Here is a 72,089-nt window from a genome sequence, read left to right as displayed (position 1 = left end):
ACTGAGCCAGCCTTCTGCATACCACTGCATTTCAGCTTCCTAGTTCACAAGACACTGAGACATTCTTGAATTCTGCAAGGTGCACTGTGTGTTAATATCTTGGCTGCTCATCATGTGGCCAATAAAGGGCATGACTAGTCAACAAATAAATTTTCTCTTGGCTAAAACTTGCAACAAAACTGTAAGCTGTTTACCAAGGGGCCCACTACAGGTTATATTCAATATATACAGTCAAATCCTAACTATCTGAGATATATTCAGTTGACCATACACCTTTATATTTCAGTAAAAGGGCTTTACATTTCCCAGTGCTATCGATGTTACAAAGTGCTTTCATATGCAGTGCTTCATCTGATTTCCAGGATAATTAAATGATCCTGTCATACCTGATTTTTAGATGAGGAAACAAGTGGTTTCTGGGTATTTCAAGAGGCTAACGCATCTGCCCTCCAACTTGTATGTGAAAACCAAAAACAAAATTCCAAGGCCCTTCAACCATCTGAATGGACTTTAACTCTTTTGGTCAATATATGGCAGAGCTAGGAAAAGAAGGTGAGTCTTCCAGCTGCTGATACAGGGTTTTTTCTGCCATACTCCATTACCTCCAAGGCTAAAGTCAAAAGAGGGTGTGGTTATCACATGAAAAAATCTGGTTTGGATTTCCCAAATGTGTATGTAGTATTTGGGGATTTACCTTAATTTAACCTACAGTTCTTTTGGGTTGTAACAGTCTGACTCCATTTTTGAAAACAAAACAAAATCGATTTTAAATGCTGAATTATAGATCTTTGCTGTCCAGTATGGTAGCTACTAACCACTTATGGTTATTTGCATTTCTATTTTAATTAATTAAAATTCAGTAAAATGCAAAATTCAGTTCTTCAGTTGCTCTAGCCACATTTCAAGTGTTACAGTAGTCACATATGGCTAGTGGCTGGGACAATGCAGATTATAGAACAGTTCCATCATCAAAGAAACTTCTATTGAACAGTGCTATTATATAATGTCATCTCCAGAGAAAGAAGACTTTAGAAAAAGTCAGAAACGGCCGGGTACAGTGGCTCACACGTGTAATCCCAGCACTTTGGGAGGCCAAGGCAGGCAGATCCCTTGAGGTCAGGAGTTCAAGACCAGCCTGGCCAACATGGTGAAACCCCGTCTCTAGTAAAAATACAAAAAATTAGCTAGGCGTGGTGGTGCATGCCTGTAACCACAGCTACTCAGGAGGCTGAGTTGGGAGAATCACTGGAACCCAGGAGACAGAAGTTGTAGTGAGCCAAGATTGTGCCACTGCACTCTAGCCTGGGTGACAGAGCAAGACTCCATCTCAAAAAAAAAAAAAAAAAGAAAAAGAAAAAGTCAGAAACATCTTGAGGCAGGCATAGTGCTGTCATCTGTCCAATATTGAAGATGATTTAAGAATAATAAGAAGAGAACAAAGAAGAGTAAAAGAAGTTGCCTTAGGTGTACCTACCCAGAAAAGGACAAGGGCATTCCTGTAGTCATTGTGTTGTATTTTAGCTCTTAAACTTTCTAAGAGATTAGAATAATTTGACACATAGAAGATCTAAACCACTGAAGAGGCTCTGAAGCAGATAAAAGTAGAAAGAAAATAAAAAACTAATGAGTTACAAACTAAGCTTAACCACAATTCGTTTAAACGATACTATTTACTCTTCACATGATTGGTTTTTCTTTTGCTTTATAGTATGACATAGTTTATATCTTTAAAGGGGAATTAAAATATTTCTGGGAATTTTTAAAAGTAAGTTCACACAGCCACATAAAAACTACAGAAACAGATAAAACCTATCTTCTCATTTATTCCCTAATCCATTCAAATTAAATATAAAAATCCAAGCAGCCACAGTGATATTCAAAAAAGCAAAAGTGAGACAAAACAAAATTCATTTGTCACCTGTGGAGGTAGTTAGCTCACCTAATCTTCACTCCAAACACCAGTAATTTTTAAAAGACAGAAATAAACATATGTTCTGCCTTCCCGGAAGGAACTATGTTTCAGGGTAGCCAAATAACCCAGTTGTGAAGAAAATGGTCTGCTTATAGAAAAATGCCAGCTAAAACATGTAGATAGAATTAGAGAATTAGAAATTCACCATTTTGAAACCCCTAATGAAATAATCAACTCAAGCAAGGATCATTAATAAATGCTAAAACAATCAAGTAACTATTGATACAGAATATAACTGAATATACACATGGTACAAAGTTCACGTCACAGACTACCTGCTTGACCCAAGGGGGAATATAGCAGAGGAGATAGGCAGTGATCACCCTAACCTTGCGATCATCTCACCATCACTAATGATGGGATGTGAATACACATTATTGCCTATGAAATAGTCTTTAAAAAAAGAAGTTGAACCTGAATCTAACTAAACCTTGAAATGGGCTGAACGTGTATGTCTTCCCCAAATTAATATGTTGACATCCTAACCCCAAAGGTGCTGGTATTAAAAGGTGGGGCCTTTAGGGGGTCATTAGATCATAAGGACAGAGGCTTCATGATTGGAATTAGTGCCCTTATAAAAGAGGCCCCAGAGAGCTAGCTAGTCTCTCCCACTATGTGAGGGCCCAGCAAGAAGGCCAATCTATGAACCAGAAAGTTGGTCCTAACCAGATATCAAAACCACATGCTCCTTGATTTTAAACTTGCTAGCCTCTAGGACTGTGAGAAATAAATTTCTGTTCTTTATAAGTCATCCAGTTTTTGGTATTTTGTTATAGCAGGCCTAAAAGCCTCTAGAACTAACTTCCAGTTAACCAGGAAAAAACAGAGTGAAAAGTTAAATGACACCATAAAAAGCAACCAGAAAATTCCAGAAGGGGAAATATTCTACAGGACAACTGACTAGTTTTTCAACAAGTCAATTTCACTAAATAGATACATAAACAAAGAGTATGGGTATTTTCCAGGTTAAAAAAGTCTTGAGCTAAATAATCAAATGCAATGTGTATCCCTTGATTAGAAGAAACTAATTTGAACAAACCAGCCACAAAAGATATTTCAGGGAGACCAAGCTGGAAGGATCACTTGAGGCCAGGAGTTTGAGACCAGCCTGGGCAATGTAGTAAGACCTCCATCTCTACAAAAACAATAAATTAGCTGGGCATGGTGGTGTGCACCTCTAGTCCTAGCTACTCAGGAAGCTGAGGCAGGAAGATCACTTGAGCCCAGGAGTTTGAGGCTGCAATGAGCTATGATTGTTTCACTGCACTTCAGGCTGTGTGAAAGAGCAAGACTTTGTCTCAAAAGATAAAAGGACATTTCATAATAATTGAGGAAATCTGAATGTGGACTGGGTAATAAATGATATAAAAAAGCCATTTTTTATTTTGTTTGAAAAGATGATTTTGTAACTATACAGGAAAATGTTCTTATTTTTTTAGAAATCTGTACTAAAGAATTTAGGGGTAAAATATCATTTTCTTTAATAGACTTTCAAACACAAGCAAAAAATAGTCATGACACAAATATAGCAAAATGTTTACAATCTATGTTCTATGCTTGCCTGTGAGTGCCATTAATCTCATCTCTCTGCTTTTCTGAAAGTTTGAAAATTTCAAAGTTTTCTAATAAATTTTTTTACATCCCATAATTTTATAATAATTTTTTTAAAGTTTGAAGCAAATCAACAACTATAGCTTCAAAAATATCCTGACCCACAATAAACATTGAACAGGGTATATTTCTCCCATTTCCTAAAAAAGTTGGCCCAGGAAGGAGTATGAGAGCTGCCATAGCTCTCCCAAGGCTCATTATTCTCCATCACTCCATGGGAAATCCCAAAATAAATTTTTAAAAAAGTTGTTTAAATTTATAATGTTTTTGATTCTATAATAATTTTATAATAAAATAATTGTAAAATGTTTTTGATTTTATAATTTATAAAAATTTTTATACATGTTTATGTTTGAAATGTCTATTTCAAACTTTATGAGATATTAAAATATAAGTAATATAGTTCATCATTTTAGAAATGCCATGCTTTTCTTCTCCAGCAATTACATAATCAAAGAGTAACTGTAGTTTTTCCTAGAACATTGCTTTGTAGGCTGGGCATGGTGGTTCATGACACTTTAGGAGGCCAAGGCAGGCAGATCTCTTGAGATCAGGAGTTTGAGACTAGACTGGGCAACAGAGAAACCCTATGAGTAGTAAAAACACAAAAATCAGCTGTGCGTAGTGGCGTGCACCTATAGCCCCAGCTACTCAGGAGGCTGAGGTGGGAAGATCACCTGAATCTGGGGAAGTCAAGGCTACAGTGAGCCAAGACTGTACCATTGCACTCCAGCCTGGGCAACAAAGTGAGACCCTGTGTCAAAAAAAAATGAAATTTAATTGAAAAAAAGAAAATTGCTTTGTAAAATTAATTTTTCAATCAAAACCAAGATTTTTCAGATATAGAGAATGCAGCCCACTGGTCAGATTTGTCAGTTCAAAGAGAATAAATTCTAGTTTCCTATTTTTCTAGCCTGCTTATGATTATCCAATAGGATATCAAAAAAGACCAAAGCCTTTGGGATCCATGTTCAGTATTCCTGAGTCTAACTCAGGATGCCAAATCAGGAGACAAGCACATTCTCATCAATTTTCAATCATTCGAGACCAATTTTGCTTATAATTATCCAGTTCTTTTAGACCACCTTTCTCCTGAAGCCAGCCTTATGGCTATTCACTTCACTTTATCATAAGCCCCCAAGAAGGTGAACAAAATGAGGAAACGATTGGTTAAAGTTGGCATTTGAAATTCTGAAACATGTCCACCATTCCCTTCACCCATGCCCGCCCCTCTTAGAAGTAGTACTTTCAGATTATTTAAGAGTCGATGCTTCTATGTGGATTTTGTCATCTGTCCTTTATAACAGCTAGTAGGTTTAATTTGACTCTATTTTCAGCATATATTGACCTATGCTAATTATCTGTTAAAATAAATTCCACTCTTAGAGTTAATAAAGTGTGTGTGTCATGGAAGACCCATTGAAGTAAGAAGCTGAGGAGCCCTTATGGTAAAGTGGGACAAGAAATAATAAGACATAATAATTTTCCCATGCAAATCAACAACCGTAGCTTCAAAAATATCTTGACCCACAACAAGTATTGGACAGGCCATGTTTCTCTCACTCCCTAAAAAATTGGCTCGGGAAGGAGTATGAGAGCTCCCATAGCTCTCCCAAGGCTCATTATTCTCCATCACTCCACAGGAACAGCCTGTCAGAGAAGAGTGAAAGACCATTTGTCAACCTCTCTTCAACTCCCTGATTCTAGCCAAACTTCATCAATCTCAAGTGAGGAGCCAGAGAGAAATCAAACCCCATATATCCAGCATCATTGTCTACTGGAGTCAAAAATCACAATTCCACTACCCACCCCAACACCATTGGCCCTGTTTCTCCCAATTGCTTTTTATTGTGTTTTTTAAAAAATCCTCTTTCCCCATCCCTGCAACACCGAGAAGGAGGAATTATAGTAGATAAATATGAAGCATGGAGATCCTTTAAAAATGTTTTTAATAATAAATGAGAAAATGAAAAGGAGAGGGTTGGGAAGGAAGGAGGGAATTCAAATGCCAGGGAATTGTGCAGTTTCGCTTTTAAAGATGTTAACACTCATTTATACATCTGCAAGACACTCCCCTTAAAGAAAAGTTCTATGAGTGTGGGTCTGGTTGCATGAATAAGGATAAAATTACTTTTTTAGACGATGTTTCCCACATATCATTCAGAGACCCCTGAAGTTAGGTATCCCTCTTGTAGATGTCCTTGAGATGCTGCTGGACCTGGGAAAGAGGAAACTGGGATACGGGTCTATGCCAAAAGGTGCTTCTAGTTATAGGACAGAGAGGAAAGGGGCAGAGGGAGAAAAACCCGAAGTCTGAGAATCTGGATTGCAGAAGACTACCGAGGTCGTGGGAGAAGGGAGAGAAAACAAGGATGAAAAGCGAAAGGGGAAGAGGCATGAAATGTTGTCAAATGTCAAAAGGCATTTGGGGAGAAGGTGGGAATTGCATTAAGAAAACCACTGCAAATCTCGTTTCAGACCATTTAGAGATATGCCCCCTGGGAACTGCGAGCTCAGGCTGTTTAGCATCAAACAAATGGATCCACTCCATCCCTACCCTAATTAAATAAATCATTCAGTAATTCCACTGGGTTAAAGAACCAAAATATTAAAAACCTTCAGGGCCTACTCTTGCCAAATATGTCAGGGATCGTGTGTGTGTGTGTGTGTGTGTGTGTGTGTGTGTGTGTGTGTGTGTTCGGAGACACCACTACTGCTAAATAGGCAGAGCTAAGATTTAGGGGACTGGCAGATTATTGCAAAAAGGGCACGGGGAAGAGGGACTATGTTGTGAGCCTGGGAAAGAAGTTTGTGTGGGGACTGTGGGCAGTGAACGTGTTGGGAACAATATGGAAAACTGGGAGCTGCCTTGGAATCTACAGGGCCGGGTAAGAGAATGTCCGAAAGAAAAATGAGCAGGTGCGGGATGTGTGCAGAGTCGGAGAAGAGTCCAGGGCACCCGGAGTGGCTCCAGGAACGACGGACACCCCTCAAGGCTTTTGGGGGCGGTGGGTACTAATAGAACCCAGTGTCCGGGGTGCGCCGGGGAGGCTGCAAGCACGATGGGAGTGGGGCGCTGGAGGGTGAGGACGCGGGAGTGAGGAAGCAAAGCCTGGGCCGGGCAGGGGCCTCCCAGCTGGGCCTGGAGGCAGCAGGGGGACAAGGGCTAGGAGAGGGCATGGCGGCAGCGCGGCGGGAAGCGAGGGGCATCCGGACACTCACCCCGTTGGCCGCGGCCATCTGCCCCACGATCTCGATGGCCGTCCTGCTAAAGTACCTGCCGTCGCTGCCCACCACCGTGGTGCAGCCCGACGGTCGCGCAGGTCAATGGACGATAGCACGCTCTGGATGAATTTGGGCAGGTAGTTGCGCTGGCCCTCGAAGAGGCCGGTAGGTCGCCGCAGAACCCCGCCGCCGGCCCGCCGCGAGTCCTCGTAGGGCACGGTGGGCACTGTCAGCACCGGGATGGGGCTCCCCTCCGTGGTGCCTCCTGGCCGGTCCTGCTGTGGCTCCCGGGGCCGGAGGGAATCTGCAGCCTGCCGGGGGCCCCCACCAGCCTGGCCGCGTGCCGGGACTCGGCCTTGCGCCCGGGCCCCCTCTCCGGCAGGTCGGCACCCTGCGCCCTGCGCCCGCCCGCCTGGGGACCGCCCGCCCCTCCTCTCCACGCGGCCGCTCGCTGACTCCCTCGGCGGAGATTGCTTCTGCCTTCCTGTAAAGTTTTCTCCCGCCCACCTTCTCCGCTGCCAGACCGCCCGAGGTGTCCTCAGTTTCTCCCCAAGTTGGACTCACTTTCGGGGTGTCCCAAAAGCCTGATTCCAGGGCCTGCTAGCCCGACCCCGGTGACGCCTGCACCCGCGCCTGGCCCCAGCCTTCACGCGCGATCGCCGCCCTCCGGGGCACACCCTCCGCCAGAAAACAGCCGGCGGGCGGCGAGACTTTGGGCAGAGTCCGGGTTCCTCTCCGGCGCCAGGCCCGTCTCCCTGTCTCCCTGGGAGTGCGCAGCCTACACGCACCAGTTTCTCTTTAGAACAAGCATGGGGAGGGATTTGGGAGGGGGCTGAAACCTTTTGCCATCAGCGAACAGCCTCAGCCAAAAATAACCCTGGAAAGGCGAGCTAAGAATGGTTATCTCCTGCCAGCGCTGAAATCGGAGGCTTGGTGCTGCGTGTGGGGTGTGTGTGTGTGTGTATGTGTGTGTGTACCCTCCAACCCCGACCATTTGTTGAAGGGAATCACCACTGTCAGACTTCAATCCAACAGGACCCACTCGAGCCATCCACACTTTCCCCAGCCTCCTCCAAAACAGCACACTTTCCGGTATGGACAATTCTTTTTTTTTTTTTTTCACTTGTTTGTTTGTTTTGGTGGTTGCAACAGCAGCAACACAGACGACACATATTTCCCTATTCTTCTCGCCCTTCTCACCCTCCCTACCCGGCTCCTGCCTTAGAAACAGGCTTGGCCTACACTGTATCTGTCCACACTGCCTGAACTCTTCCCTGAATTAATCGTTTTCAATAGGAGGGGGCTAAATCCCTTATTAATGCCCTACCAGGAGTGAATGAATAAAGCCAAGTTAAAGGGGAACTGGGTACCACATACTGTGCTAGGTTCCTTTGCATGTATCCTTTCATTCTGCTGGAGCTAAAGATGTTCTGCCTCCTCTCCATAAAACGCACCCAAACTCCAAAACCAGGAAATTCTCCATAGAAAATAGGAGTGAAGAGAGAAAAGACTAACAGGATAAACCCCAAAGCAGGAAGAAAGTTTTGTCTCCCATTTCGCTCAAGGAATTTTTGGACCCACCAAGGCTACTGTCCTGAAAGATCCTGCTGCTTCTCCTTCCCCAAATATTGTCCACTTCCTGAGAGTAAGGCTGACTTGCCACAGGCTTATAAAGTGTTTGGTCACAGTAAGACAACTGTGAGTAATAACACACATTGTATACTGTTTTGCAATTGATAAAAGGCTTTGCATCTGTTTTTTCTTTGGAGGCTGAAGAAAAGAAGAATGGTATTCACGCAGTTCCCATTTTACAGATGAAAACAAGAGGACTTTTTCTGTGAAGTCAGGAAAGTGGTTACAGTGGTACTTTCCGCCTGTCCAAATTATGCATTGCCCCTCCCCTTTCTATTAATAACATTGAAGTGTGATGGGACAACCACCGAAGCCGTCAGTTGAAACCTGCTGGGACTTTTTAGCCATTCTCTTCAACATAAAGAATGGGTGTTTTTGGAGGGGGTGAGAGGAATGGGGAAATGTTGTCAAAGAGTACAATGTTTTAGTTGAGACAGGAAGAATACATTTTGTTGAGATCTACAGCACAGCATGGTGACTGTAGTTAACAATGAAATATTGTGTATTTCAAAATTGCTAAGACAATAAATTTCAAATGTTCTCACCACAAAAAAGATAGGTTTTGAGGTGATGAATCTATTAATTCTCTGGATTTAATTATTCCACAATGTATACATATATCATAACATCACATTATACCTCCGTAAATACATACAATTTTAATTTGTCAATTAACATTTTTTAAAAGAATAGTGTGGCCAGTTGGGGAGGTAGTTTTTTTTTTTTTTCCTCTAGTCTCTACTCAGTCTCCAAGATCCCATTCCCCAGAAAGTTCCTGTCACCCAGGTGGAGTGCAGTGGCACAATCATGGCTCACTGCACCCTCTCCCTCTTGGGCTCAAGCGATCCTCCCGCCTACAGGTACATGCAACCACGCCCAGCTAATTTTTGTAGTTTTTGTAGACATGGGGTTTCACCATGTTGCCTAGGCTGGTCTCGAACTCCTCAGCTCAATCAATCTGCCCACTTTAGCCTCCCACAGTGCTGGGATTACAGGTGGGAGCCACCAAGCCCAACCCATAAAGTTCCTAACTTTTTATCTCCCTGGGAGTGCACAGCCTACACACACCAGTTTCTCTTTAGAACATACTTAAGAGTCTTGGCTTAGCATCCAACAGACAGAACTTTAACACTTCTACGGATCTGTGCACCTGTCTATGGTGTGGGGTTTTTAAGATCTCTTTCTAATGACACTTTATTTTGCAAAGCAGGACAGTTTCATTCCCAGAAGAGCAGGTATGGTAAATCCTTTGTTCCAGTAACGAAGACAATGATCCAAACCCTAAGCCTCAGAGAAGCCCAGAAACCCTCCAGGCCTCCATTTCTCTGCTCCTAGCACCTGCCTCTCTCTTGACATCAACATCATTCTCCCCTCTCACAGCCCAGCTCCTTCCACAGACCCAGGGATTAGGCACCAGCACCTCAGACTAGATTTTAGAGAATTACCATTCAAGAGGCAATCCTCTTCCCTTGGTTCCAATTTCAAGGTTCTCAAAGACTGGAACAGGGCTACTTTGAGGCAATGTGCCTCATCGCATAGCCAGAAAGAACCTTACAGTGAAAAGGAAAACAATTCTTCCAAAGTAAGGGGGTGCTGATCCCAGAGGGAGGACAGATGGGCAACCAAACAGTAACCGGGCCACCACATGCTTCACACTCACTGATCAAGGATTTCTAAAACCACTTTTCTTTTCTCTGAATTTACATAGGACTTTGTATCACTCATAAAGGAATGTCTTATAGGCTAATAACACCTTTCTATTCATGCTTATACTTAACATTTAGGCTAGGATAATTTCCTAACCTCAGTGTCCTCACTATAAGATGGGAATTATTATAATCCCTACCTCATAAATTGTTGGGAGGATTAAAATACTTAGTAAAGTGCCTGACTAATAGAAAGGCATTCAATAAATGTTAGCTATTCATGGTGTCATCATCATTATATTTACCATTATTACTAATCTCCTGTATTGCAAGAATTACAGTTTATATTTTTGTAGACCATCACTGTAGCTAAAGGGTCTTTGGGCCATAGGTGATATTCCATAAAGGTTGGTTAAATTGATCTGTGGTTTTTGACTATGGAAACTCAGAACTCCCTCAAAATGTACAAAACAGATTTACCTGCTAAATAAATCTCTTCAAAGCTGACCCCAGGTTTAATTGAATTAATTCCAATGAATTTGTCACAATGATGGAGAAAGGAAACTTGTTTGCTGGTAAAATGAGAAGTTTGGATTAGATCAATGTTTCCCAAAATATTTTCCTCAGAATGTTAGTGCCCCTCGAATCCTGCACAAAGCAAGAGTTTCATGACCAAGTAGCTTTTAAAACTCCTGTACACTCTACTCCCATTCTTCACAATGCACACTTTCATATTAAAAGTTCTGAGAGGTCCTCAACAGAAGACATCACTTAACTTTTTTTTTTTTTTAAGACAGATTCTCACTCTGTCACCCAGGCTGGAGTACAGTGGCCACCACTCCTGGCCTAAAATTTTTTTAACCTGGTGCTTCCCAATCTAAACTCACAGGGACCAGTTTTCTTAATGAAAGAGAATCAGACTAGCTTGTAACCATAGCTGGTGACACTCCCCTGCCCCATTCCTTGTATGTCCTCAGTGGACTAGGTCAGGAATAAATAAATTTTCCTGATTCTCAAGGGCTGGTCACTCCTTTGCACTGAGCTCAAAGCTTCTCTGTAGCATGGGTCACAATGAATGGTAGCCCTGATAGCCTAGAGTAGCCTTTCAGCCTTCTCTGAGCCTCTAAAGACTGAGGATCCTTGGCATGAAATGGAGCAACTGATATACCCTTGCTTCCCCTGGGGACTCTCTTGCTCTCAAAAAGGAATCAGCCATCATCTCCATCTAGAGAATATACTATCTGACTCAGCTTGACCAGCCTGTCCCAAAATGAGAATCTGGGTAAAATAAGCATTGAAACACTTCATTCCTTGTAGATTCACAAAACATATTAGCATATTAAAGACTATGAAGTTCTGCAGGAAAAAAAAAAAACTATTTAACTTTAATCCAACATTGCCAAGTTTTATTTGACCATGGAAGATTTTTCCAAAACACTTACAAACAGATCAAGGACATTAATCTTTCATGAAACACTAGATCCCCAGGGTCCTCTCCGGCTACATCATTCTGTGATTTTCTTTTTTATTTATGATGCATTAAAAGATTAATCTCTATCAGACTTCCATTTAGAAATTCACCAGAATGTGCAAAGGCAGCAGGTAAAATTGCTGAAGGGTATTATAAAAATACCCTCCAGTGATTTTTGAAACTTAAACTGAAATATTTATATAACTATATATTTCAGTTTGTATATTATATATATGTATATACACACATATATATGTATGTATATACACACATATATATGTGTGTATATATATGTATACACACATATATATGTGTGTATATATATTGGTGTATGTATATCTATATCTATGTATATATGGCATTATATCCATTTTACAGATGCAGAAACTGAGCTTTAGAGGGGGTGAGCAATTGGTCCAAAGCCACACAGCACACAGGTAGTCATTGATAAAGGTAAAAACAAGAGTTGAAGCCTGAGGTGTAAGGACACAGAGACAAGTACACAAATGTTTACAAGTTACACATATGACACGTGCCTTTAACATGAATTTCTTGAACATTCATTTAGAGGCCTTACAATGAAGACATCAGAGTGGCAGCAAGTTCTGTTGGAATCAGGGGAGCGTGTTCTTCTATAATCCCCTGGCTAACAGGAAAGCACACTGATTTGGCCCATGGTAGTTATACACTCCCATTGAGTCAGGGGCCACTTCTATGCACACAGGAGGTGCTAAAAATATGCTGTTGACTCATTGCCTCTAAGAGCAGAAGAAATGCCAAAAGTATAGGACAAGAGGCAGAAAAGCACACGGAAAAATGTCGTAGGGCAGTCCTCTGAGGAAGTGTTAGATCCCTTTGAAATCTGTCCAAACACTTTCTTGTGCTGGGGAAAGTCAATTACATATTTCAAGCAACCCCACATGTCATACGAGTATCTTGTACGTGTTTGTGTACTCGTGTCTGTGAACTTACATCTCAGACTTCAAATTCTCCCTCCCCACCCTTATCAATGACTGCCTGCATGGCCTTGGGCAAGTTGCTTTCCCTCTTCAAAGCTCAGTTTCTGCATCTATAAAATGGACATAATGCTACCTACCTCATGCGGTTAGTGATCACATTTAAGGAGCTAATATGTGGAAATTGCTTACACAGTACCTATCACATAATAAGGGTTTAATAAGTGTTTGATGTAATTGTTTTGATTATTACTACTATTACTAAAATAATAATTACTACAATAATAATGATTCTTATTCTCTATATTAGTATTATCTTTGAAAATGGGCATGGATTATGTCTATGTAACACTTTTGGCACAATATCTAGCATTATATCACACACAAATTAGAGAATTCATGTTATTAAGGATGAAAAAATATTTTTACTGTCCCTTAAATTCTTCGTAAGTAACTGCAAAAGAAGCCATTATCCCAACACATGAAATTAAAAAAAAAAAAAATTCAGTTCCTCTGGAGTTTGTTTTTGGAGGTAGCCACAGGATACCTAATTTTTTTTTCTTTTCAGAGAGACCGAGGGGCTCACTAGGTTGACCAGGCTGGTCTTGAACTCCTGGTCTCAAGCCATCCTCCCACCTCAGCCTCCCAAAGTGCTGGGCTTACATGCATGAGCCACCACATCAAGCCTACCTAAAATATTGAATGCTGTTAATAAATCTCCTGAGGCCAGCATAAGAAGGTGATGGGCAAAACTAATGCAGGTATGTTTTTCTGGCTTTTTCATGTATTGGGCCAAACTTTGAAAAGCACTTACTATTAATGGCTAACTTGCAAAATTTCTGATTTATTAAAAGCAGATTTTAATTGTTTTACCTAAAAATAATAGGCCTCTGATCTGCCAAAGATGAAGATTTAATTTCTAGGTGTTCCCCACAATACCTAGAAACATCAGTGGAATCGAGTATTAAACACTTTAGAACTATTCTCATCAAAGTTCTTTAATATATAATACAGCAAAACAAAAGTTTCTTTTCTAAAGGCTTCTCTATACTTTTTTTAATAGTTGAATTTCATTTCTGAAGGCTCCTAAAAAGAATAGAATTTAGATCTTTATTAAAGAGGAAATATATTTTCCATGTTTAATTTAAATTACATTCCATCAGTCATTTGCAATCTTAGCCTACACGGAATTTCTTTTTTTGGTAGTTTTTATGTTTGGGCTTTAGGAGGGGATTCCCAATAATCTCTATATAAATATTTCTAATCTCTATAGAAATATTTTAACATTTCAATGTAAATTAGTTTTTTAAAGCTATTTTATCCATAAAAATAATGAATTTGCATGGCTGAGGGTGAAATAATGTGTTACCAGGACCCCTCAGTTTTGGGGGTTGTGAGTAGATCCCATCTTCATGTTCCTCCAGCCCAGCCCAAGCCTGGCTCAGGTCCTCCTCCCCCATTTGCCAGGAACCACCATCCCCAGGGATTCTATGTGCCCTGCCTGACCAGTGTTCTCCATCAGAGTTTACCAATCTTTTGTTCATTCCCTCAGAGCACAGCTAAGCAAGTGTACACTAATTTGAAAATTAACTCAAGCAAATAGAGGAACAATATCCCCAACACATTGCATTTTAACATAGGGTTTCCTGGACACACTGTTTCAACCCAAGAGTTGGGCTAATAGTAGGAGTTCCATCTGCTAAAATACGGCTGTCAGCTTCAGAGGGAAATTCATGAACGTCTTCGTAGTTTGTTTTTACGTTTCACTTGGCACTGTTTCTAAAATTTCCTCTGAAGCCAAAAAATAAGTTATTTCCCAGCACACTGGGCACTTTTCATTTATCATTGGATTGATTTTTGTAACTTGCAGTAGGAGCTGAAATCGACCAGGGGGTTCTTATCCAACAGACAGCAGCAAAACTCTTTGTGTATCTGCGTTCAACAAGCGTGACTTCCTCAATGGCATCATTCGTGAGCGTAACACAGAGCTCAGCAATAACGTTTCTTCACTAACCCTACCAGGTATCCAACATAGGATGTTACTTCCTTTCACTGTTTTCCGACTCCTGGCAGATATTAATCATTGGGATTTGGGAACAAGGAAATAGAATTTCTGAGAATGCTTGGGAATTCCCAAATTCATATGATTTTCATAACACTTCACTTACAAGTTTTTGAAAAATAATAAGTGACTATAATAACAAGCAAATAGTCGTTTTTTTCTGTAACAGGATTATATGAAAAGTTTTAGTAGTCTTTTGTTTTTAAAAGATATGATAACAAATGATGATTTCTTATTATTAGGAGCCAACATATTGTAACAAGATTATAAAATCCAATAGCATTAATAGAGAAAACATTAAAAAGAAATGAATATTATCACAAAACAAATGCTAAAGAAAAGTCCTTTAAAGATTGAAAGGTAACACCACAAATACTTAATGCTTTAATCGTTGTTTACATGACATTGTTAAACAAGGCATCAATCATCCCCTCCAATACCATTTAAATAACATAACATTCTGATCTCCTGGCAAGATGAATAGCACTAGAAAGAAGCAACTGTCAAAATTGCCGATTTAAGGGCATATTTTGTTTCTAAAACTTGGCATTTCTTAGAAAACCTCTCATAGGATTTGTAAAACATATACTATGCCTAGGAACACATTAATATTTATTTGCAGAAATGGTTCACTGTTAGCAGTGGACAAGGCCGTGAACACACACTTGTAACACAGCAACAGATACAAGAAAGTCTGACTGAGGCTCCTTTACTGCTCCTGTCCTGTTCACCTTAACTTTCATCTCCACATGTCAGTGCTTCCTCATCTTGCTTGACTTGAAGTCAGTGCATTTCTTCAAGCCAGTAAGTTCTCTATACTGACTATTAAGCTGTAATTTTCACAGGAAAATTAGAATGTTCCTTCCCATTTTCCTAATTTCTCAACTGATTTTTCTCAGAATTCAGAATCCATAAATATTGAAATGCCAGGAGAGAATTTCCAAATGGAAATGCTGTTCCCTTCGTCCATTTTCAGAAGAAACCGTAGGATAGTGTTATCCTTCTCTTCTCCAATTTTTTTTTTCCTGCAAACTTATGGTTATCACCTCTTTAAGTGAGTAGCTCATAATTTTGCCTCCCCTGCAAATGGTCCCAAAATAGTGAAGTGGGTCCTCTTTAGCTGTGTCTTTAGTACATAATCCTGCATTTCTGACCATATGCAGGGAGTGTGACCCAGGGAAGGATCCCTGACTCAATGGGATTTCTCTTGCTGTCTCTAGAATTTGAACACCGGAACCCAGACGTACAGAGGCTGGGAGCCATCGTGGTGTGCTATATTGATGACGGCAGCAGTGGGTGGTGTGGGGGCAGTTAATTGACAGCTACCTGTTGCTGACATCCCAGGAACTGCCTGAACCTCCTCTTTCCCAGTCATAAGATATCTAAGATTCTGCAGTATTCTTCATTAAATCCTAGCATGGTTTAAGCTAGCCAGAATTAGGTTCTGTTGCTTTCAATCAACAGAACCTTAGCTAATACATTGTTATTTCCTGGTCTTTGTTCCTTTAATTTTCCAGGAAAAGAAGGGAAAATGGCTTACTGGTTTTAAAAAGAGACAAGGGACAACATACCATTTATGCAAAATTTAGAAGCACTCAAAGGAAACTCTGGAAAGTTCCTGAGACATACCTAGGTAGGATCAGCATAAAACTTGAACAGTGTATCTAGATCATGGTTGCCATGGTTGCCTTGACACAATGAACATCTGTATCAAGATCATATTTTCTTGGTGGGACAGAGAGAAGCACAAGGCGGGACTCACATTTACAGTAATCCTTGTTTTCCAGGGACCATACAACCCAGTTTGTCCAGAGCTGTTCATCTTAAGTTTGTTATCCCACCATAATTATAAATAGAACCTCCTTTTTCTCTCAAGAATATCCCACTTTGGATGATAATTTCTGTGGCTACCCATTAACAATATTTAATAACTATAGAAAACTGCTTCTCTATATTTTTTGTATGTTTGAAACATTTTATAACAAAAATATCTTTAAAGTTATCACCTACACAGAATATAGCTGCCAAATGCTCCTACTCTGCTATTCTAACCATGAATCCCTCTGGGGCCCCTTCCTCCTACGGCGCTTGTGAGGATGAAATGAAATAAGCTCTATGAAGTGCCCAACAGTGACCAACACTGAATAAAATACAGCCACCATAGGTGGCCTTCCCTTATGTTCACCAAACTCCTGATAAGTTATTCGGTGATGTTTTAATCTTAATATTTTATGTAGATTATACATTCATCTGATTCAAAATGCAAAAGGTACAAAAGCGTATACAGTTAAAAGTTTCCCAACCCACTACCATTTATCTCCCTGGAGGCAACTGTTTCCAGATTTTTGAATATCCTTAAAGAATATCATATGTATGGAAAAGAAAGATTATATATTTATATGCATCTGTGTATGCATTTTCCTATGAGAGGCTCACAAAGTCTCCTTGAAGAGATATCATTATTACAAATACCCCTCAATTTACAATAGGGTTATATTCCAATAAACTTATGAAAATATTGTAAGCTGAAAATGCATTTAATACACTTAACCTACTAAACATCATAGCTTAGCTCGGCCTACCTTAAACACTCACATTAACCTACAGTTAGGCAAAATCATCTAACAGAAAGCCCATTTTATAATAAAGTGGGCTTTGAATATCTCATGTAATATAATGAATACTGCACTGAAAGTGGAAAACAGAATGGTTGTATGAGTACTCAAAGTACAGCTTCTGCTGAATGTGTATTGCTTTCAAACTATCTTAAAGTTGAAAAATCGTAAGTCAAAATATTCTAAGTCAGGGATTGTTTGTACTTCTACTTTCCATGATGAAATTGAGCCTTGAAAAGATTAAGTGACTCGCCCAAGGTCACACTGGCAGTTAAATAGTGAAACTTGGATCCAAATTGTTCAGTCACTACATGTATTGTCTTGAAATTTGAAAAAGTGGAAGAGGAATTAAACTACTAAATTGAAGGACTATTTTAGGCATAGAAGAAGCAGATGCCTTCATGTCCAAGTGATTGTGAAAAGCCCACTTGCCCCAAAATATGTCTCCTGATCATATGAAATTCCACCATTTCAGATTTTTACCTGGGGATTTAGAGTAATCTGCTGTTTTCCTAGAGCTCCCCTAAAATAGAAATAGAAAATTTTGGAAGGCTAAATATACGCTAACATTGGAAAACTCATTTTCTCCCCTTCGTAAGGCAAGGTACTGAAGGAGGGGGCCCTACGGGCCGTGCAGGGACATCCTGGAGGCATGGGGAGAAGAAACTGAAAGGCAAGTTTGTATGGAACAAAGAATACCGATCTCAGGATTCTCCCTTGAACCTGCCCTAACTTTGTTCAAATAGACTTAGCCACTGACCTGCTGTCAAAAGACCACAGCCAATCTGACTTGTTTTCAATATAATGATGAATATTGATTTGCTCCCTTCATCCAACATTTTCAGCTGGATCTTTTTTGACCAAGGATATACATTACTAGGTGAGTACAGGCAGTTAATTCTTCCACACGGGACTTCGGAGTTTCTGAGTTAACCAGAATCACCCACCTTAACATCTGCCAGTTTATACCCCAAGTCCTGACCAGTGCCCCCTACCTGCTATGCCTCATGTTTTCAATAGAGCATAAAATCAGAAATGAAAGATGAAATATCATAGCCAATATCACAGAAATACACAGGATCCTAAGAAACTGCTAGGTATAATTACACACTAACTAATTGGATCATCTAGAAGAAATGGATAAATTCCCAGACACATAAAACCTACCAAGATTGACTCATGAAGAAATTTAAAAATCTGAACAGACTAATAGCAAGCAAGGAGGTTGAATGAGTAAGAAAATGTCTCCTATCAATGAAAAACCCAAAACCAGATGGCTTCCCAGATTAATTCTACCAAATATTTTAAGAAGAACTAATACCAGTCCTTCTCAAACTCTTCCAAAAAGCTGAAGTGGAGGGAATACTTCCAAACTCATCTTACAGGGCCAGCATTACCCTGATTCCAAAGCCAGACAAGAACACTACAAGAAAGGAAAATGACAGGCCAATATCCTTGATCTACATAGATGCAAAAATCCTCAACAAAATCCTAGCAAACCAAATTCAATAGCACATTGAAAGAATCATTCACCATGATCATGTCATGGTTCAACATAAGCAAATCAATACATAAAATATACCATATTAGAAAAATAAAGGATAGAAAGTATATGGCCATCACAATAGATATAGAAAAAGCTTTTGACAAAATTCGAAACCCTTTCATGGTGAAAAAAAAAAAACACCCAACAGATCACGTATTGAGGGACTGTATCCCAACAAAATAAAGGCCATATATGACAAACCCATAGCTAACACCATGATCAATGGTGAAAAGTTGAAACTTTTCCTCTACCATCAGGAACAAGACAAGGATGCCCACAGACACCACTTCTCAGGGTAATTAGGCAAAAGAAAGAAATAAAAGGCATCTTAATAGGAAAGGAAGAAGTGAAACTGTCTCTACTGACGGCATGATCTTGTTATATATAGAAAACCCTACAAACTTCACTCAAAAAAGGTTAGAACTCAACACAAAGAAGGGAACAATAGACACTGGGGGACTCCAAAGGTGGGAGGGAAGGATGGTGGGAGCAAGGGTTGAAAAACTACCTATCGATTACTATGCTCACTGCTTGGGTGGTGGGATCATTAGAAGCCCAAACCTCAGCACCATGCAATATACCTGTTTAAGAAACCTGTACATCTACGCTCCTGACTCTAAAATGAAACATGCAATATTTAAAAAACAAAAACAAATAAATAAAATTTGAAAACTGTTAGAACTGAGCTGATAGGTGATATCAGTAAAGTTGTAGGATACAAAATCAACAGATAGAGCCTTGAACACAGCAACATCCAGCTGTCTGACACGAAAGTCTCAGGGGCAAGAAAACCTCTATATGAACTCAGAAACAATGAGCTAAGTTGTGTTTATGTCTGAAAGGATGTTAAGAACTTCATTCATGTTACATCAGAGCCAACAGAAAGAACCAACAGGAAACCTGTACCCAACAAACAGAAATGACAAGATGAAGGGAAAGCAGAGGTAAGGGCTTACCTTAGAAAGGGCAAGTGATTAGCTCAATATACAATACAATGTTTGCTCCTGAGCCAAAAATTTGTACAATAATTTGGATATTACTTGCACAACCAGAAAAATCAGCCACTCATTAGGAAAATGTGTTTCTGTAGAAGTCTTAGGACTCAGCTATCTATAATAACATGAAAAGACAATATTTTCATCCAAAATGAGTATTTTTGTTTGTCTTGGCTTGTTATTCTAACGTCAACAGCCTCTAAATAAACTGTTGAAGTACATGATATAACCACCTCTTTCTCCATCTTTCCCATTGCTCCCATAGGGTTTCAGTTGTGCAATTTCACCATTAGCAAAGCTTTTTGCTGAAATCTGGCTTTTCAAAGGGAGAGTATCCAGAAACAGAAGATGCTGATCTGGGAGGCTCTTCCTAATAAAACTGCTGCTTCAGTTTAACTTGAAAAAGCCCACACCCAGTTCCTAATGACAAACATCTGAACACCGGGTCTTCCCCTGAGCAAGACCATGCTATGCCTCCTGCTCGCTCTGTTCTATAAGCAACCCACAGATTGCTCCCTGTGAAGAGGAGCCTGCCAGGGGAGCAGCATTCCACCAGACCCTGATTTAGCAAGATATTTCCGTGTCATTCCCCCAACCAGCTGGAAGTCCTCCACTGCTCTTGTGTAAAAATCTAACTCATCTCGCTGAATTTCCTGATTTAAAAGTCTAATTCATTTCACCAAAAGTGTGACAGAAGGAAACCAAGTACACCATCTCTCTCTTACCAAACCAAAGCTATTGCATGTGCATTCTGGGGGGAAAACATGGTCCAAATATGTTATGGAGGGGGTGCCAGCCCAGTGTCATCCTCTTACTATTGCCATAGGATCTTGGCTGATGGCATCAGAGGAAAAACAAGTTTATCGATTACTTTCAACCATTAAGCTCACTCCTCCATGAAAAATAAGTCACAAGTCCAATGTCTCTTATTAAAATAAGCACTGCAAAATATAAAGGAGTCACAGTTTTAAAATGGGACACACGTTCTCTAAGCAGTGAACCATGTTAGAGGTGCACTGTTTACATTGTATAAAGTCCCCTGGAGCCAGGGTTAGGAAGCGCATCTGTTCTTTGGTGTTCTGGGATGAAGGAGAAAGGAAAATGTGCTGCCAGAAGTGAGTGGGAAGGAGCCCATGAGATAAAGGAAGTAAATCCATTTGCTGATTGCAATAATAATGGTAATACACGAAGCTATACATACATACATACATGCAAACTTTCACATTTTTTTAAAAAAAGAACTTAAGGCTTCCACTCATGTAATCAGCCCTTATGAACTCTCCTGATTAGCTGCAAGGAAAATCTTCCTTTCTCCTCTTTCTTGCACCATCCTGGGCTCCCTTTTGACTTGTTTTTTTTTTTTTTTTAACTTATAAACGATCAGCTCATATTCTGAAGTTTGTAGTCCCCTCCCGCCCCCTCTCTCTCTCTACGGCTCATTTACATTGGCAGCTGTCGTGCTGCTGGGCATCCTCAAACCCACAAGTTTCCCTTTAATGTTTGAGCAGACAAACATGATCATGCACTAGGCATCACTGTGCCACTCAAAATGCTTTTTTGTTTTTTTTATTGCATCTGAGAGAAATCTCAAGGTTGCAAACCTGGAGTCAGAATTGTCTCCATGTGTCTCAGTGGGAAGAGTATCGTGTGAAGAAACAAGTTGATTCTACTAATCAAAAGGAATTTTTTTTGATATCAGGTCATCCTCCGAATGAATTTATATTACCGAGTGGAGGGTCACATGAAGAAAATGGTCAAACAGCACCACCTAGAGCAAGAGCTGAGAAGTGCAGTGGAGCCGGGCTGTGTCAGGAAAGAAAAGCAAGCTGGGGCCTGGCTCAGCGCTCTCCCCTCTGCTCCTGTCTGCACGGAAAGATTAGGATGACAGTGGCAGGAAGCCTGTGCACCTAGTATGCATCACTTGAAGGGAACACACAGATTCCAGTAAACAGTTGGAAGGAAATGTTAATACCAGGCTCTGCTAAACAATATGAAATGACTCCTAGATGAGACAAGCGACTTTCATCAAAGTTCCCTGATACCTGAAAAGACAGCCCAGGGGATCCTGCACTACATGTGGTGTATGTAAATTAAGCGGGTTTTTTTCCCCTTTGTAATCAAGGCTCATACACAAACAAAATCACACTTTAGAAACGGCCTATTTCAACTTGTAACTAGCTTGCTTTCAGGGGCTCCAGGTCAAAAAGAAATAGAGCACAAAGACGCTTTCTCCTTAGGGATCATACACAAATTCACTCTGTCCGTTTCTTTCCCACATGGAGCAACAAAGCCGTCAGACCTCTCCATCCACACATCGGGTCCTTCCTGATTAAAGTGAGATAAATCACAGCCCTCTCTCTCCAGATGGCAGGCGACAAGAGGGGGATGCTTGCCTCAAGAAGTCCTCCCCATCCCTCTGCATTCATGCAAGCCCGAGCGGAGAGATGCAAGAAATTACGGATGCATTTTAATTCCCCAGACCCTGCAATTAAAAATGGAAATTTTTTGGCCACGCCTGTTGGCTCACGCCTGTAATCCCAGCACTTTCAGAGGCCGAGGTCGGCGGATCACCTGGGGTCAGGAGTTCGAGACCAGCCTGGCCAACATGGTGAAACCCTGTCTCTACTAAAAATACAAAAATTAGCTAGGAATGGTGGTGGGCGCCTGTAGTCCCAGCTACTCGGGAGGATGAGGCAGGAGAATCACTTGAACCCGGGAGGCAAAGTTTGCAGTGAGCCAAGATCGCACCACTGCACTCCACTCTGGGTGACAAAGCAAGACTTCATCTCAAAAAATGTTTTTAAAAAATGGAAGTGTTGTTCTTTCATTTGTAAATGTGTTTTGGTAAAAGAGGGGCAGTTTAAGCAACCCTTTCTATTGTCTACATTGTTAAAATTCATCCGACATGGACTCTTGACTCCGTTTTGCCTGGGCAGACCCAATTCAAGCATTTACAACAGCTATAACCTCCTCAAATCAAAAAGAGGAATCAGCATTATTGCTAAGTTCAAATAAGGTCTTGTTTGATTTCATTTTTATTTTTGAATGCAGCCATTCCTCCATGTGCTGTCATCAGGTAAGACTGTCAGTCCTGATTAGGTAAAGGTATTATTACAAAATGCAATTCTTAAAAATTCAGTGTCTAACTACACTTTTAATAAGCCTTTCCCCCTCCCCTATGTATTCTCCCTTAGACACCCCTTCTCAAATTTAAAATCACAGAAACTAAAATATGATGCCTAAAGAGAGCCTAGCGACTGCCCAGTCCTCTAATTTGATGAGTGGGAGTACTGAAGCCCAGAGGAGGTCAAGTAATTTGTTCCCAATGTCTTAGATAAGAAGAAAATGACCAGCTGGGAAATCCCACTCATGTCAAGGCAGAGGCACAGGGCCACAGACTGTGGTTGAATTGTGCCACACTCCTACATCCTTCTTTAGGAATCACAGAACATTCCTGTGTTGAGTCGGAGTCACTGACTTCCTTTTCAGGCTGATTGAGTTCTGTCCTTACAGGCTGCGACAAGAAGTTTTGGTATTATGCTACACCAAGACCATTTATCTAGTTCAAGAAATGCACAGTCCTTAGAGCCCAGCAACTTTCTCCATGTCCAGTAAATGTAGCTTCTCCATTAGAAGCTGTCAGAATGGAGCCTTCTGGCTCATCTTGATTTTGATTTGTGCAAGAATGAATGGTTGTGCTAAGACAGCTTTCCTAGCTGATAGAGAGCGAAACTTTTTTCTCATAATCTATAAAAAAATTAAATTAGAACTTTTTTCTCATAATCTGTGAAAAAATATTAAATTAAATCTGGCTCGTCTTGATTTTGATTTGTGCAAGAATGAATGGTTGTGCTAAGACAGCTTTCCTAGCTGATAGTGAGCAAAACTTTTTTCTCATAATCTATAAAAAATATTAAATTAGAAGCATAGAGTTTATTTCATGACTTTTATCTTCCTGCAATTTTCTTGTGGGCATAAATGATTTGTTTTTATCCTGCCTGCCCCCCAATCCCTTTTCCAAGAGACTAAAAGAGTATCTAGTGCAAAGTGGAGACTCAAATATTTTTTAATAAACAGTGATCCCAGCCACCCAGTGCATGTTGCCAAATGCCAACCCCATAAATAATCAAACACATCATCTCATTCAGCCAATCAAAATCAAGTGCTACCTATTTTTTTAAGTTTTCGTAGCCCTTGGGCATCTGCTTTCTCAGCATTTCCCAAACTTGAGTCATTCTCATCCTGCCTTCCTAATTTTGATCTGTCAATTACCTCTACTATTATTTATTTCATATATTTTTAAATAGACCCACTTTGAAACTTTAATACACGCCTTTTAAAAGGAAGCTTTCTTACTACTATACATCAAAAGCCATTATTACTTGTTATAAGTACTCATAACAAGATGGTCACAACTATTAAAATGTACTAATGTGCATCCACATACTCTCTAAATTCATGGAGCATCTGCACACACTTTAAGAAACAATTCTGCATTACTCACTCAATTTTCTTGACATCCTTCTGAGGCAGGACAAACCTTGGGCCCAAAGAATTGAGGTAGGAGTCCAAGCAAGTTGCCAGCCACATAAAGGCAAACCTTGGCTCGGAAGTCAGTACTACCAGCCCCTAGGTTATGGTTCATGCTCTTTCCTCTGCTCTCCAGAACCTCCTATCTCCAAGTGTAGTTAGTAGCCCAGATGCAGCAGCATCCTCTAGAGACTTGTTAAAAATGCAGAAGCTCAGGCTCCACCCCAGGCCTATGCAGACTGAATCTGCCTTTTTACAATGTCCAGGTAATTCACGTGCACATTAAGTTTGAAAAGGCCTGGTCTAGATCAGCGGTTCTCTAACTTAGCAGCACATTAGAACCATCTGTAGAGACTTTAAAAATACCAGTGCCTGGGCTTCACCTCCCAGAGAATCTGACTTAAGTGTCTGGGGTTTGCCCTGAGTCTAGGTATTTTTAAAAACTCCTCAGCTTATAAAAAGCTGGCAGGGCCGGGCACAGTGGCTCATGCCTATAATCCCAGCAGTTCGTGAGGCCAAAGTGGGCAGATTGCTTGAGTCCAGGAGTTTGAGATTAGCCTGGGTTAAAACCCCATCCCTACAAAAAAAAAAAAATACAAAAAGTAGTTGGGCATGGTGGTGGCACATACCTGTAGTCCCGGCTACTCAGGAGGCTGAGTCCTCGCTTGAACCCAGGAGGTCACGGTCTGGTCAACAGAGCAAGACCCTGTATCAAAACAAACAAACAAGCAAACAAAAAATGCTAGCAGCTTACCAGCTAGGGAGGCCTGTAGAGCCAAGTTTTCCAAATGGGGCTACATTAGTTGTCCCAGAACTTTAGCTGCATCAAAACCACCTGGATGGCTTGTTCAGCTACAGAGGGTCTGGCCATGCCCCTAGAGTTTCCAGCTGAGGGTCTGGAATGAGGCCCGATGATTTGCATTTCTAACAATCTCCAGGTGATGCTGATGCTGTGGGTCCAGGGACCACATTTTGAGAATCTATGCTAAATGAATCGGAGAAGACCAAAGCTCAAACTTATTCCAAGAACTTTTCAAGGCCCACCTGCAAGTTGTAGTGGAAGTAAGCATCTAAGGGTGCAAAAAAGTTTCACTGTCGACTAAGGCCTTTTACCTGAGCTCTCAAATGTTCACATTTCTCTTATCAACCTAAATAACAAACAGAGAGAGGCTCTCCACAAGAAAAAGATATTTGTTTGGAAACAGAGCCTTGCAATAGAAACAGGCAAGCCAGAGTAAACTATATGCATATTCACGGAGGTAAAGGAAGACAAAAGAAAAAATGAGGAAGATTATATGATCATTTGGAAATGATTATCCTTGGCTACAAAGATCAATAACAAAGGTGATGCCAGGCCCAGGTTGGACAGGCAGTTGTTGGGCAAATATCCTTCAGAAGCATTGTTGTGTGCAAAGTTGCAATGGGCTTTGTGCAAGATTGTGTTTTTTGCAGTCTTCTGTGATAAGATTTTGTTATCAGGCATACAAGCCCAAGAATCCTTTATTGAATGGCCTTCCCTGGCTCTATTTGTCAGGGTTTTGGTTAGGGGAGGGGTATTTTTAACACTCTCAATGTAAAAAATGCCATAAGGTAGGTACCACAATTGCTTGTTTCGTCTTCATAAAATAACTTTTCCACCCGAACAAAGTCTACACATAAATTGTAAAAATACCCTGGCATGCAGTCCCTGGAAAAGTCTGGAGTCATTCTCGGGGTTCCCACCCAGGTGGGCAAGTGTAGCCACCACAGATAAACACAAAGTAGGGGTCCCCGCTGGGGTTCAGCGGCAGGCAGTGGCCCTGGTGCTGATATTTGGCTGAAAACACAGCTCCTATTTGTCACCCTCAGGACATTTCAGCTATTTCCTAGATAATAATCTCACTTCACCCTGCACAAAACAGGCACAAGATCATGTCACTCTGACCTGGTTTGAGTCCAAGGAGAATTTTGTTTTTAAAATAATTTAGGTTAGTAGTTAAAATATGAACTTTGGGCCAGGAGTGGTGGCCCATGCCTATAATCCCAGCACTTCGTGAGGCCAAAGTGGGCAGATTGCTTGAGTCCAGGAGTTTGAGACTAGCCTGGGCTAAAACCCCATCCCTACAAAAAAAAAAAAATACAAAAAGTAGTTGGGCATGGTGGTGGCACATACCTGTAGTCCCGGCTACTCAGGAGGCTGAGTCCTCGCTTGAACCCAGGAGGTCACGGTCTGGTCAACAGAGCAAGACCCTGTATCAAAACAAACAAACAAACAAACAAAAAATGCTAGCAGCTTACCAGCTAGGGAGGCCTGTAGAGCCAAGTTTTCCAAATGGGGCTACATTAGTTGTTCCAGAACTTTAGCTGCATCAAAACCACCTGGATGGCTTGTTCAGCTACAGAGGGTCTGGCCATGCCGCTAGAGTTTCCAGCTGAGGGTCTGGAATGAGGCCCGATGATTTGCATTTCTAACAATCTCCAGGTGATGCTGATGCTGTGGGTCCAGGGACCACATTTTGAGAATCTATGCTAAATGAATCGGAGAAGACCAAAGCTCAAACTTATTCCAAGAACTTTTCAAGGCCCACCTGCAAGTTGTAGTGGAAGTAAGCATCTAAGGGTGCAAAAAAGTTTCACTGTAGACTAAGGCCTTTTACCTGAGCTCTCAAATGTTCACATTTCTCTTATCAACCTAAATAACAAACAGAGAGAGGCTCTCCACAAGAAAAAGATATTCGTTTGGAAACAGAGCCTTGCAATAGAAACAGGCAAGCCAGAGTAAACTATATGCATATTCACGGAGGTAAAGGAAGACAAAAGAAAAAATGAGGAAGATTATATGATCATTTGGAAATGACTATCCTTGGCTACAAAGATCAATAACAAAGGTGATGCCAGGCCCAGGTTGGACAGGCAGTTGTTGGGCAAATATCCTTCAAAAGCATTGTTGTGTGCAAAGTTGCAATCGGCTTTGTGCAAGATTGTGTTTTTTGCAGTCTTCTGTGATAAGATTTTGTTATCAGGCATACAAGCCCAAGAATCCTTTATTGAATGGCCTTCCCTGGCTCTATTTGTCAGGGTTTTGGTTAGGGGAGGGGTATTTTTAACACTCTCAATGTAAAAAATGCCATAAGGTAGGTACCCCAATTGCTTGTTTCGTCTTCATAAAATAACTTTTCCACCCGAACAAAGTCTACACATAAATTGTAAAAATACCCTGGCATGCAGTCCCTGGAAAAGTCTGGAGTCATTCTCGGGGTTCCCACCCAGGTGGGCAAGCGCAGCCACCACAGATAAACACAAAGTAGGGGTCCCCGCTGGGGTTCAGCGGCAGGCAGTGGCCCTGGTGCTGATATTTGGCTGAAAACACAGCTCCTATTTGTCACCCTCAGGACATTTCAGCTATTTCCTAGATAATAATCTCACTTCACCCTGCACAAAACAGGCACAAGATCATGTCACTCTGACCTGGTTTGAGTCCAAGGAGAATTTTGTTTTTAAAATAATTTAGGTTAGTAGTTAAAATATGAACTTTGGGCCAGGAGTGGTGGCCCATGCCTATAATCCCAGCACTTCGTGAGGCCAAAGTGGGCAGATTGCTTGAGTCCAGGAGTTTGAGACTAGCCTGGGTTAAAACCCCATCCCTACAAAAAAAAAAAATACAAAAAGTAGTTGGGCATGGTGGTGGCACATACCTGTAGTCCCGGCTACTCAGGAGGCTGAGTCCTCGCTTGAACCCAGGAGGTCACGGTCTGGTCAACAGAGCAAGACCCTGTATCAAAACAAACAAACAAACAAACAAAAAATGCTAGCAGCTTACCAGCTAGGGAGGCCTGTAGAGCCAAGTTTTCCAAATGGGGCTACATTAGTTGTTCCAGAACTTTAGCTGCATCAAAACCACCTGGATGGCTTGTTCAGCTACAGAGGGTCTGGCCATGCCCCTAGAGTTTCCAGCTGAGGGTCTGGAATGAGGCCCGATGATTTGCATTTCTAACAATCTCCAGGTGATGCTGATGCTGTGGGTCCAGGGACCACATTTTGAGAATCTATGCTAAATGAATCGGAGAAGACCAAAGCTCAAACTTATTCCAAGAACTTTTCAAGGCCCACCTGCAAGTTGTAGTGGAAGTAAGCATCTAAGGGTGCAAAAAAGTTTCACTGTAGACTAAGGCCTTTTACCTGAGCTCTCAAATGTTCACATTTCTCTTATCAACCTAAATAACAAACAGAGAGAGGCTCTCCACAAGAAAAAGATATTCGTTTGGAAACAGAGCCTTGCAATAGAAACAGGCAAGCCAGAGTAAACTATATGCATATTCACGGAGGTAAAGGAAGACAAAAGAAAAAATGAGGAAGATTATATGATCATTTGGAAATGACTATCCTTGGCTACAAAGATCAATAACAAAGGTGATGCCAGGCCCAGGTTGGACAGGCAGTTGTTGGGCAAATATCCTTCAAAAGCATTGTTGTGTGCAAAGTTGCAATGGGCTTTGTGCAAGATTGTGTTTTTTGCAGTCTTCTGTGATAAGATTTTGTTATCAGGCATACAAGCCCAAGAATCCTTTATTGCATGGCCTTTCCTGGCTCTATATGTCAGGGTTTTGGTTAGGGTAGGGGTATTTTTAACACTCTCAATATAAAAAATGACATAAGGTAGGTACCCCAATGACTTGTTAGGTCTTCATAAAATAACTTTTCATAAAATCTCGGTAAACGTGGAAATATCTACACCGCTATCTCTGTAACCATGGAAATATCTACACCGCTACCTGTATAAACATGGAAATATCTACACCGCTGTCTGTATAAACAAGGAAATATCTACACCGCCATCTGTAGAAACATGGAAATATCTACACAGCAATCTGTATAAACATTTAAATACCTACACCGCTATCTGTATGAATATGGAAATATCTACACCGCTATCTCTATAAACATGGAAATACCTACACCGCTTTCTCTATAAACATGGAAATATCTTCACTGCAATCTCTATATACATGGAAATATCTACACCGCCATCTCTATAAACATGAAAATATCTACACCGCCATCTTCAGAAACATGGACGTATCTACACCGCCATCTGTATAAACTTGGAAATATCTACAACACTATCTGTATAAACATGGAAATATCTTCACTTCTATCTGTATAAACATGGAAATATCTACACCGCCATCTGTATAAAGATGGAAATATCTTCACCGCAATCTGTATAAATATTGAAATACCTACACCGCTATCTCTATAGACATGGAAATATCTACACCGCTATCTGTATAAAAATGGAAATATCTCCACCGCTATCTTTATAAACACGGAAATACCTACACCGGTATCATCAAAAAACATGGAAATACCTACCCCGCTATCTCTGTAAACAATGAAATATCTACAACGCTATCTGTGTAAACATGGAAATATCTACACAGCTATCTGTGTAAACTTGGAAACATCTACACCACAATCTGAGTAAGCATGGAAATATCTACAACGCTATCTCTGTAAACAGGGAAATATCTACACAGCTATCTGTAAAACGTGGAAATATCTACACCACTATCTGTATAACCCTGAAAATATCTACACCGCTATCTGTATCAACATGTAAATAACTACACCGCTATTTGTATAAACATGGAAATATCTAAAATGATATCTCTGTAAACATGGAAATATCGACACAGGTATCTGTGTAAACTTGGAAATATCTACACCGCTATCTGTGTAAAGTTTGCAATGTCTACACCGCAATCTGTGCAAAGATGGAAATATCTTTACCGCTATATCTGTAAACATGGAAATATCTACACTGCTACATGTATAAACATGGAAATACCTACAACGCCATCTGTATACACATGGAAATATCTACACAGCCATCTGTATAAACATGGAAATATCTACACCGCTATTTCAATAAACATGTAAATATCTACACCGCTATCTGTATAAACATGGAAATATCTACATCGCTATCTGTATAAACAGGGAAATATCTCCACCGCTATCTGTGTAAACATGGAAATATCTACACCGCTATCTGTATAAACAAGGAAATATCTACACCGCCATCTTTAGAAATATGGAAATATCTACGCCGCCAACGGTATAAACATGGAAATAACTACAACGCTACCTGTATAAATATGGAAATGTCTACAAAGCTATCTCTATAAACATGGAAATACCTACACCACGGGCACTATAAACATGGAAATATCTACACCGCAATCTCTGTAAACATGGAAATATCTACACCGCCATCTATGTAAACATGAAAATATCTACACTGCCATCTTCAGAAACATGGCTGTATCTACACCGCCATATGTATAAACATGGAATTATCTACACCACTATATGTATAAAGATGGAAATATTTAAAAAGCTATCTCTATAAACATGGAAATATCTACACCGCTATCTCTATAAACATGGAAATATCTACACCGCCATCTGTATTAACGTGGAAATATCTACACAGTCATCTGTATAAACCTGGAAATATCTACACCGTCATCTATATAAACATGGAAATGTATGGAGAGAACACTGTATAAACATGGAAATATCGGCACAGCCATCTGTATAAACATGGAGATATCTACACCGCTATGTGTATAAACATCGAAATATCTACACAGCCATCTCTATAAACATGGAAATATCTACACCACGATCAGTATAAACATGGAAATACCTACACCACTATCTGTATAAACATGGAAATATCTCCACTACTATCTCTATAAACATCGAAATATCTACAATGCCATCTCTATAAACATGGAAATACTTACAAAGTTCTCTGTATAAACATGGAAATATCTACACCGCCATCTGTATAAACATGGAAATATCTACACAGCCATGTGTATATACATGGAAATATCTACACCGCTCTCTATATAAACATGGAAATAACTACACCGCTATCTGTATAAACATGGAAATATCTACACCGCCATCTACTTATCCATAGAAATATATGTGCCACCATCTGTATAAACATGGAAATATCTACACTGTCATCTGTGTATAGATAGAAATATCAACACCGCCATCTGTACAAACATGGAAATATCTGCACCGCTATCTGTATAAACATGGAAATATCTACACCGCGGTCTGTATAAACATGGAAATATCTACACCGCTATCTGTATAAACATGGAAATATCTACACCGCTATCTCTATAAACATGGAAATATCTACACCATGATCTGTACAAACATGGAAATATTTACACCTCTATCTGTATAAACATGGAAATAGCTACACAGTTATCTGTATAAATATGGAAATATCTACACCGCTATCTCTATAAACATGGAAATATCTACACCACCATTTGTATAAACATGGAAATATCTACACTGCTATCTCTATAAACATGGAAATACCTACAATGCCATCTGCAAAAACATGGAAATACCTATACAGTCATCTGTATAAACATGGAAATATTTAAACCACCATCTGTATAAACATGGAAATATCTACAATGCCATCTGTATACACATGGAAAAACTACACGGCAATCTGTGTATAGATGGAAACATCAACACCCCCATCTGTACAAACATGGAAATATCTACACCGCTATCTCTATAAACATGGAAATATCTACACTACGGTCTGTATAAACATGGAAATATCTACACCGCCATCTGTATAAACATGGAAATATCTCCACCGGTATCTGTATAAACATGGAAATATCTACATCGCTTTCTGTATAAACATGGAAATATCTCCAACTCTATCTGTACAAACATGGAAATATCTATACCGCTATCTTTACAAACATGGAAATATCCACAGCGATGTCTGTGTAAACATGGAAATATCTACACAGCTATCTCTGTAAACATGGAAATATCTAAACTGCTATCTGTGTAAAGATGGAATTATCTACACCGCAATCTGTACAAAAATGTAAATATCTACACCGCTATCTCTGTAAACATGGAAATATCTACACCGCTATCTGTATAAACATGGATATATCTACACTGCCATCAGTATAAAGATCGAAATATCTACACCGCGAGCTGTATAAATATGGAAATATCTGTACTGCTGTCTATATAAACATGGAAGTACCAACAGCGCTGTCAGTATAAACATGGAAATATCTACACCGCTATCTGTATAAACATGGAAATATTTAAAACACTATCACTATAAACATGGAAATACCCACGCCGCTATGTCTATAAACATGAAAATATCTAAACCACTAACTCAATAAACATAGAAATATCTACACCACCATCTCTATAAACATGGAAATTTCTACACCGAGATCTGCATAAACATGGAAATACCTACACAACCATCTGTATAAACATGGAAATATCTACACTGCCGTCTGGGGAAAGATGGAAATATATACAACGCGATCTGTATAAATATGGATATTTCTACACCGCTACCTGTAAAAACATGGAAATACCTTCACCGCTATCTGTATGAACATGGAAATAACAACACCACGATGTGAATAAACGTGGATATATCTACACCGCTATCTGTATAAACAGGGAAATATCTACACCGGTATCTGTAAAAACATGGAAATATCTACACAGTCATCTGTATAAATATGGAAATATCTACACCTCCATCTGTATAAACATGGAAATATCTACACTGCCATCTGTATACACATGGAAATATCTACACAGCCATCTGTATAAACAAGGAAATGTCTACACCGCTATCTGTATAAACATGGAAATACCTTCACGGCTATCTGTATAAACATGGAAATATCTACATCGCTTTCTGTATAAACATGGAAATATCTCCAACGCTATCTGTATAAACATGGAAATATCTATACCGCAATCTTTATAAAGATGGAAATATCTACACCGCTATCTATATAAACATGGAAATATCTACACCGCAATCTCTATAAACATGGAAATGTCTACACCGCCATCTGCATAAACATGGAAATATCAACACTGCTATCTCTATAAACATGGAAATATCTACAATGCTATCTGTGTAAACATGGAAATATCTACACAGCTATCTCTGAGAATATGGAAATATCTACACCGCTATCAGTGTAAAGATGGAAATATCTACACCGCAACCTGTGCAAAGATGGAAATATGGGCACAGCTATCTCTGTAAACATGGAAATATCTACACCGCTATCTGTATAAACATGGAAATATCTACATTGCCATCCGTATAAAGATGGAAATATCTACACCGCGAGTTGTATAAATATGGAAATGTCTACACCGCTGTCTGTGCAAACATGGAAATACCAACACCGCTATCTGTATAAACATGGAAATATCTACACCACTATCTGTATAAACTTAGAAATATCTACACCACAATCTCTATAAACATGGAAATACCTAAACCGCCATGTCTATACACATGGAAATGTCTGGACCGCTATCTATTTAAACATAGAAATATCTACTCCGACATCTCTATAAACATGAAAATATCTACACCGCTATCAGCAAGAACATGGAAGTATCTACACCGCTATATGTGTAAACAAGGAAATATCTCCACCGCTATCTGTATAAACATGGAAATATCTACACCGCTATCTGTATAAACATGGAAATATCTACACCGCTATCTGTATTAACATGGAAATATCAACAACGCTATCTGTATAAACATGGAAATATTTACACCGCCATCTGTATAAACTTGGAAATATCTCCACCACTATCTCTATAAACATGGAAATATCTACACCACCATGTCTATACACATGGAAATGTCTAGACCGTTATCTCTATAAACAGAGAAATATCTACACCGCCGTCTCTATAAACATGGAAATATCTACACCGCCATCTGCATGAACATGGAAGTATCAACACCGTTATATGTGTAAACAAGGAAATATCTCCACCGCTATCTGCATAAACATGGAAATATCTTCACCGCTATCTGTATAAACATGGAAATATCTACACCGCTATCTGTATAAACATGGAAATATCTACAACGCTATCTGTGTAAACATGCATATATCTACACGGCTATATGTGTAAACTTGGAAATATCTACATCGCTATCTGTGTAAAGATGGAAATATCTACACCGCAGTCTCTGCAAAGATGGAAATGTCTACACCGCTATCTCTGTAAACATGGAAATATCTACTCCGCTATCTGTATAAACATGGAAATATCTAAACCGCGATCTGTATAAACATTGAAATAACTACAACGCCATCTGTATAAACATGGAAATATCTACCCTGCCATCTGTATAAACATGGAAATATCCACAACGCTATCTGTGTAAACATGGAAATATCTACAGAGCTATCTGTGTAAACTTGTTAATATCTACACCGCTATATGTGTAAATTTGGAAATATCTACACCAAAATCTCTGCAAAGTTGGAAATATACACACCGCTATCTCTGTAAACATGGAAATATCTACACCGCTGCCTGTATAAACATGGAAATATCTACACCGATATCTGTATAAACATGGAAATATCTACACCGCTACCTGCATAAACATGGAAATATCTACACTGCAATCTGTATAAACATGGAAATATCTACACCAAGATCTGTATAAACCAGGAAATATCTCCACCGCTATCGGTATAAACATGGAAACATCTACACCGCTATCTGTATAAACATGGAAACACCTACAACGCTATCTGTGTAAACACGGAAATATCTACACAGCTTTCTGTGAAAACTTGGAAATATCTACATCGCTATCTGTGTAAAGATGGAAATGTCTACACTGCAATCTGTGCAAAGATGGAGATATCTACACTGCTATCTCTGTAAGCATTGAAATATCTACACCTCTATCTGTATAAACATGGAAAAATCTACACTGCTATCTGTATAAACATGGAAATATCTACACCTCCATCTGTATAAACATGGAAATATCTACAACGCCATCTGTACAAACATGGAAATATCTAGACCGCTATCTGTATAAACATGGAAATATCTACACAGCCATCTGTATAAACATGGAAATATCTACACAGCCATCTGTATATACATGGAAATATCTAGACCGCTATCTGTATAAACATGGAAATATCTACACAGTGGTCTGTAAAAACATGGAAATATCTACACCGCTATCTGTATAAACATCAAAATATCTACACCGCCATCTGTATAAACTTGGAAATAACTACACCGCTATTTGTATAAAGAAGGATATATCTACACCGTGATCTGTATAAACATGGAAATATCTACACTGCTATTTGTATAAACAAGGAAATATCTACACCACTATCTGTATAATCATGGAGATAACTACACCGCTATTTGCATAAACAAGGAAATATCTACACCGTGATCTGTATAAACATGGAAATATCTACAACGCCATCTCTATAAACATGGAAATATCTACACCCCTATCTGTATAAACATGGAAATATCCACACCGCTATCTCTATAAACATGGAAATAACTACACCATGATCAGTATAAACGAGGAAATATCTACACCGCTATCTCTATAAACATGGAAATATCTCCACTGCTATCTCTATAAACATCAAAATATCTACACCGCCATCTGTATAAACATGGAAATACTCACAAAGTTATCTGTATAAACATGGAAATATCTACACCGCCATCTGTATAAACATGGAAATATCTACACAGCCATGTGTACATATATGGAAATATCTACACCGCTCTCTATATAAACATGGAAATAACTAGACCGCTATCTGTATATACATGGAAATATCTACACCGCCATCTACATATCCATAGAAATATCTGCACCGCCATCTGTATAAACATGGAAATATCTACACGGTCATCTGTGTATAGATGGAAATATCAACACCGCCATCTGTACAAACATGGAAATATCTGCACCGCTATCTGTAAACATGGAAATATCTACACCGTGGCCTGTAAAAACATGGAAATATCTACACCGCTATCTTTATAAACATGGAAATATATACATCGCTATCTGTATAAACATGGAAATACCTACACCGTGATCTGTATAAACATGGAAATATTTACAACGATATCTGTATAAACATGGAAATATCTAGACCGCCATCTCTATAAACATGGAAATATGTACACCGCCATCTGTATAAACATGGAAATATGTACACCGCTATCTGTATAAACCTGGAAATATCTACACCGCTATCTGTATAAACATGGTAATATCTACACCACCATCTATATAAACATGGAAATATCTACACCGCCATCTGTATAAACATGGAAATATCTACAATGCCATCTGTAGAAAGATGGAAATATCTACACCACAATCTGTGTAAACATGGAAATATCTACACCAATATCTGTAAAAACATGGAAATATCTACACCGCTATCTGTATAAACATGGAAATATCTATACCGCGATCTGCATAAACATGGAAATATCTACACCGCGATCTGTATAAACATGAAAATATCTACACCGCTATCTGTAGAAACATGGAAATATCTACACCGCGATCTGAATATACATGGAAATATCTACACCGTGATCTGTATAATCATGGAAATATCTACAACGCCATCTCTATAAACATGGAAATATCTACACTCCTATCTGTATAAACATGGAAATATCCACACCGCTATCTCTATAAACATGGAAATAACTACAACGCGATCAGTATAAACGTGGAAATATCTACACCGCTATCTCTATAAACATGGAAATATCTCCACTACTATCTCTATAAACATCGAAATATCTACACCGCCATCTGTATAAACATGGAAATATCTACAATGCCGTCTGTAGAAAGATGGAAATATCTACACTGAAATCTGTGTAAACATGGAAATATCTACACCAATATCTGTAAAAACATGGAAATATCTACACCGCTCTCTGTATAAACATGGAAATATCTACACCGCGATCTGCATAATCATGGAAATATCTACACCGCGAACTGTATAAATATGGAAATATCTACACCGCGATCTGTAGATACATGGAAATATCTACACCGCGATCTGTAGAAACATGGAAATATCTACACCGCGATCTGTACAAACATGGAAATATCTACACCGCTATCTGTAGAAACATGGAAATATCTACAAAGCTATCTGTATAAACATGGAAATATCTACACCGCCATCTGTATAAACATGGAAATACCTGCAAGTCATCTGTATAAACATGGAAATATCTACACAACCATCTGTATAAACATGGAAATATCTACACAGCCATCTGTATATACATGGAAATATCTACACCGCTATCTGTATAAACATGGAAATAACTACACCACTATTTGTATAAACAAGGAAATATCTACACCGTGATCTGTATAAACATGGAAATATCTACAATGCTATATGCATAAACAAGGAAATATCTACACCGTGATCTGTATAAACATGGAAATACCTACAACGCCATCACTATAAACATGGAAATATCTACACCCCTATCTGTATAAACATGGAAATATCCACACCGCTATCTCTATAAACATGGAAATAACTACACCGTGATCAGTATAAACGTGGAAATATCTACACCGCTATCTCTATAAACATGGAAATATCTCCACTGCTATCTCTATAAACATCGAAATATCTACACTGCCATCTGTATAAACATGGAAATACTTACAAAGTTATCTGTATAAACATGGAAATATCTACACGGCCATCTGTATAAAAATGGAAATATCTACACAGCCATGTGTACATATATGGAAATATCTACACCGCTCTCTATATAAACATGGAAATAACTACACCGCTCTCTGTATATACATGGAAATATCTACACCGCCATCTACATACCCATAGAAATATCTGCGCCGCCTTCTGTATAAACATGGAAATATCTACACGGTCATCTGTGTATAGATGGAAATATCAACACCGCCATCTGTACAAATATGGAAATATCTGCACCGCTATCTGTATAAACATGGAAATATCTACACCGTAGTCTGTAAAAACATGGAAATATCTACACCGCTATCTGTATAAATATGGAAATATATACATCGCTATCTGTATAAACATGGAAATACCTACACCGTGATCTGTATAAACATGGAAATATTTACAACGATATCTGCATAAACATGGAAATATCTACACCGCCATCTCTATAAACATGGAAATATCTACACCGCCATCTGTATAAACATGGAAATATCTACACCGCTATCTGTATAAACCTGGAAATATCTACACCGCTATCTGTATAAACATGGTAATATCTACACCACCATCTATATAAACATGGAAATATCTACACCGCCATCTGTATAAACATGGAAATATCTACAATGCCATCTGTAGAAAGATGGAAATATCTACAACGCAATCTGTGTAAACATGGAAATATCTACACCAATATATGTAAAAACATGGAAATATCTACACCGCTATCTGTATAAACATGGAAATATCTATACTGCGATCTGCATAAACATGGAAATATCTACACCGCGATCTGTATAAACATGGAAATATCTACACCGCTATCTGTAGAAACATGGAAATATCTACACCGCGATCTGCATAAACATGGAAATATCTACACCGCGATCTGTATAAACATGGAAATATCTACACCGCTATCTGTAGAAACATGGAAATATCTACACAGCTATCTCTATAAACATGGAAATATCTACACCGCCATCTGTATAAACATGGAAATACCTACAAGTCATCTGTATAAACATGGAAATATCTACACAGCCATCTGTATAAACATGGAAATATCTACAGAGCCATCTGTATATACATGGAAATATCTACACCGCTATCTGTATAAACATGGAAAGAACTTCACCGCTATTTGTATAAACAAGGATATATCTACACCGTGATCTGTATAAACATGGAAATATCTACACTGCTATTTGTATAAACAAGGAAATATCTACACCGTTATCTGTATAAACATGGAAATAACTACACCGCTATTTGCATAAACAAGGAAATATCTACACCGTATCTGTATAAACATGGAAATATCTACAACGCCATCTCTATAAACATGGAAATATCTACACCCCTATCTGTATAAACATGAAAATATCCACACCGCTATCTCTATAAACATGGAAATAACTACACCGCGATCAGTATAAACGTGGAAATATCTACACCACTATCTCTATAAACATGGAAATATCTCCACTGCTATCTCTATAAACATCGAAATGTCTACACCGCCATGTGTACAAACATGGAAATATCTGCACCGCTATCTGCATAAACATGGAAATATCTACACCGTGGTCTGCTTAAACATGGAAATATCTTCACCGCTATCTGTATAAACATGGAAATATATACACCGCTATCTCTATAAACATGGAAATATCTACACCGTGTTCTGTATAAACATGGAAATAATTACACCGATATCTGTATAAACATGGAAATATCTACACCACCATCTCTATAAACATGGAAATATCTACACCGCCATCTGTATAAACATGGAAATACCTACACCGCTATCTGTATAAACCTGGAAATATCTACACCGCTATCTGTATAAACATGGTAATATCTACACCACCATCTATATAAACATGGAAATATCTACACTGCCATCTGTATAAACATGGAAATATCTACACAGCCATGAATACATATATGGAAATAACTACACCGCTCTCTATATAAACATGGAAATATCTACACTGCCATCTGTATAAACATGGAAATATCTACACAGCCATGTGTACATATATGGAAATAACTACACCGCTCTCTATATAAACATGGAAATAACTACACCGCTCTCTGTATATACATGGAAATATCTACACCGTGATCTGTATAACCATGGAAATATTTACACCGATATCTGTATAAACATGGAAATAACTACACCGCTTTTTGTATAAACAAGGAAATATCTACACCGTGATCTGTATAAACATGGAAATATCTACAATGCTATTTGTATAAACAAGGACATATCTACACCGCTATCTGTATAAACATGGAAATATCTACACAGCCATCTGTATATACATGGAAATATCTACACCGCTATCTGTATTAACATGGAAATAACTACACCGCTATTTGTATGAACAAGGAAATATCTACACCGTGATCTGTATAAACATGGAAATATCTACACTGCTATTTGTATAAACAAGGACATATCTACACCGCTATCTGTATAAACATGGAAATAACTACACCGCTATTTGCATAAACAAGGAAATATCTACACCGTGATCTGTATAAACATGGAAATATCTACAACGCCATCTCTATAAACATGGAAATATCTACACCCCTATCTGTATAAACATGGAATTATCCACACCGCTATCTCTATGAACATGGAAATAACTACACCGCAATCAGTATAAACGTGGAAATATCTACACCGCTATCTCTATAAACATGGAAATATCTCCGCTGCTATCTCTATAAACATCGAAATATCTACACCGCCATCTGTATAAACATGGAAACACTTACAAATTTATCTGTATAAACATGGAAATATCTACACCGCCTTCTGTATAAACATGGAAATATCTACACAGCCATGTGTACATATATGGAAATATCTACACCGCTCTCCATATAAACATGGAAATAACTACACCGCTATCTGTATATACATGGAAATATCTACACCGCCATCTACATATCCATAGAAATGTCTGCGCCACCATCTGTATAAAGATGGAAATATCTACACGGTCATCTGTGTATAGGTGGAAATATCAACACCGCCATCTGTACAAACATGGAAATATCTGCACTGCTATCTGTATAAACATGGAAATATCTACACCGTGGTCTGTATAAACATGGAAATATCTACACCGCTATCTGTATAAACATGGAAATATATACACCGCCATCTCTATAAACATGGAAATATCTACACCGTGATCTGTATAAACATGGAACTATTTACACCGATATCTGTATAAACATGGAAATATCTACACAGCCATCTCTATAAACATGGAAATATCTACACCGCCATCTGTATAAACATGGAAATATCTACACTGCTATCTGTGTAAACCTGAAGATATCTACACCGCTATCTGTATAAACATGGTAATATCTACAACACCATCTATATAAACATGGAAATATCTTCACAGCCATCTGTATAAACATGGAAATGTCTACAATGCCATCTGTAGAAAGATGGAAATATCTACACTGCAATCTGCGTAAATATGGAAATATCTACACCGCCATCTGTATAAACATGGAAATATCTACAATGCCATCTGTAGAAAGATGGAAATATCTACACCGCAATCTGTGTAAACTTGGAAATATCTACACCAATATCTGTAAAAACATGGAAATATCTACACCGCTATCTGTATAAACATGGAAATATCTACACCGCGATCTGCATAAACATGGAAATATCTACACCGCGATCTGTATAAACATGGAAATATCTACACCGCTATCTGTAGATACATGGAAATATCTACACTGCGATGTGCATAAACATGGAAATATCTACACCGCTATCTGTATAAACATGGAAATATATTCACCGCTATCTCTATAAACACGGAAATATTTACACCGTGATCTGTATAAACATGGAAATATTTGCACCGATATCTGTTTAAACATGGAAATATCTACACCGCCATCTCTATAAACATGGAAATATCTACCCCGCCATCTGTATAAACATGGAAATATCTACACCGCTATCTGTATAAACCTGGAAATATCTACACTGCTATCTGTATAAACATGGTAATATCTACACCACCATCTATATAAACATGGAAATATCTACACCGCCATCTGTATAAACATGGAAATATCTGCAATGCCATCTGTAGAAAGATGGAAATATCTACACCGCAATCTGTGTAAACATGGAAATATCTACACCAATATCTTTAAAAACTCGGAAATATCTACACCGCTATCTGTATAAACATGGAAATATCTACACCGCGATCTGCATAAACATGGAAATATCTACACCGCGATCTGTATAAACATGGAAATATCTACACCGCTATCTGCATAAACATGGAAATATCTACACCGTGATCTGTATAAACATGGAAATATCTACACAGCTATCTCTATAAACATGGAAATATCTGCACCGCCATCTGTATAAACATGGAAATACCTACAAGTCATCTGTATAAACATGGAAATATCTACACAGCCATCTGTATAAACATGGAAATATCTACACAGCCATCTGTATATACATGGAAATATCTGCACAGCTATCTGGATAAACATGGAAATAACTACACCGCTATTTGTATAAAGAAGGAAATATCTACACCGTGATCTGTATAAACATGGAAATATCTACACTGCTATTTGTATAAACAAGGAAATATCTACACCACTATCTGTATAAACATGGAGATAACTACAACGCTATTTGCATAAACAAGGAAATATCTACACCGTGATCTGTATAAACATGGAAATATCTACAATGCCATCTCTATAAACATGGAAATATTTACAATGCCATCTGTAGAAAGATGGAAATATCTACACTTCAGTCTGTGTAAACATGGAAATATCTACACCGCCATCTGTATAAACATGGAAATATCTACAATGCCATCTGTAGAAAGATGGAAATATCTACACTGCAATCTGTGTAAACATGGAAATATCTACACCAATATCTGTAAAAACCTAGAAATATCTACACCGCAATCTGTATAAACATGGAAATATCTACACCGCGATCTGCATAAACATGGAAATATCTACACCGCGATCTGTATAAACATGGAAATATCTACACCGCTATCTGTAGAAACATGGAAATATCTACACTGCGATGTGCATAAACATGGAAATATCTACACCGCTATCTGTATAAACATGGAAATATCTACACCGCTATCTGTAGAAACATGGAAATATCTACACAGCTATCTCTATAAACATTGAGATATCTACACCGCCATCTGTATAAACATGGAAATACCTACATATCATCTGTATAAACATGGAAATATCTACACAGCCATCTGTATAAACATGGAAATATCTACACAGCCATCTGTATATACATGGAAATATCTACACCGCTATCTGTATTAACATTGAAATAACTACACCGCTATTTGTATGAACAAGGAAATATCTACACCGTGATCTGTATAAACATGGAAATATCTACACTGCTATTTGTATAAACAAGGACATATCTACACCGATATCTGTATAAACATGGAAATAACTACACCGCTATTTACATAAACAAGGAAATGTCTACACCGTGATCTGTATAAACATGGAAATATCTACAACGCCATCTCTATAAACATGGAAATATCTACACCCCTATCTGTATAAACATGGAAATATCCACACCGCCATCTCTATAAACATGGAAATAACTACACCGCGATCAGTATAAACGTGGAAATATCTACACCGCTATCTCTATAAACATGGAAATATCTCCGCTGCTATCTCTATAAACATCGAAATATCTACACCGCCATCTGTATAAACATGGAAATACTTAAAATTTATCTCTATAAACATGGAAATATCTACACCGCCATCTGTATAAACATGGAAATATCTACACAGCCATGTGTACATATATGGAAATATCTACACCGCTCTCCATATAAACATGGAAATTACTACACCGCTATCTGTATATACATGGAAATATCTACACCGCCATCTACATATCCATAGAAATATCTGCGCCACCATGTGTATAAACATGGAAATATCTACACGGTCATCTGTGTACAGATGGAAATATCAACACCGCCATCTGTACAAACATGGAAATATCTGCACCGCTATCTGTATAAACATGGAAATATCTACACCGTGGTCTGTATAAACATGGAAATATCTACACCGCTATCTGTATAAACATGGAAATATATACACCGCCGTCTCTATAAACATGGAAATATCTACACCGTGATCTGTATAAACATGGAACTATTTACACCGATATCTGTATAAACATGGAAATATCTACACAGCCATCTCTATAAACATGGAAATATCTAAACCGCCGTCTGTATAAACATGGAAATATCTACACTGCTATCTGTGTAAACCTGAAGATATCAACACCGCTATCTGTATAAACATGGTAATATCTACAACACCATCTATATAAACATGGAAATATCTTCACAGCCATCTGTATAAACATGGAAATGTCTACAATGCCATCTGTAGAAAGATGGAAATATCTACACTGCAATCTGCGTAAACATGGAAATATCTACACCGCCATCTGTATAAACATGGAAATATCTACAATGCCATCTGTAGAAAGATGGAAATATCTACACCGCAATCTGTGTAAACTTGGAAATATCTACACCAATATCTGTAAAAACATGGAAATATCTACACCGCTATCTGTATAAACATGGAAATATCTACACCGCGATCTGCATAAACATGGAAATATCTACACCGCGATCTGTATAAACATGGAAATATCTACACCGCTATCTGTAGATACATGGAAATATCTACACTGCGATGTGCATAAACATGGAAATATCTACACCGCTATCTGTATAAACATGGAAATATATTCACCGCTATCTCTATAAACACGGAAATATTTACACCGTGATCTGTATAAAAATGGAAATATTTGTACCGATATCTGTTTAAACATGGAAATATCTACACCGCCATCTCTATAAACATGGAAATATCTACCCCGCCATCTGTATAAACATGGAAATATCTACACCGCTATCTGTATAAACCTGGAAATATCTACACCGCTATCTGTATAAACATGGTAATATCTACACCACCATCTATATAAACATGGAAATATCTACACCGCCATCTGTATAAACATGGAAATATGTGCAATGCCATCTGTAGAAAGACGGAAATATCTACACCGCAATCTGTGTAAACATGGAAATATCTACACCAATATCTGTAAAAACACGGAAATATCTACACCGCTATCTGTATAAACATGGAAATATCTACACCGCGATCTGTATAAACATGGAAATATCGACACCGCTATCTGTAGATACGTGGAAATATCTACACTGCGATGTGCATAAACATGGAAATATCTACACCGCTATCTGTATAAACATGGAAATATATTCACCACTATCTCTATAAACATGGAAATATTTACACCGTCATCTGTATAAACATGGAAATATTTGCACCGATATCTGTTTAAACATGGAAATATCTACACCGCCATCTCTATAAATCTGGAAATATCTACCCCGCCATCTATATAAACATGGAAATATCTACACCGCTATCTGTATAAACCTGGAAATATCTACACCGCTATCTGTATAAACATGGTAATATCTACACCACCATCTATATAAACATGGAAATATCTACACCGCCATCTGTATTAACATGGAAATATCTACAATGCCATCTGTAGAAAGATGGAAATATCTACACCGCAATCTGTGTAAACATGGAAATATCTACACCAATATCTGTAAAAACATGGAAATATCTACACCGCTATCTGTATAAACATGGAAATATCTACACCACGATCTGCATAAACATGGAAAAATCTACACCGCGATCTGTATAAACATGGAAATATCTACACCGCTATCTGTAGAAACATGGAAATATCCACACCGCGATCTGCATAAACATGAAAATATCTACACCGCGATCTGTATAAACATTGAAATATCTACACCGCGATCTGTATAAACATGGAAATATCTACACCGCTATCTGTAGAAACATGGAAATATCTACACAGCTATCTCTATAAACATGGAAATATCTACACCGCCATCTGTATAAACATGGAAATACCTACAAGTCATCTGTATAAACATGGAAATATCTACACAGCCATCTGTATAAACGTGGAAATATCTACACAGCCATCTGTATATACATGGAAATATCTACACAGCTATCTGTATAAACATGGTAATAACTACACCGCTATTTGTATGAACAAGGAAATATCTACACCGTGATCTGTATAAACATGGAAATATCTACAACGCCATCTCTATAAACATGGAAATATCTACAATGCCATCTGTAGAAAGATGGAAATATCTACACTGCAAACTGTGTAAACATGGAAATATCTACACCGCCATCTGTATAAACATGGAAATATCTACAATGCCATCTGTAGAAACATGGAAATATCTACACCGCAATCTTTGTAAACATGGAAATATCTACACCAATATCTGTAAAAACCTGGAAATATCTACACCGCTATCTGTATAAACATGGAAATATCTACACCGCGATCTGCATAAACATGGAAATATCTACACCGCGATCTGTATAAACATGGAAATATCTACACCGCTATCTGTAGAAACATGGAAATATCTACACAGCTATCTCTATAAACATGGAAATATCTACACCGCCATCTGTATAAACATGGAAATACCTACATGTCATATGTATAAACATGGAAATATCTACACAGCCATCTGTATAAACATGGAAATATCTACACAGCCATCTGTATATACATGGAAATATCTACACCGCTATCTGTATTAACATGGAAATAACTACACCGCTATTTGTATGAACAAGGGAATATCTACACCGTGATCTGTATAAACATGGAAATATCTACACTGCTATTTGTATAAACAAGGACATATCTACACCGCTATCTGTATAAACATGGAAATAACTACACCGCTATTTGCATAAACAAGGAAATATCTACACCGTGATCTGTATAAACATGGAAATATCTACAACGCCATCTCTATAAACATGGAAATATCTACACCCCTATCTGTATAAACATGGAAATATCCACACCGCTATCTCTATAAACATGGAAATAACTACACCGCAATCAGTATAACCGTGGAAATATCTACACCGCTATCTCTATAAACATGGAAATATCTCCGCTGCTATCTCTATAAACATCGAAATATCTACACCGCCATCTGTATAAACATGGAAATAATTACAAATTTATCTGTATAAACATGGAAATATCTACACCGCCATCTGTATAAACATGGAAATATCTACACAGCCATGTGTACATATATGGAAATATCTACACCGCTCTCCATATAAACATGGAAATAACTACACCGCTATCTGTATATACATGGAAATATCTACACCGCCATCTACATATCCATAGAAATATCTGCGCCACCATCTGTATAAACATGGAAATATCTACACGGTCATCTGTGTATAGATGGAAATATCAACACCGCCATCTGTACAAACATGGAAATATCTGCACCGCTATCTGTATAAACATGGAAATATCTACACCGTGGTCTGTATAAACATGGAAATATCTACACCGCCATCTCTATAAACATGGAAATATCTACACCGTGATCTGTATAAACATGGAACTAGTTACACCGATATCTGTATAAACATGTAAATATCTACACAGCCATCTCTATAAACATGGAAATATCTACACCGCCATCTGTATAAACATGGAAATATCTACACTGCTATCTGTGTAAACCTGAAGATATCTACACCGCTATCTCTATAAACATCGAAATATCTACACCGCCATCTGTATAAACATGGAAATATCTACAATGCCGTCTGTAGAAAGATGGAAATATCTACACTGAAATCTGTGTAAACATGGAAATATCTACACCAATATCTGTAAAAACATGGAAATATCTACACCGCTATCTGTATAAACATGGAAATATCTACACCGCGATCTGCATAAACATGGAAATATCTACACCGCGATCTGTATAAATATGGAAATATCTACACCGCTATCTGTAGAAACATGGAAATATCTACACCGCGATCTGTATAAACATGAAAATATCTACACCGCGATCTGTATAAACATGGAAATATCTACACCGCTATCTGTAGAAACATGGAAGTATCTACACAGCTATCTGTATAAACATGGAAATACCTACAAGTCATCTGTATAAACATGGAAATATCTACACAGCCATCTGTATAAACATGGAAATATCTACACAGCCATCTGTATATACAAGGAAATATCTACACCGCTATCTGTATAAACATGGAAATAACTACACCGCTCTTTGTATAAACAAGGAAATATCTACACCGTGATCTGTATAAACATGGAAATATCTACAATGCTATTTGTATAAACAAGGAAATATCTACACCGCTATCTGTATAAACATGGAAATAACTACACCGCTATTTGCATAAACAAGGAAATATCTACACCGTTATCTGTATAAACATGGAAATATCTACAACGCCATCACTCTAAACATGGAAATATCTACAACCCTATCTGTATAAACATGGAAATATCCACACCGCTATCTCTATAAACATGGAAATAACTACACCGTGATCAGTATAAACGTGGAAATATCTACACCGCTATCTCTATAAACATGGAAATATCTCCACTGCTATCCCTATAAACATCGAAATATCTACACCGCCATCTGTATAAACATGGAAATATCTACACAGCCATGTGTACATATATGGAAATATCTACACCGCTCTGTATATAAACATGGAAATAACTACACCGCTCTCTGTATATACATGGAAATATCTACACCGCCATCTACATACCCATAGAAATATCTGCGCCGCCATCTGTATAAACATGGAAATATCCACACGGTCATCTGTGTATAGATGGAAATATCAACACCGCCATCTGTACAAACATGGAAATATCTACACCGCCATCTGTATAAACATGGAAATATCTACACCGCTATCTGTATAAACCTGGAAATATCTACACCGCTATCTGTATAAACATGGTAATATCTACACCACCATCTATATAAACATGGAAATATCTACACCGCCATCCGTATAAACATGGAAATATCTACAATGCCATCTGTAGAAAGATGGAAATATCTACAACGCAATCTGTGTAAACATGGAAATATCTACACCAATATCTGTAAAAACATGGAAATATCTACACCGCTATCTGTATAAACATGGAAATATCTATACCGCGATCTGCATAAACATGGAAATATCTACACCGCGATCTGTATAAACATGGAAATATCTACACCGCTATCTGCAGAAACATGGAAATATCTACACCGCGATCTGCATAAACATGGAAATATCTACACCGCGATCTGTATAAACATGGAAATATCTACACCGCCATCTGTAGAAACATGGAAATATCTACACAGCTGTCTCTATAAACATGGAAATATCTACACCGCCATCTGTATAAACATGGAAATACCTACAAGTCATCTGTATAAACATGGAAATATCTACAAAGCCATCTGTATAAACATGGAAATATCTACACAGCCATCTGTATATACATGGAAATATCTACACCGCTATCTGTATAAACATGGAAATAACTACACCGCTATTTGTATAAACAAGGAAATATCTACACCGTGATCTGTATAAACATGGAAATACCTACACTGGTATTTGTATAAACAAGGAAATATCTACACCGCTATCTGTATAACCATGGAAATAACTACACCGCTATTTGCATAAACAAGGAAATATCTACACCGTGATCTGTATAAACATGGAAATATTTTCACCGCGATCTGCATAAACATCGAAATATCTACACCGCAATCTGTATAAACATGGAAATATCTACACTGCTATCTGTAGAAACATGGAAATATCTACACAGCTATCTCTATAAACATGGAAATATCTACACCGCCATCTGTATAAACATGGAAATACCCACAAGTCAGCTGTATAAACATGGAAATATCTACACAGCCATCTGTATAAACATGGAAATATCTACACAGCCATCTGTATATACATGGAAATATCTACACCGCTATCTGTATAAACATGGAAATAACTTCACCGCTATTTTTATAAACAAGGATATATCTACACCGTGATCTGTATAAACATGGAAATATCTACACTGCTATTTGTATAAACAAGGAAATATCTACACCGCTATCTGTATAAACATGGAAATAACTACACCGCTATTTGCATAAACAAGGAAATATCTACACCGTATCTGTATAAACATGGAAATATCTACAACGCCATCTCTATAAACATGGAAATATCTACACCCCTATCTGTATAAACATGGAAATATCCACACCGCTATCTCTATAAACATGGAAATAACTACACCGCGATCAGTATAAACGTGGAAATATCTACACCACTATCTCTATAAACATGGAAATACCTACACCGCTATCTGTATAAACCTGGAAATATCTACACCGCTATCTGTATAAACATGGTAATATCTACACCACCATCTACATAAACATGGTAATATCTACACCGCCATCTGTATAAACATGGAAATATCTACACAGCCATGTGTACATATATGGAAATAATTACACCGCTCTCTATATAAACATGGAAATAACTACACCGCTATCTGTATATACATGGAAATATCTACACCGCCATCTACATATGCATAGAAATATCTGCGCCGCCATCTGTATAAACATGGAAATATCTACACGGTCATCTGTGTAAAGATGGAAATATCAACACCGCCATCTGTACAAACATGGAAATATCTGCACCGCTATCTGTATAAACATGGAAATATCTACACCGTGGTCTTTATAAACATGGAAATATCTACACCGCTATCTGTATTAACATGGAAATATATACACCGCTATCTCTATAAACATGGAAATATCTACACCGTGATCTGTATAACCATGGAAATGTTTACACCGATATCTGTATAAACATGGAAATATCTACACCGCCATCTCTATAAACATGGAAATATCTACACCGCCATCTGTATAAACATGGAAATATCTACACCGCTATCTGTATAAACGCGGAAATATCTACACCGCTATCTGTATAAACATGGTAATATCTACACCACCATCTATATAAATATGAAAATATCTACACCGCCATCTGTATAAACATGGAAATATCTACAATGCCATCTGTAGAAAGATGGAAATTTCTACACCTCAATCTGTGTAAACATGGAAATATCTACACCAATATCTGCAAAAATATGGAAATATCTACACCGCTATCTGTATAAACATGGAAATAACTACACCGCGATCTGCATAAACATGGAAATATCTACACCACGATCTGTATAAATATGGAATTATCTACACCGCTATCTGTAGAAACATGGAAATATGTACACCGCGATCTGTATAAACATGTAAATATCTACACCGCGAGCTGTATAAACATGGAAATATCTACACCGCTATATGTAGAAACATGGAAATATCTACACAGCTATCTCTATAAACATGGAAATATCTACACCGCCATCTGTATAAACATGGAAATATCTACAAGTCATCTGTATAAACATGGAAATATCTACACAGCCATCTGTATAAACATGGAAATATCTACACAGTCATCTGTATATACATGGAAATATCTACACCGCTATCTGTATAAACATGGAAATAACTACACCGCTATTTGTATAAACAAGGAAATATCTACACCGTGATCTGTATAAACATGGAAATATCTACAATGCTATTTGTATAAACAAGGAAATATCTACACCGCTATCTGTATAAACATGTAAATAACTACACCGCTATTTGCATAAACAAGGAAATATCTACACCGTGATATGTATAAACATGGAAATATCTACAACGCCATATCTATAAACATGGAAATATCTACAATGCCATCTGTAGAAAGATGGAAATATCTACACTGCAATCTGTGTAAACATGGAAATATCTACACCGCCATCTGTATAAACATGGAAATATCTACAATGCCATCTGTAGAAAGATGGAAATATCTACACCGCAATCTGTGTAAACATGGAAATATCTACACCAATATCTGTAAAAACCTGGAAATATCTACACCGCTATCTGTATAAGCATGGAAATATCTACACCGCGATCTGCATAAACATGGAAATATCTACACCGCGATCTGTATAAACATGGAAATATCTACACCGCTATCTGTAGAAACATGGAAATATCTACACTGCAATGTGCATAAACATGGAAATATCTACACCGCTATCTGTATAAACATGGAAATATCTACACCGCTATCTGTAGAAACATGGAAATATCTACACAGCTATCTCTATAAACATTGAAATATCTACACCGCCATCTGTATAAACATGGAAATACCTACATGTCATCTGTATAAACATGGAAATATCTACACAGCCATCTGTATAAACATGGAAGTATCTACACGGCCATCTGCATAAACATGGAAATATCTACACCGCTATCTGTATAAACCTGGAAATATCTACATCGCTATCTTTATAAACATGGTAATATGTACACCACCATCTATATAAACATGGAAATATCTACACCGCCATCTGTATAAGCATGGAAATATCTACAATGCCATCTGTAGAAAGATGGAAATATCTACACCGCAATCTGTGTAAACATGGAAATATCTACATCAATATCTGTAAAAACATGGAAATATCTACACCGCTATCTGTATAAACATGGAAATATCTATACCGCGATCTGCAAAAACATGGAAATATCTACACCGCGATCTGTATAAACATGGAAATATATACACCGCTATCTCTATAAACATGGAAAATCTACACCGTGATCTGTATAAACATGGACATATTTACACCGATATCTGTATAAACATGGAAATATCTACACCTCCATCTCTATAAACATGGAAATATCTACACCGCCATCTGTATAAACATGGAAATATCTACACCGCTATCTGTATAAACCTGGAAATATCTACACCGCTATCTGTATAAACATGGAAATAAGTACACCGCTATTTGTATAAACAAGGAAATGTCTACACCGTGATCTGTATAAACATGGAAATATCTACACTGCTATTTGTATAAACAAGGAAATATCTACACCGCCATCTGTATAAACATGGAAATAACTACACCGCTATTTGCATAAACAAGGAAATATCTACACCGTGATCTGTATAAACATGGAAATATCTACAACGCCATCTCTATAAACATGGAAATATCTACACCCCTATCTGTATAAACATGGAAATATCCACACCGCTATCTCTATAAACTTGGAAATAACTACACCGCGATCAGTATAAACGTGGAAATATCTACACCGCTATCTCTATAAACATGGAAATATCTCCACTGCTATCTCTATAAACATCGAAATATCTACACAGCCATCTGTGTAAACATGGAAATACTTACAAAGTTATCTGTATAAACATGGAAATATCTACACCGCCATCTGTATAAACATGGAAATATCTACACAGCCTTGTGTACATATATGGAAATAACTTCACCGCTCTCAATATAAACATGGAAATAACTACACCGCTATCTGTATATACCTGGAAATATCTACACCGCCATCTACATATCCATAGAAATATCTGCGCCGCCATCTGTATAAACATGGAAATATCTACACGGTCATCTGTGTATAGATGGAAATATCAACACCGCCATCTGTACAAACATGGAAATATCTGCACCGCTATCTGTATAAACATGGAAATATCTACACCGTGGTCTGTATAAACATGGAAATATCTACACCGCTATCTGTATAAACATGGAAATATATACACCGCTATCTCTATAAACATGGAAATATCTACACCGTGATCTGTATAAACATGGAAATATTTACACCGATATCTGTATAAAAATGGAAATATCTACACCGACATCTCTATAAACATGGAAGTATCTACACGGCCATCTGCATAAACATGGAAATATCTACACCGCTATCTGTATAAACCTGGAAATATCTACATCGCTATCTTTATAAACATGGTAATATCTACACCACCATCTATATAAACATGGAAATATCTACACCGCCATCTGTATAAGCATGGAAATATCTACAATGCCATCTGTAGAAAGATGGAAATATCTACACCGCAATCTGTGTAAACATGGAAATATCTACATCAATATCTGTAAAAACATGGAAATATCTACACCGCTATCTGTATAAACATGGAAATATCTATACCGCGATCTGCAAAAACATGGAAATATCTACACCGCGATCTGTATAAACATGGAAATATATACACCGCTATCTCTATAAACATGGAAAATCTACACCGTGATCTGTATAAACATGGACATATTTACACCGATATCTGTATAAACATGGAAATATCTACACCTCCATCTCTATAAACATGGAAATATCTACACCGCCATCTGTATAAACATGGAAATATCTACACCGCTATCTGTATAAACCTGGAAATATCTACACCGCTATCTGTATAAACATGGAAATAAGTACACCGCTATTTGTATAAACAAGGAAATGTCTACACCGTGATCTGTATAAACATGGAAATATCTACACTGCTATTTGTATAAACAAGGAAATATCTACACCGCCATCTGTATAAACATGGAAATAACTACACCGCTATTTGCATAAAAAAGGAAATATCAACACCGTGATCTGTAAACATGGAAATATCTACAACGCCATCTCTATAAACATGGAAATATCTACACCCCTATCTGTATAAACATGGAAATATCCACACCGCTATTTCTATAAACATGGAAATAACTACACCGCGATAAGTATAAACGTGGAAATATCTACACCGCTATCTCTATAAACATGGAAATATCTCCACTGCTATCTCTATAAACATCGAAATATCTACACCGCCATCTGTATAAACATGGAAATACTTACAAAGTTATCTGTATAAACATGGAAATATCTACACCGCTCTCTATATAAACATGGAAATAACTATACCGCTATTTGTATAAACAAGGAAATATCTACACCGTGATTTGTATAAACATGGAAATATCTACACTGCTATTTGTATAAACAAGGAAATATCTACACCGCTATCTGTATAAACATGGAAATAACTACACCGCTATTTGCATAAACAAGGAAATATCTACACCGTGATCTGTATAAACATGGAAATATCTACAACGCCATCTCTATAAACATGGAAATATCTACACCCCTATGTGTATAAACATGGAAATATCCACACCGCTATCTCTATAAACATGGAAATAACCACACCGCTATCAGTATAAACGTGGAAATATCTACACCGCTATCTCTATAAACATGGAAATATCTACACCGTGATCTGTATAAACATGGAAATATTTACACCGATATCTGTATAAACATGGAAATATCGACACCGACATCTCTATAAACATGGAAGTATCTACACGGCCATCTGCATAAACATGGAAATATCTACACCGCTATCTGTATAAACCTGGAAATATCTACATCGCTATCTTTATAAACATGGTAATATCTACACCACCATCTATATAAACATGGAAATATCTACACCGCCATCTGTATAAACATGGAAATATCTACAATGCCATCTGTAGAAAGATGGAAATATCTACACCGCAATCTGTGTAAACATGGAAATATCTACACCAATATCTGTAAAAACATGGAAATATCTACACCGCTATCTGTATAAACATGGAAATATCTATACCGCGATCTGCAAAAACATGGAAATATCTGCACCGCGATCTGTATAAACATGGAAATATATACACCGCTATCTCTATAAACATGGAAATATCTACACCGTGATCTGTATAAACATGGAAATATTTACACCGATGTCTGTATAAACATGGAAATATCTACACCGCCATCTCTATAAACATGGAAATATCTACACCGCCATCTGTATAAACATGGAAATATCTACACCGCTATCTGTATAAACCTGGAAATATCTACACCGGTATCTGTATAAACATGGTAATATCTACACCACCATCTACATAAACATGGAAATATCTACACCGCCATCTGTGTAAACATGGAAATATCTACAATGCTATCTGTAGAAAGATGGAAATATCTACACCGCAATCTGTGTAAACATGGAAATATCTACACCAATATCTGTAAAAACATGGAAATATCTACAGCGCTATCTGTATAAACATGGAAATATCTACACCGCGATCTGCATAAACATGGAAATATCTACACCGCGATCTGTATAAACATGGAAATATATACACCGCTATCTGTAGAAACATGGAAATATCTACACAGCTATCTCTATAAACATGGAAATATCTACACCGCCATCTGTATAAACATGGAAATACCTAAAAGTCATGTGTATAAACATGGAAATATCTACACAGCCATCTGTATAAACATGGAAATATCTACACAGCCATCTGTATATACATGGAAATATCTACACCGCTATCTGTATAAACATGGAAATAAGTACACCGCTATTTGTATAAACAAGGAAATGTCTACACCGTGATCTGTATAAACATGGAAATATCTACACTGCTATTTGTATAAACAAGGAAATATCTACACTGCCATCTGTATAAACATGGAAGTAACTACACCGCTATTTGCATAAAAAAGGAAATATCAACACCGTGGTCTGTATAAACATGGAAATATCTACAACGCCATCTCTATAAACATGGAAATATCTGCACCCCTATCTGTATAAACATGGAAATATCCACACAGCTATCTCTATAAACATGGAAATAACTACACCGCGATAAGTATAAACGTGGAAATATCTACACCGCTATCTCTATAAACATGGAAATATCTCCACTGCTATCTCTATAAACATCGAAATATCTACACCGCCATCTGTATAAACATGGAAATACGTACAAAGTTATCTCTATTAACATGGAAATATCTACACCGCCATATGTATAAACATGGAAATATCTACACGGTCATCTGTGTATAGATGGAAATATCAACACCGCCATCTGTACAAACATGGAAATACCTGCACCGCTATCTGTATAAACATGGAAATATCTACACCGTGGTCTGTATAAACATGGAAATATCTACAGCGCTACCTGTATAAACATGGAAATATATACACCGCTATCTCTATAAACATGGAAATATCTACACCGTGATCTGTATAAACATGGAAATATTTCCAACGATATCTGTATAAACATGGAAATATCTACACCGCCATCTCTATAAACATGGAAATATCTACACCGCCATCTGTATAAACATGGAAATATCTACACCGCTATCTGTTTAAACCTGGAAATATCTACACCGCTGTCTGTATAAACATGGTAGTATCTACACCACCATCTATATAAACATGGAAATATCTACACCGCCATCTGTATAAACATGGAAATATCTACAATGCCATCTGTAGAAAGATGGAAATATCTACACCACAATGTTTGTAAACATGGAAATATCTACACCAATGTCTGTAAAAACATGGAAATATCTACACCGCTATCTGTATAAACATAGAAATATCTACACCGCGATCTGCATAAACATGGAAATATCTACACCGCGATCTGTATAAACATGGAAATATCTACACCGCCATATGTATAAACATGGAAATATCTACACGGTCATCTGTGTATAGATGGAAATATCAACACCGCCATCTGTACAAACATGGAAATACCTGCACCGCTATCTGTATAAACATGGAAATATCTACACCGTGGTCTGTATAAACATGGAAATATCTACAGCGCTACCTGTATAAACATGGAAATATATACACCGTTATCTCTATAAACATGGAAATATCTACACCGTGATCTGTATAAACATGGAAATATTTACAACGATATCTGTATAAACATGGAAATATCTACACCGCCATCTCTATAAACATGGAAATATCTACACCGCCATCTGTATAAACATGGAAATATCTACACCGCTATCTGTATAAACCTGGAAATATCTACACCGCTGTCTGTATAAACATGGTAGTATCTACACCACCATCTATATAAACATGTAAATATCTACACTGCCATCTGTATAAACATGGAAATATCTACAATGCCATCTGTAGAAAGATGGAGATATCTACACCGCAATCTTTGTAAACATGGAAATATCTACACCAATGTCTGTAAAAACATGGAAATATCTACACCGCTATCTGTATAAACATAGAAATATCTACTCCGCCATCTGTATAAACATGGAAATACCTACAAGTCATCTGTATAAACATGGAAATATCTACACAGCCATCTGTATAAACAGGGAAATATCTACACAGCCATCTGTATGTACATGGAAATATCTACACCGCTATCTGTATAAACATGGAAATAACTACACCGCTATTTGTATAAACAAGGAAATATCTACACCGTGATCTGTATAAACATGGAAATATCTACAATGCTATTTGTATAAACAAGTAAATATCTACACCGCTATCTGTATAAACATGGAAATAACTACACCGCTATTTGCATAAACAAGGAATTATCTACACCGTGATATGTATAAACATGGAAATATCTACAACGCCATCTCTATAAATATGGAAATATCTACACCCCTATCTGTATAAACATGGAAATATACACACCGCTATCTCTATAAACATGGAAATAACTACACCGCGATCAGTATAAACATGGAAATATCTACACTGCTATCTCTATAAACATGGAAATATCTCCATTGCTATCTCTATAAACATCGAAATATCTACAGCGCCATCTGTATAAACATGGAAATACTTACAACGTTATCTGTATAAACATGGAAATATGTACACCGCCATCTGTATAAACATGGAAATATCTACACAGCCATGTGCACATATATGGAAATATCTACACCCCTCTCTATATAAACATGGAAATAACTACACCGCTATCTGTATATACATGGAAATATCTACACTGCCATCTACATATCCATAGAAATATCTGCGCCGCCATCTGTACAAACATGGAAATATCTACACGGTCATCTGTGTATAGATGGAAATATCAACACCGCCATCTCTGCAAACATGGAAATATCTGCACCGCTATCTGTATAAACATGGAAATATCTACATCGTGGTCTGTATAAACATGGAAATATCTACACTTTTATTTGTATAAACAAGGAAATATCTACACAGCTATCTGTATAAACATGGAAATAACTACACCGCTATCTGCATAAACAAGGAAATATCTACACCGTGATCTGCATAAACATGGAAATATCTACAACGCCATCTCTATAAACATGGAAATATCTACACCCCTATCTGTATAAACATGGAAATATCCACACCGCTATCTCTATAAACATGGAAATAACTACACCGCGATCAGTATAAATGTGAAAATATCTACACCGCTATCTCTATAAACATGAAAATATCTCCACTGCTATCTCTATAAACATCGAAATATCTACACCGCCATCTGTATAAACATTGAAATACTTACAAAGTTATCTGTATAAACATGGAAATATCTACACCGCCATCTGTATAAACATGGAAATATCTACACAGCCTTGTGTACATATATGGAAATATCTTCACCGCTCTCAATATAAACATGGAAATAACTACACCGCTATCTGTATATACATGGAAATATCTACACCGCCATCTACATATCCATAGAAATATCTGCGCCGCCATCGGTATAAACATGGAAATATCTGCACCGCTATCTGCATAAACATGGAAATATCTACACCGTGGTCTGTATAAACATGGAAATATGTACACCGCTATCTGTATAAATATGGAAATATATACACCGCTATCTCTATAAACATGCAAATATCTACACCGTGATCTGCATAAACATGGAAATATTTATAACGATATCTGTATAAACATGGAAATATCTACAACGCTATCTGTATAAACATGGAAATATCTACACCGCCATCGGTATAAACATGGAAATATCTACAAAGCCATCTGTAGAAAGATGGCAATATCTACACCGCAATCTGTGTAAACATGGAAATATCTACAGCAATATTTGTAAAAACACGGAAATAACTACACCGATATCTGTATAAACATGGAAATATCTATACCACGATCTGCATAAACATGGAAATACCTACACCGCGATCTGTATAAACATGGAAAATCTACACCGCTATCTGTAGAAACATGGAAATATCTACACCGCGATCTGCAGAAACATGGAAATATATACTCCGTGAACTGTATAAACATGGAAATATCTGCACCGCTATCTGTATAAACATGGAAATACCTACACCGCTGTCTCTATAAACATGGAAATATGTACACCGCTATGTGTATAAACATGGAAATATCTCCACTGCTGTCTGTATAAACATGGAAATATCTACACCGCGATCTGTATAAACATGGAAATACCTACAAAGTCATCTGCATAAACATGGAAATATCTACACAGACATCTGCATATACATGGAAATATCTACACCGCTATCTGTATAAACATGGAAATATCTACACTGCGGTCTGTATAAACATGGAAATTTCTACACCAGTATCTGTATAAACATGGAAATATCTACACCACGATCTGTATAAACATGGAAATATTTACACCGCTATCTGTATAAACATGGAAATATCTACACCGCTATCTCTATAAACATGGAAATATCTACAAAGCCATCTGTATAAACATGGAAATACCTACACAGTCATGTGTAGGAACATGGAAAAATCTACACTGCCATCTGTATAAACATGGAAATATCTACAGAGCCCTCTGTATAAAAATGGAAATATCTGCATAGGCATCTGTATAAACATGCAAATACCTGCATCGCTATCTGTATAAACATGGAAATATCTACACTGCTATCTCTATAAACCTGGAAATATCTACACCGTGATCTGTATAAACATGGAAATATTTACACCGCTATCTGTATAAACATGGAAATATCTACAACGTTATCTGTACAAATATGAAAATATCTACACCGCTATCTCTATAAACATGGAAATATCTACACCGCCATCTGTATAAACATGGAAATATCTACACTGCTATCTCTATAAACATGGAAATATCTACAATGCCATCTGTAAAAACATGGAAATACCTATACAGTCATCTGTATAAACATGGAAATATCTACACCACCATCTGTATAAACATGGAAATATCTACAATGCCATCTGTATACACATGGAAATACCTACACGGCAATCTGTGTATAGATGGAAACATCAACACTGCCATCTGTACACACATGGAAATATCTACACCGCTATCTGTATAAAGATGGAAATATCTAAACTGCGGTCTGTATAAACATGGAAATTTCTACACCGGTATCTGTATAAACATGGAAATATCTACACCACGATCTGTATAAACATGGAAATATTTAGAACGCTATCGGTATAAACATGGAAATATCTACACCGCTATCTCTATAAACATGAAAATATCTACAAAGCCATCTGTATAATCATGGAAATACCTACACAGTGATGTGTAGGAACATGGAAAAATCTACACTGCCATCTGAATAAACATGGAAATATCTACAGAGCCCTCTGTATAAATATGGAAATATCTGCATAGGCACCTATATAAACATGAAAATATCTGCACCGCTATCTGTATAAACATGGAAATACCTACACCGCTGTCTCTATAAACATGGAAGTATGTACAACGCTTTGTGTATAAACATGGAAATATCTCCACTGCTGTCTGTATAAACATGGAAATATCTACACCGCGATCTGTATAAACATGGAAATATCTACACCGCTATGTGTATAAACATGGAAATATCTACACTGCTATCTCTATAAACCTGGAAACATCTACACCGTGATTTGCATAAACATGGAAATATTTACACTGCTATCTGTATAAACATGGAAATATCTACACCGTTATCTGTATAAATATGGAAATATCTACACCGCTATCTCTATAAACATAGAAATATCTACACCGCCATCTGTATAAACATGGAAATATCTACACTGCTATCTCTATAAACATGGAAATATCTACAATGCCATCTGTAAAAACATGGAAATACGTATACAGTCATCTGTATAAACATGGAAATATCTAAACCACCATCTGTATAAACATGGAAATATCTACAATGCCATCTGCATACACATGGAAATACCTACACGGCAATCTGTGTATAGATGGAAACATCAACACCGCCATCTGTACAAACATGGAAATATCTACACCGCTATCTGTATAAACATGGAAATATCTACACTGCGGTCTGTATAAACATGGAAATTTCTACAACAGTATCTGTATAAACATGGAAATATCTACACCACGATCTGTATAAACATGGAAATATTTACACCGCTATCTGTATAAACATGGAAATATCTACACCGCTATCTCTATAAACATGGAAATATCTACAAAGCCATCTGTATAAACATGGAAATACCTACACAGTCATGTGTAGGAACATGGAAAAATCTACACTGCCATCTGTATAAACATGGAAATATCTACAGAGCCCTCTGTATAAAAATGGAAATATCTGCATAGGCATCTGTATAAACATGCAAATACCTGCATCGCTATCTGTATAAACATGGAAATATCTACACTGCTATCTCTATAAACCTGGAAATATCTACACCGTGATCTGTATAAACATGGAAATATTTACACCGCTATCTGTATAAACATGGAAATATCTACAACGTTATCTGTACAAATATGAAAATATCTACACCGCTATCTCTATAAACATGGAAATATCTACACCGCCATCTGTATAAACATGGGAATATCTACACTGCTATCTCTATAAACATGGAAATATCTACAATGCCATCTGTAAAAACATGGAAATACCTATACAGTCATCTGTATAAACATGGAAATATCTACACCACCATCTGTATAAACATGGAAATATCTACAATGCCATCTGTATACACATGGAAATACCTACACGGCAATCTGTGTATAGATGGAAACATCAACACTGCCATCTGTACACACATGGAAATATCTACACCGCTATCTGTATAAAGATGGAAATATCTAAACTGCGGTCTGTATAAACATGGAAATTTCTACACCGGTATCTGTATAAACATGGAAATATCTACACCACGATCTGTATAAACATGGAAATATTTAGAACGCTATCGGTATAAACATGGAAATATCTACACCGCTATCTCTATAAACATGAAAATATCTACAAAGCCATCTGTATAATCATGGAAATACCTACACAGTGATGTGTAGGAACATGGAAAAATCTACACTGCCATCTGAATAAACATGGAAATATCTACAGAGCCCTCTGTATAAATATGGAAATATCTGCATAGGCACCTATATAAACATGAAAATATCTGCACCGCTATCTGTATAAACATGGAAATACCTACACCGCTGTCTCTATAAACATGGAAGTATGTACAACGCTATGTGTATAAACATGGAAATATCTCCACTGCTGTCTGTATAAACATGGAAATATCTACACCGCGATCTGTATAAACATGGAAATATCTACACCGCTATGTGTATAAACATGGAAATATCTACACAGCTATCTCTATAAACATGGAAATCCCTACACCGCCATCTGTATAAACATGGAAATACCTACAAAGTCATCTGTATAAACATGGAAATATCTACACAGCCATCTGTATAAACATGGAAATATCTACACGGAAATCTGTGTATAGATGGAAATATCAACACCGCCATCTGGACAAACATGGAAATATCTGCGCCGCCTTCTGTATATACATGGAAATATCCACAGGGTCATCTGTGTATAGATGGAAATATCAACACCGCCATATGTAAAAACATGGAAATATCTGCACCGCTATCTGTATAAACATGGAAATATCTACACCGCGGTCTGTATAAACATGGAAATAGCTAAACCGCTATCTGTATAAACATGGAAATATCTACACTGCTATCTCTATAAACCTGGAAATATCTGCACCGTGATCTGTATAAACATGGAAATATTTACACTGCTATCTGTATAATCATGGAAATATCTACACCGTTATCTGTATAAACATGGAAATATCTACACCGCTATCTCTATAAACATGGAAATATCTACACCGCCATCTGTATAAACATGGAAATATCTACATTGTTATCTCTATATACATGGAAATATCTACAATGCCATCTGTAAAAACATGGAAATACCAATACAGTCATCTGTATAAACATGGAAATATCTACACCACCATCTGTATAAACATGGAAATATCTACACTGCGGTATGTATAAACATGGAAATTTCTACACCGGTATCTGTATAAACATGGAAATATCTACACCACGATCTGTATAAACATGGAAATATTTAGAACGCTATCGGTATAAACATGGAAATATCTACACCGCTATCTCTATAAACATGAAAATATCTACAAAGCCATCTGTATAATCATGGAAATACCTACACAGTGATGTGTAGGAACATGGAAAAATCTACACTGCCATCTGAATAAACATGGAAATATCTACAGAGCCCTCTGTATAAATATGGAAATATCTGCATAGGCACCTATATAAACATGAAAATATCTGCACCGCTATCTGTATAAACATGGAAATACCTACACCGCTGTCTCTATAAACATGGAAGTATGTACAACGCTATGTGTATAAACATGGAAATATCTCCACTGCTGTCTGTATAAACATGGAAATATCTACACCGCGATCTGTATAAACATGGAAATATCTACACCGCTATGTGTATAAACATGGAAATATCTACACAGCTATCTCTATAAACATGGAAATCCCTACACCGCCATCTGTATAAACATGGAAATACCTACAAAGTCATCTGTATAAACATGGAAATATCTACACAGCCATCTGTATAAACATGGAAATATCTACACGGAAATCTGTGTATAGATGGAAATATCAACACCGCCATCTGGACAAACATGGAAATATCTGCGCCGCCTTCTGTATATACATGGAAATATCCACAGGGTCATCTGTGTATAGATGGAAATATCAACACCGCCATATGTAAAAACATGGAAATATCTGCACCGCTATCTGTATAAACATGGAAATATCTACACCGCGGTCTGTATAAACATGGAAATAGCTAAACCGCTATCTGTATAAACATGGAAATATCTACACTGCTATCTCTATAAACCTGGAAATATCTGCACCGTGATCTGTATAAACATGGAAATATTTACACTGCTATCTGTATAATCATGGAAATATCTACACCGTTATCTGTATAAACATGGAAATATCTACACCGCTATCTCTATAAACATGGAAATATCTACACCGCCATCTGTATAAACATGGAAATATCTACATTGTTATCTCTATATACATGGAAATATCTACAATGCCATCTGTAAAAACATGGAAATACCAATACAGTCATCTGTATAAACATGGAAATATCTACACCACCATCTGTATAAACATGGAAATATCTACACTGCGGTATGTATAAACATGGAAATTTCTACACCGGTATCTGTATAAACATGGAAATATCTACACCACGATCTGTATAAACATGGAAATATTTACACCGCTATCTGTATAAACATGGAAATATCTACAAAGCCATCTGTATAAACATGGAAATACCTACACAGTCATGTGTAGGAACATGGAAAAATCTACACTGCCATCTGTACATACATGGAAATATCTACAGAGCCCTCTGTATAAATATGGAAATATCTGCATAGGCATCTGTATAAACATAAAAATATCTGCACCGCTATCTGCATAAACATGGAAATACCAACACCGCTGTCTCTATAAACATGGAAATATGTACACCGCTATATGTATAAACATGGAAATATCTCCACTGCTGTCTGTATAAACATGGAAATATCTACACCGCGATCTGAATAAACATGGAAATATCTACACCGCTATCTGTATAAACATGGAAATATCTCCACTGCTGTCTGTATAAACATGGAAATATCTACACCGCGATCTGAATAAACATGGAAATATCTACACCGCTATCTGTATAAACATGGAAATATCTACACAGCTATCTCTATATACATGGAAATACCTACACCGCCATCTGCATAAACATGGAAATACCTACAAAGTCATCTGTATAAACATGGAAATATCTACACAGCCATCTTTATAAACATGGAAATATCTACACAGCCATCTGTATATACATGGAAATATCTACACAGCCATCTGTATATACATGGAAATATCTACACTGCTATCTGTATAAACATGGAAATATCTACACCGCCTTCTACATATCCATGGAAATATCTGCGACGCCTTCTGTATAAACATGGAAATATCTACAAGGTCATCTGTGTATAGATGGAAATATCAACACCGCCATCTGTACAAACATGGAAATATCTGCACCGCTATCTGTACAAACATGGAAATATCTACACCGCGGTCTGTATATACATGGAAATAGCTAAACTGCTATCTGTATAAACATGGAAATATCTACACTGCTATCTCTATAAACCTGGAAATATCTACACCGTGATTTGTATAAACATGGAAATATTTACACTGCTATCTGTATAAACATGGAAATATCTACACCGTTATCTGTATAAATATGGAAATATCTACACCGCTATCTCTATAAACATAGAAATATCTACACCGCCATCTGTATAAACATGGAAATATCTACACTGCTATCTCCATAAACATGGAAATATCTACAATGCCATCTGTAAAAACATGGAAATACCTATACAGTCATCGGTATAAACATGGAAATATCTACACCACCATCTGTATAAACATGGAAATATCTACAATGCCATCTGCATACACATGGAAATACCTACACGGCAATCTGTGTATAGATGGAAACATCAACACCGCCATCTGTACAAACATGGAAATATCTACACCGCTATATGTATAAACATGGAAATATCTACACTGCGGACTGTATAAACAAGGAAATTTCTACACCGGTATATGTATAAACATGGAAATATCTACACCACGATCTGTATAAACATGGAAATATTTACAACGCTATCTGTATAAACATGGAAATACCTCCACCGCTATCTCTATAAACATGGAAATATCTACAAAGCCATCTGTATAAACATGGAAATACCTACACAGTCATGTGTAGGAACATGGAAAAATCTACACTGCCATCTGTATTAACATGGAAATATCTACAGAGCCCTCTGTATAAAAATGGAAATATCTGCATAGGCATCTGTGTAAACATGCCAATATCTGCATCGCTATCTGTATAAACATGGAAATACCTACACCGCTGTCTCTATAAACATGGAAATATGTACACCGCTATGTGTATAAACATGGAAATATCTCCACTGCTGTCTGTATAAACATGGAAATATCTACACCGCGATCTGTATAAACATGGAAGTATCTACACCACTATCTGTATAAACATGGAAATATCTACACAGCTATCTCTATAAACATGGAAATACCTACAACGCCATCTGTATAAACATGGAAATACCTACAAAGTCATCTGTATAAACATGGAAATATCTACACAGCCATCTGTATACACATGGAAATATCTACACAGCCATCTGTATATACATGGAAATATCTACACTGCTATCTGTATAAACATGGAAATATCTACACCGCCTTCTACATATCCATGGAAATATCTGCGCCGCCTTCTGTATATACATGGAAATATCCACAGGGTCATCTGTGTATAGATGGAAACATCAACACCGCCATCTGTACAAACATGGAAATATCTACACAGCTATCTGTATAAACATGGAAATATCTACACTGCGGTATGTATAAACATGGAAATTTCTACACCGGTATCTGTATAAACATGGAAATATCTACACCACGATCTGTATAACCTGGAAATATCTACACCGCTATCTGTATAAACATGGAAATATCTACAAAGCCGTCTGTATAAACATGGAAATACCTACACAGTCATGTGTAGGAACATGGAAAAATCAACACTGCCATCTGTACAAACATGGAAATATCTACAGAGCCCTCTGTATAAATATGGAAATATCTGCATAGGCATCTGTATAAACATGCAAATATCTGCACCGCTATCTGTATAAACATGGAAATACCAACACCGCTGTCTCTATAAACATGGAAATATGTACACCGCTATATGTATAAACATGGAAATATCTCCACTGCTGTCTGTATAAACATGGAAATATCTACACCGCGATCTGAATAAACATGGAAATATCTACACCGCTATCTGTATAAACATGGAAATATCTCCACTGCTGTCTGTATAAACATGGAAATATCTACACCGCGATCTGAATAAACAAGGAAATATCTACACCGCTATCTGTATAAACATGGAAATATCTACACAGCTATCTCTATATACATGGAAATACCTACACCGCCATCTGTATAAACATGGAAATACCTACAAAGTCATCTGTATAAACATGGAAATATCTACACAGCCATCTTTATAAACATGGAAATATATACACAGCCATCTGTATAAACATGGAAATATCTACAAAGCCATCTGTATATACATGGAAATATCTACACTGCTATCTCTATATACATGGAAATATCTACACTGCCTTCTACATATCCATGGAAATATCTGCGATGCCTTCTGTATAAACATGGAAATATCTACAAGGTCATCTGTGTATAGATGGAAATATCAACACCGCCATCTGTACAAACATGGAAATATCTGCAACGCTATCTGTACAAACATGGAAATAACTACACCGCGATCTATATAAACATGGAAATAGCTAAACCGCTATCTGTATAAACATGGAAATATCTACACTGCTATCTCTATAAACCTGGAAATATCTACACCGTGATCTGTATAAACATGGAAATATTTACACTGCTATCTGTATAAACATGGAAATATCTACACCACCATCTGTATAAACATGGAAATATCTACAATGCCATCTGTATACACATGGAAATACCTACACGGAAATCTGTGTATAGATGGAAACATCAACACCGTCATCTGTACACACATGGAAATGTCTACACCGCTATCTGTATAAACATGGAAATATCTACACTGCGGTCTGTATAAACACGGAAATTTCTACACCGGTATCTGTATAAACATGGAAATATCTACACCACGATCTGTATAAACATGGAAATATTTACACCGCTATCTGTATAAACATGGAAATATCTACACAGCTATCTCTATAAACATGGAAATACCTACACCGCCATCTGTATAAACATGGAAATACCTACAAAGTCATCTGCATAAACATGGAAATATCTACACAGCCATCTGTATTCACTTGGAAATATCTACACAGCCATCTGTATATACATGGAAATATCTGCACCGCTATCTGTATAAACAGGGAAATACCTACACCGCCTTCTACATATCCATGGAAATATCTGTGCGGCCTTCTGTATAAACATGGAAATATCTACACGGTCATCTGTGTATAGATGGAAATATCAACACCGCCATCTGTACAAACATGGAAACAACTGCACCGCTATCTGTGTAAACATGGAAATATCTACACTGCGGTCTGTATAAACATGGAAATAGCTAAACCGCAATCTGTATAAACATGGAAATATCTACACTGCTATCTCTATAAACCTGGAAATATCTACACCGTGATCTGTATAAACATGGAAATATTTACACTGCTATCTGTATAAACATGGAAATATCTACACCGTTATCTGTATAAATATGGATATGTCTTCACCGCTTTCTCTATAAACATGGAAATATCTACACCGCCATCTGTATAAACATGGAAATATCTACACCGCTATGTGTATAAACATGGAAATATCTACACAGCTATCTCTATAAACATGGAAATCCCTACACCGCCATCTGTATAAACATGGAAATACCTACAAAGTCATCTGTATAAACATGGAAATATCTACACAGCCATCTGTATAAACATGGAAATATCTACACAGCCATCTGTATACACATGGAAATATCTACACCGCTATCTGTATAAACATGGAAATATCTACACCGCCTTCTACATATCCATGGAAATATCTGCACCACATTCTGTATAAACATGGAAATATCTACACGGAAATCTGTGTATAGATGGAAATATCAACACCGCCATCTGGACAAACATGGAAATATCTGCGCCGCCTTCTGTATATACATGGAAATATCCACAGGGTCATCTGTGTATAGATGGAAATATCAACACCGCCATATGTAAAAACATGGAAATATCTGCACCGCTATCTGTATAAACATGGAAATATCTACACCGCGGTCTGTATAAACATGGAAATAGCTAAACCGCTATCTGTATAAACATGGAAATATCTACACTGCTATCTCTATAAACCTGGAAATATCTGCACCGTGATCTGTATAAACATGGAAATATTTACACTGCTATCTGTATAATCATGGAAATATCTACACCGTTATCTGTATAAACATGGAAATATCTACACCGCTATCTCTATAAACATGGAAATATCTACACCGCCATCTGTATAAACATGGAAATATCTACATTGCTATCTCTATATACATGGAAATATCTACAATGCCATCTGTAAAAACATGGAAATACCAATACAGTCATCTGTATAAACATGGAAATATCTACACCACCATCTGTATAAACATGGAAATATCTACACTGCGGTATGTATAAACATGGAAATTTCTACACCGGTATCTGTATAAACATGGAAATATCTACACCACGATCTGTATAAACATGGAAATATTTACACCGCTATCTGTATAAACATGGAAATATCTACAAAGCCATCTGTATAAACATGGAAATACCTACACAGTCATGTGTAGGAACATGGAAAAATCTACACTGCCATCTGTACATACATGGAAATATCTACAGAGCCCTCTGTATAAATATGGAAATATCTGCATAGGCATCTGTATAAACATAAAAATATCTGCACCGCTATCTGCATAAACATGGAAATACCAACACCGCTGTCTCTATAAACATGGAAATATGTACACCGCTATATGTATAAACATGGAAATATCTCCACTGCTGTCTGTATAAACATGGAAATATCTACACCGCGATCTGAATAAACATGGAAATATCTACACCGCTATCTGTATAAACATGGAAATATCTCCACTGCTGTCTGTATAAACATGGAAATATCTACACCGCGATCTGAATAAACATGGAAATATCTACACCGCTATCTGTATAAACATGGAAATATCTACACAGCTATCTCTATATACATGGAAATACCTACACCGCCATCTGCATAAACATGGAAATACCTACAAAGTCATCTGTATAAACATGGAAATATCTACACAGCCATCTTTATAAACATGGAAATATCTACACAGCCATCTGTATATACATGGAAATATCTACACAGCCATCTGTATATACATGGAAATATCTACACTGCTATCTGTATAAACATGGAAATATCTACACCGCCTTCTACATATCCATGGAAATATCTGCGACGCCTTCTGTATAAACATGGAAATATCTACAAGGTCATCTGTGTATAGATGGAAATATCAACACCGCCATCTGTACAAACATGGAAATATCTGCACCGCGATCTGTATAAACATGGAAATACCAACACCGCTGTCTCTATAAACATGGAAATATGTACACCGCTATGTGTACAAACTTGGAAATATCTCCAATGCTGTCTTTATAAACATGGAAATATCTACACCGCGATCTGTATAAACATGGAAATATCTACACCGCTATCTGTATAAACATGGAAATATCTACACAGCTATCTCTATATACATGGAAATAAATACACCGCCATCTGTATAAACATGGAAATACCTACAAAGTCATCTGTATAAACATGGGAATATCTACACAGCCATCTGTATAAACATGGAAATATCTACACAGCCATCTGTATATACATGGAAATATCTACACTGCTATCTGTATAAACATGGAAATATCTACACCGCC

Source organism: Pan troglodytes, chromosome 20 (genome assembly GCF_028858775.2).
Source record: "Pan troglodytes isolate AG18354 chromosome 20, NHGRI_mPanTro3-v2.0_pri, whole genome shotgun sequence".
Classification (NCBI taxonomy): Eukaryota; Metazoa; Chordata; class Mammalia; order Primates; family Hominidae; genus Pan; species Pan troglodytes.
The sequence above is the reverse complement of the archived record's forward strand: the minus strand, read 5'-3'. Positions refer to the sequence as shown.